At 39.9% G+C, this 72,089-nt stretch overlaps 3 protein-coding genes across 5 annotated transcripts in view; 2 read left to right on the top strand and 1 right to left on the bottom strand.

Annotated features, from left to right (window-relative positions):
• cicb (capicua transcriptional repressor b) overlaps positions 1 to 143 on the top strand; it is a 120,470-nt gene extending 120,327 nt beyond the window's left edge. For both annotated transcript variants that reach the window (XM_061915093.1, XM_061915092.1), the window contains exon 20: positions 1 to 143. This exon is cut by the window's left edge and continues 1,029 nt beyond it. The gene's annotated coding sequence lies outside the window, so the exon portion shown is untranslated.
• Positions 137 to 21,429, bottom strand: znf526 (zinc finger protein 526). Its single transcript, XM_061915096.1, has 8 exons — positions 21,216 to 21,429; positions 14,901 to 15,234; positions 9,605 to 9,759; positions 9,418 to 9,513; positions 7,672 to 8,369; positions 5,859 to 6,000; positions 4,336 to 5,775; positions 137 to 548 (listed from the first exon to the last, which is right to left on the bottom strand). Exons 2-8 carry the CDS (start codon positions 15,193 to 15,195, stop codon positions 381 to 383), a joined length of 2,994 nt encoding a protein of 997 aa, XP_061771080.1. The 5' UTR covers positions 15,196 to 15,234; positions 21,216 to 21,429; the 3' UTR covers positions 137 to 380.
• An 8,430-nt stretch (positions 21,430 to 29,859) lies between these two features.
• On the top strand, positions 29,860 to 62,437 carry gsk3ab (glycogen synthase kinase 3 alpha b). Of its 2 annotated transcripts, XM_061915091.1 has the most exons (11): positions 29,860 to 29,955; positions 30,054 to 30,242; positions 46,300 to 46,487; positions 46,613 to 46,696; positions 48,386 to 48,496; positions 49,270 to 49,400; positions 53,961 to 54,165; positions 54,240 to 54,335; positions 55,724 to 55,910; positions 55,992 to 56,069; positions 60,403 to 62,437. In XM_061915091.1, exons 2-11 carry the CDS (start codon positions 30,065 to 30,067, stop codon positions 60,468 to 60,470), a joined length of 1,326 nt encoding a protein of 441 aa, XP_061771075.1. In that variant the 5' UTR covers positions 29,860 to 29,955; positions 30,054 to 30,064; the 3' UTR covers positions 60,471 to 62,437. The 2 variants fall into 2 exon arrangements, with proteins under 2 accessions (XP_061771075.1, XP_061771074.1); XM_061915090.1 differs by lacking the exon at positions 60,403 to 62,437 and having other exon boundaries at positions 55,992 to 56,164.
• Positions 62,438 to 72,089: the final 9,652 nt, after the last annotated feature.

Raw genomic sequence — 72,089 nt, 5'->3', positions numbered from 1 at the left:
CCTTCTTTAAAACACAATTATATGGCTTTTCAATGTTTTTTGTGTTCTACTTCTTGTTTTCGCTGTTCAGTATCCGAGAGACACAAACAATTTTTGTATCTGTAACTTTCAGTATGCCAATAAAAGAGCAATTAGGTGGTGAATGAGGCCAAATATTTATTCAGTTCATGTATTTCATGGCAGCGGTCCACAGAAATGTAAACTTATTAAAAAAGGTCATGTGATGTACAACTTTTTTATATACAAGCCAAAAGCTTTTAAAGCACTTTTTGTCCATTTCAAAATGCTGTCTCACAACTTTGCAGATACAACATCTGCGACTATTAATCATTGATCAGCATTTTTTCAGTTTTTTTGTTTTGTTTGATGGCCATTTGTCCTCAGAGCAGGTGCATACCTTCAATGGAAACGGTCTCCATGGCGAGGCCGTTCTCCAGCGCCGTGTGAAAGATCTCCAACGCCTGCTCGAAAGGCACCACCCCTCCCTCGCTGCTCTCAATGATGGCAATGGTCTCCCCAAACTCATTGCACATGATGGTTGGACTGGCCTGGGACACAATGATGGACATATTTCATTCACACTTTGAGAGTAGAGGCCCGGGAAATACATTTTTAGATGCATCACAATTCGGACATGCTTGATTATAAAATCGATTACCGATTTTTCGGACTATAAGTCACAGTTTTTTTCATAGTTTGGCTGGGGGTGCGACTTATGTGTGAAATTATTAACACATTACTGTAAAATATCAAATATTATTTAGCTCATTCGCGGAAGAGACGAAGAAAATGTCCACAATCGTTACACACACGTCAACCAATAAGAAGTCGGCGGGGGAGGGTCATGGCAGAAGTGCATTGTGGGTCATGGAATGCTAACTGCTATGTGCTACTGCCGTACCTATTAAAATGGATCATTTCATTGTTGGCGACTTATGTGTGAAATTATTAACACATTACCGTAAAATATCAAATAATATTATTTAGCTCATTCGTGGAAGAGACTAGACGTATAAGATTTCATGGGATTTATCGATTAGGAGTGACTGATTGTTTGGTAAAGGTATAGCATGTTCTATATGTTATAGTTATTTGAATGACTCTTACCATAATATGTTAGGTTAACATAGCAGGCACCTTCTCAGTTGGTTATTTATGCCTCATATAACGTACACTTATTCAGCCTGTTGTTCACTATTCTTTATTTTGAAGTGAAGTGAATTATATTTATATAAATAAATGATAAATGGGTTGTACTTGTATAGCGCTTTTCTACCTTCAAGGTACTCAAAGCGCTTTGACACTACTTCCACATTTACCCATTCACACACACATTCACACACTGATGGAGGGAGCTGCCATGCAAGGCGCCAACCAGCACCCATCAGGAGCAAGGGTGAAGTGTCTTGCTCAGGACACAACGGACTAAATACATATATATATATATATATATATATAAATATAGCGCTTTTCTCTAGTGACTCAAAGCGCTTTTACATAGTGAAACCCAATATCTAAGTTAGATTTAAACCAGTGTGGGTGGCACTGGGAGCAGGTAGGTAAAGTGCCTTGCCGAAGGACACAACAACTGTGACTAGGATGGCAGAAGCGGGAATCGAACCTGCAACCCTCAAGTTGCTGGCTTGGCTGCTCTACCAACCGAGCTCTACCAAATGTCTATTCTTGGTGTCGGGTTTTGTCAAATACATTTCCCCAAAAAATGCGATTTATAGTGGGGCAAAAAAGTATTTAGTCAGCCAGCGATTGTGCAAGTTCTCCCACTTAAAATGATGACAGAGGTCTGTAATTTTCATCATAGGTACACTTCAACTGTGAGAGGCAACAGGAATTCACATTGTAGGAATTCTAAAGAATTTATTTGTAAATTATGGTGGAAAATAAGTATTTGGTCAACCATTCAAAGCTCTCACTGATGGAAGGAGGTTTTGGCTCAAAATCTCACGATACATGACCCCATTCGTTCTTTCCTTAACACGGATCAATCGTCCTGTCCCCTTAGCAGAAAAGCAGCCCCAAAGCATGATGTTTCCACCCCCATGCTTCACAGTAGGTATGGTGTTCTTGGGATGCAACTCAGTATTCTTCTTCCTCCAAACACAAGTTGAGTTTATACCAAAATGGATACATGGATGATACAGCAGAGGATCGGGAGAATGTCATGTGGTCAGATGAAACCAAAATAAAACTTTTTGGAATAAACTCAACTGGTGGTGTTTGGAGGAAGAAGAATACCGAGTTGCATCCCAAGAACACCATACCTACTGTGAAGCATGGGGGTGGAAACATCATGCTTTGGGGCTGTTTTTCTGCTAAGGGGACAGGACGATTGATCCGTGTTAAGGAAAGAATGAATGGGGTCATGTATCGTGAGATTTTGAGCCAAAACCTCCTTCCATCAGTGGGAGCTTTGAATGGTTGACCAAATACTTATTTTCCACCATAATTTACAAATACATTCTTTAGAATTCCTACAATGTGAATTCCTGTTGCCTCTCACAGTTGAAGTGTACCTATGATGAAAATTACAGACCTCTGTCATCATTTTAAGTGGGAGAACTTACACAATCGCTGGCTGACTAAATACTTTTACCCCACTGTATACTCCAGTGTGACTTATATATATGTTTTTCCCCCTCTTTATTATGTATTGTCAGCAGGTGCGACTTATACTCCGAGATATACGATAGTTATTGTCGATAAGAGATTAATTGTTTGTATATAAAGTAATGCAGACAGTTCAACAATTTAGCTGACTGCAGCAAGCCACCTCACTGAGAACCATCCAGCTCCTTTTATTATATTCCAGTTTAACACACATTTCTATTAATTTAATAAATGCGATGGGAATTAATTTCACTTTCTTATTACAAATGCACTTGTTTTTTAAAGATGAAAGTGATAAACACTTATTTAGTGAAACAAAAATAAATGTAAAAGCTGCATCCATATACAGTACAGGCCAAAATTTGGACACATCTTCTCATTTCAATGCCTTTTCTTTATTTTTATGACTATTAGGGGTGTGCGGGAAAATCGATTCAAATATTAATCGTGATTCTCACATTGTGCAATTCTTTTTTTCTTTTTTTTATCGATTTTTTAAATTTTTTTATTTATTATCAATCCAACAAACCACTACACAGCAATACCATAACAATGCAATCCAATTCCAAAACCAAACCTGACCCAGCAACACTCAGAACTGCAATAAACAGAGCAATTGAGAGGAGACATGAATTGAATGAATTTACCATGAATTGATTAACGTGGACCCCGACTTAAACAAGTTGAAAAACTTATTGGGGTGTTACCATTTAGTGGTCAATTGTACGGAATATGTACTGTACTGTGCAATCTACTAATAAAAGTATCAATCACTCAATCAAAAGACACAAACACCACACAGAACAAACCAAAAATAGTGAAACAAAAATGAATATTATCAACAACAGTATCAATATTAGTTATAATTTCAGCATAGCAGTGATTAAAAATCCCTCATTGACATTATCATTAGACATTTATAAAAATAAAGAAAACAACAATAGTGTCACAGTGGCTTACACTTGCATCACATCTCATAAGCTTGACAACACACTGTGTCCAATATTTTCACAAAGATAATATAAGTTTTATTTTTGGTTCGTTTAATAGTTAAAACAAATTTACATTATTTTAAAAATCAGTTGATAAAACATTGTCCTTTACAATTATAAAAGCTTTTTACAAAAATCTACTACTCTAGCATGTCAGCAGACTGGGGTAGATCCTGCTGAAATCCTATGTATTGAATGAATACAGAATCCTGTTGAATCGGGAAAAAAAATCGTTTTTGAATCGAGAATTGTTGAATTGAAAAAAAAAAAATCGATATTGAATCAAATCGTGGGACAGCCAAAGATTCACAGCCCTAATATTTATATTGTAGATTGTCACTGAAGGCATCACAACTGTGACACCTGTGAAGTGAAAACCATTTCAAGTTCACCTCTTGAAGTCCGAGAGAATGCCAAAAGTGTGCAAAGCAGTAATGAGCGCAAAGGGTGGCTATTTTGAAGAAACTAGAATATAAAACATGTTTTCAGTTTTTTCCCCTTTTTTTTGTTAAGTACATAACTCCACACGATGCCTTCAGTGACAATCTACAATGTAAATAGTCATGAAAACGCATTGAATGAGGAGGTGTGTCCAAACTTCTGACCTGTCCTGTACATAAATTAACGATGCATCAATAACAGATTTTAATAGAATTGTGAGGTGCTCTAAAATTCCCATCTCTACTTTGGAGCATTTTTTCCACAGATACAGACTGACCTTTTCACCATCAGATGATTGAATCTGGATGAGGTGAGGCTGCCCCTTGGCAAGTTCCACAGCAGAACCCTCCACCACGGTCACGGTGGAGCTCGAAGACGCCGCCGCAACTTGGGCGGCGACCTCCTTGTCCGGCCTCTGCTGCCTGTTGTGCGTCTTCTTGTGGTTCCTCAGGTTGGAGAAGGTCTTGAAGGCCTTGCTGCAGTAAGGGCACTTGTGGGGCCGCTCGCCCGTGTGCGTTCGGCGATGCTCGGCCAGGTGCATGCTCTGGATGAAGCCCTTCCCACACACCTCGCAGCGGAACGGCCGCTCCCCGGAGTGCGTGCGCAGGTGCTCGCGCAGGTGCGTGTTCTGCCGGAAGCGCTTGCCGCACACCTGGCAGGGGAAGGGGCGCTCGCCCGTGTGGACCCTCTGGTGCAGCGCCACACCGGAGGTGGAAACAAAGAACTTGCCGCAGATGAGACACTGGTGGGATTTAGGCCGCTTCATGGAGGCACCACGCAGCCGCCCCGGACCCAGGTGGCTCAGTTTATGGAGTCGCAGGTTGGCGGCAGAGTTCAGCTTTTTACCGCAGATGTCACAGTCCAGACCTCCTTGTGTGACAACGCCACAATCTTCTAATCCCGTCTCATTTAGTGCTGTGGCGTCTCCGCCCGGGGGCAGCAGGGGGTGCTGCTCCAAACAGTGTTCGTCCCGCCGCCTCCCAGTGACGAAGCCGGCGGCGCAGTGAAGGCACGGGAACGGGGCGGGAGATCCCGGGTGATGCGTGTAGCGATGCACCGCCAGCCTGTTGGCGTTGCTAAAGGTGGCGGGGCAATCGGGGCAGGTCAGTCCAGCCGCCCCCAGGTGCAGCCGGCTGTGCTGACGCAGGTTGGACGACTGCGAGAAGGAGCGGTTACACAAGCTGCAGTGGTAAGGCTTCACGCCCGTGTGGATGAGGTTGTGTCGCCTGAGGTTGGCGAGGGACGAGAAGGTCTTGCCACAGTCGGCGCACTGGAACGGCCGCTCGCCCGTGTGCGTGCGGCTGTGGTTGCGCATGTGGATCTGCTTCTTGAATGACTTGCCGCACACGCCGCACACGAAGCTGCGTTCAACAGCGTGCGCCTTGCGACGGTGGTAGACGAACTGCATCTGTGAGGGGAATGTTTTGGAGCAGGAATGGCAAGTGAATGTTTTTTTGGCCGACAAAAGGGAGGGATCACTTCCCGAAGAGCCGGGTGCGACGTCCTCAGGAGCTTTGGCGGCGGAGACTTCCGCTGCCGCCGCAACCTGGATCATCTTCTCTTCCTGCCTGGCCACCTCACTTCTCCCTGAAGGATCCTGGTCCATATTCTCCATCTCCTCCTCTGTGAGCGGGGGCATCAGGCGAACGTTTTTCTCCCTCACTCTCTGCAGGATGGCGAGGGTGGATTGCGACGCTCGGCGTGGAGCCGCATCCACCTGGAGAGAGAAGAAAGCATCTGAGTCCCATTCAAACATGTCTTACAGGTTCAGGACTGTAAGAAAGTAGGAATGTGGAGTACACTGGTGGTAGCAATGGAGCTCTTCGCACCAGAGGCGTCAAGGCTGAGGTGTGTTTGCCGGTGGTAGAGGTACTTGGTCATGTTGGCGAAGGTTTTGTTGCAGAACTGACATTTGTGAAAGGGATCTGAGGTGTGCAACTTCCTGCAAAATGGAAGCAAAGCTGAAGCACACAGAAGTACAAACCTCGTTTCCATAGGAGTTGGGAAATTGTGTTAGATGTAAATATAAACGGAATACAATGATTTGCAAATCCTTTTCAACCCATATACAGTTGAATGCACTACAAAAACAACAACATATTTGATGTTCAAACTCATAAACTTAATTTTTTTTTGCAAATAACAATTAACTTAGAATTTCATGGCTGCAACACGTGCCAAAGTAGTTGGGAAAGGGCATGTTCACCACTGTGTTACATCACCTTTTCTTTTAACCACACTCAATAAATGTTTGCGAACTGAGGAAACTAATTGTTGAAGCTTTGAAAGTGGAATTCTTTCTCATTCTTGTTTTATGTAGAGCTTCAGTCCTTCAACAGTCCGGGGTCTCCGTTGTCGTATTTTACGCTTCATAATGTGCCACACATTTACAATTGGAGACAGGTCTGGACTGCAGGCGGGCCAGGATAGTACACGCACTCTTTTTTTACAAAGCCACGCTGTTGTAACACGTGCTGAATGTGGCTTGGCATTGTCTTGCTGAAATAAGCAGGGGCATCCATGAAAAAGATGGCGCTTAGATGGCAGCATAGGTTGTTCCAAAACCTGTATGTACCTTTCAGCATTAATGGTGCCTTCACAAATGTGTAAGTTACCCATGCCTTGGGCACTAATACACCCCCATAGCATCACAGATGCTGGCTTTTGAACTTTGCGCCTATAACAGTCTTGATGATTCTTTTCCTCTTTGCTCTGGAGGACACAACGTCCAAATGTTTCCAAAAACAATTTGAAATGTGGACTAGTCAGACCACAGAACACTTTTCCACTTTGTATCAGTCCATCTTAGATGATCTCGGGCCCAGAGAAGCGGGCGGCATTTCTGGATGTTGTTGATAAATGGCTTTTGCTTTGCATCGTAGAGCTTTAACTTGCACTTACAGATGTAGCGACAAACTGTATTTAGTGACAGTGGTTTTCTGAAGTGTTGCTGAGCCAATGTGGTGATATCCTTAAGATTTTGATGTCGGTTTTTGAAATAGTGCCGTCCGAGGGATCGAAGGTCACGGTCATTCAATGTTGGTTTCCGGCCTACGTGGAGTGATTTCTCCAGATTCTCTGAACCTTTTGATGATATTATGGACCGTAGATGTTGAAATCCCAAAATTTCTTGCAATTCCACTTTGAGAAACGCTGTTCTTAAACTGTTTGACTATTTGCTCACACAGTTGTGGACAAAGGGATGTACCTCGCCCCATCCTTTCTTGTGAAAGACTGAGCATTTTTTGGGAGGCTGTTTTTATACCCAATCACGGCACCCACCTGTTCCCAATTAGCCTGCACACCTGTGGGATGTTCTAAATAAATGTTTGATGAGCATTCCTCAACTTTATCGGTATTTATTGCCACCTTTCCCAACTTCTTTGTCACGTGTTGCCAGCATCAAATTCTAAAGTTAATGATTATTTGCAAAAAATATATATTTTATCAGTTTGAACATCAAATATGTTGTCTATGAAGCACATTCAACTAAATATGGGTGGAAAATGATTTGCAAATCATTGTATTCCGTTTATATTTACATCTAACACAATTTCCCTACTCATACGGAAACAGGGTTTGTAGAAAACCTGGTCCTGTTCTGAGTGCTCACCTGTGCACAATGAGGGTCATCTCCGTGGTAAAGCATTGGCCGCAATCCACACACAGATACCTGGCCACGCCCGAGTGAGAACGCAGGTGAGTCTGCAGCGACGTTTCCTTCTTAAAGACCTTTCCGCACTCGTTGCATTCGTGCGTGCCCATCTCGTGCACGCGCTGGTGGGCACTGAGGCGGTTGGCGGAGTTGAAGGTGCGGTCACACAGCGTACATTGCTGAGGCTTGGCCCATGCCGCACCTTTCTTCTCCGCTATTCTAAACTGATTTGGTTGTCGCATTGTCAAGCTGTCCGTCTTGTGTGCTTTCTCAACGCCACCTATTTGTCCCGCCTCTGCGCTTTCTTTCTCCTGCCCCAGGAAGTGTTCCCCCTGGTGTTGGAGTAAGTCCTCCGGGCTTTGGAAGAGGAGAGAGCATTCGGAGCATTCGTAGGGGTGGATGACCACCATCTCAGCCGCCTGCCACTGGGTGTCGCTGCGGGCGCTCGGTGCCAACCTCAGCTCCACTCTCCGGGTGCCCTTCTTTCCCTGACCAAGCAGGCTGGAGCCGTCGGCCAGAGCTTGAGCGGTTAGAATCTGAAGGTGCATGGTGGCCAAGCCCGGGTTGGACGTCACAGGGGGTAGCAGGGAAGCGCGGGAGGCCGATTTGGAGACCTCAGAGTGGTCGGTCTTCTTTTTCTGCTGCTGTGCGAACACCTGAAAGATCCACAAAGTCAAATAGACTAACCTTTCGTCTCTATCTGATAGGGGTGTAACGGTACACAGAAATTTCGGTTGGGTACGTACCTCGGTTTAGAGGTCACGGTTCAATTCATTTTCGGTACAGTAAGAAAACAAAATATAAATTTGGGGGTTAATAATTTACCAAATTTGTAAACAATGGCTTTATCCTTTTAACATTGGGAACACTATAATAGTTCTGCACACGTTAATCCACATTAAACTGCCTCAAGTTGTTGCTCAGATTAAATAAAATGACAAAACGTTCCTTCCACATATAAAAAGTGCAACATTAAACAGTTTCCAGTCAACTCATCATGCTTAATTTATCACAGCATTTGGGAAGCCTGTAGTTGACTTTTATCATGTAAATGTTATATTTTTATCAACATGTGATAGTGGGGAACCTGCCATACAAAACTAGGCTGCTACATTACTAATGATTAATATAACTATAGCTGAAAAAAATAGTACAATAGCAATAGGAGAGACTATTCATCCCTGAACACCATGGAGTTCATGTAGGCTTAATGATGCACTTACATTATGTCACTAGCATACACACACACACACACAAACAGCAAAAGGAGCTAATGTCACGCTAAAAGCTAATTAGCCTTCACCTCAACCCAGAACTGCGAGCGAGCTGAGCTGCAGTTTAAGTTTTTAGAAGGTCAACGGGCTCATAGTGATGTTAGCAGTAGTTCTGACTGGGAGGTGTTTTTTATAATTTGGGGAGAGTACGCTGCTCACTTGCTAAACACCTATCTGCTCTGAATACGCACTGCTGATTGGCTTTGTATGTAACCAATCAGATGGTTGTGTGGGTGGGGCAATGCTGGATGCTGAGACAGAGGCAGAAAGCAGAGCAGCTTGTTATGACTAGCTTACAAACTTGTTCGATACACCTCCGAACCGGACCGAAAACCCCGGACCGAAAACCCCGTACCGAAACGGTTCAATACAAATACACATACTGTTACACACCTACCATCTGAGGATACACACGTTTCATTCCACGCACCTGTGCCAAGATTTCCCCAGCCTGTTGCTCACTCAGCACAAAGTTTGGCACGTTGTTGATGGGAGTCACGGTGCCGTCTGGTTGGAGCACATACTCCTGTAGGCCAAGGCAGGAATGACTCTGATATAGCTTTGCATTAGATCCACTTTCACGGTAGTAGTTGATGAATGACATCTGTGACCCTCACCATGGTCTCCATGTGGCTGTGTGTGGCGCTCGTGCTGTGGCTTCTGCGGTGCTCCAGCCAAGAATCAGGTGAGTCAAACAGGGCCAAGCAGTCCAGACACTGGTACTGGGGAGACTGCGCACCAGAATCTTCAGGCACCAGGGCCTCACTGTACTCTGAGGAATGATAACGCAGAAGTTGGTTAGTGTACAGTCTCTAATTCAAAGAATTGATACTGATGTTTCAAAATACACATTTGTTAAAATTGTGATTATATTCGAATTGAGATTATTTTTTTTTCTTAAATTATCGATTAAAAAAAATATCCCCAAACCCACTTTAAAAAGTTGAGCCTTTTTTTTAAGAAAACATGATTTCTTTATTCTCAAAGTCATACTTTATCTAGTATATTTGATAGCTTTTCCCTCATAATGTAACTTTTGCAGAGGTGTCAAACTTGTTTTCACTGCAGTTATATAACCGCGAATATACTGTACATGACTTAATGTATAATTGCCTCAAGATAGTACACAATCGCCTTGATTGCATTTGCTTAGATCAGGGGTCACCAACGCGGTGCCCGCGGGCACCAGGTAGCCCATAAGGGCCAGATGAGTAGCCCGCTGGCCTGTTCTAAAAATAGCTCAAATAGCAGCACTTACCAGTGAGCTGACTCTATTTTTTTAATTTTATTTATTTACTAGCAAGCTGGTCTTGCTTTGCTCGACATTTTTAATTCTAAGAGGGACAAAACTCAAATAGAATTTGAAAATCCAAGAAAATATTTTAAAGACTTGGTCTTCACTTGTTTAGATAAATTCATAAATTTTTTTACTTTGCTTCTTATAACTTTCAGAAAGACAATTTTAGAGAAAAAAATACAACCTCAAAAATGATTTTAGGATTTTTAAACATATACCTTTTTACCTTTTAAATTCCTTCCTCTTCTTTCCTGACAATTTAATTCAATGTTCAAGTTAAAAAAAATGTATTATTATAAAGAATAATAAATACATTTTATTTTAATTCTTCATTTTAGCTTTTGTTTTTTCGACGAAGAATTCAAAAAAAATATTCTGGCAAATATAGAAAATCTGTAGAATCGAATTTCAAACTTATTACAAACTCTTTTGAATTTCTTTTAAAATTTTTGTTCTGGAAAATCTAGAAGAAATAATGATTTATCTTTGTTAGAAATATAGCTTGGTCCAATTTGTTGTATATTATAACAAAGTGCAGATTGGAGTTTAACCTATTTAAAACATGTCATCAAAATTCTAGAATTAATCTTAATCAAGAAAAATTACTAATGATGTTCCATAAATTTTTTTTTTTTTTAAAAGATTCGAATTAGCTAAATTTTCTATTCATTTTTTTTTCGTTTGAATTTTGAATTTTAAAGAGTCGAAATTAAAGATAAACTATGTTTCAAAATCTTATTTTAATTTTTTTCATGTTTTGTCCTCTTTTTTAAACCGTTCAATTAAGTGTTTTTTCATAATTTATTCTCTACAAAAAACCTTCCGTAAAAGGAAAAAAAAAAATGTACGACGAAATGACATACAGAAATGCCAATTTTTTTATAAATATAGATTTATTAATTAAAGGTAAATTGAGCAAATTGGCTATTTCTGGCAATTTATTTTAGTGTGTGTATCAAACTGGTAGCCCTTCGTATTAATCAGTAGCCAAGAAGTAGCTCTTGGTTTCAAAAAGGTTGGTGACCCCTGGCTTAAATGTTTTACATACACATTAATGTCTAACGTGCTTTGAAATCATAGGTCAGGGTGACAGATATTTTAACAATACTGGTGATGTATGGTACTATAGTTTGTTGCATTATCAGATAGTAAAGTTAAAAAAACAACATGCAAGTTTTCTGTCAAAACTAAGAACGAATGCATTTAGTAAAAATAATGAAGTGCTTAATTGATACATCATGTTCAGGCCACATAAAACAACATTACGTTTGACCATTGTGTTTTACAATGTAAAAACTAAAATTATTACTTTGGTCCACACAAGTTTTTGCCATACTTTCTGAGTATACCAAGACTAAAATTCTAAATATGAGTCTCAAATTTCCCTTGTTTGTCCTTAATTTTGTCAGTTACTTTTTCCACACATATAGTGGAAGGTTGTGGCAGAACGCCCAGAAGTTGGTCAATTTGTTAATTTCAAAATGTTAAGTACAAATGAATGAGACAAGTTTGGGGGGATTTTGCCATAGTTAGGGTCTAGTTATGATTACTAACACATTCATTACACATTAACAAAACCATGAAACCTGGACAAGCAAACGTCACAGAGGTGAATCACAAGACGTTAACGCAAAAACTATAATAGTTAGACCAAAAATGTTTGCAGCAGAAACTAATAGGATAAGTTTGGGAAATTTTCAAGATAGTTGGGGGGATTACTAAAACATAGTTACACATTAATAACAAAAGCAAAAATCATGATGGCCCAAACAAATATTTCCGCAGCACAAATGTAACACACAGAAGTTTGAGGAGCTTTGGGAAAAAGTGGGGCAACTTCACACAGGTGAATCGCCTAACATTGATAACTTAAAAACAGTAAGAGACCAAAAATGTTTGCAGCACCAATAACGGACTGGTTTAGGGAGGTTTTCAAAAGGTGGGGGGGTGGTTATGAATACCGAAACGCTAATAACTTAAAAATTATAATAGTTCAAACATTTCGCAGCACAAAACAAATGAAACAAGCTTGAGGTGAGTTGGACCATGTGAGGGGGTTGAATGACATCACTAGTCAGAAAGTGTATTTTAGAATAACTTAAAGAGGAACTGTATTTTATTGGAATTTTGCCCATCGTTCACAATCATGAAAGACATGACGGATTCATTTTTTTAATTTGTTGTAACCCGTAAATGAAAGTCTGCTTACAGCGGAGCCAATGGGAAGTCCTCTTTTACACCCATAAAATCCAATAAATAACCATTAAAAAAGCGCCAACATCATTTACATTTTGTGACTTGAGAATTAACCAAGTATTAGTGATATTGTTATTATAAGCGCTTAAGCAGACAAACTATTTATAGCCACGCCGTGCTCACGAGCTTGTGTGCATAAGTTACCCTGATCGACTGGTTTGCTGCTTGTCAAACTTTATTCTAGATCATAAATCGTGCCTCTCACCTGAATAGTAGAAGGATGAAGACCTATTCCGACAACACTGTACACTTTGACAGCCAATTTAGACCCGAATATGGCGAACGACACGAAAAGACGCTTGGTTCCACCCCCCCTTTCATCTGTTGACCCTGATAAAGTCTGCAGTGAGTGGTAATCAGTGATGTAGTTGAACATCATTGCTCCGCATAAGCTTAAAATGAGCAAAAGTCGTAAATATTAAATGTTATTCTATAAATGTGCCTGTTACTACATTACATATATACTTACATTTTGCATATACAACTTTAATAGGAGGTATTTGGGTGTTTTTTTTAAGGGTTTTATAGGCAGTATAGAGCAACTGACATAGGCTCCATCGTAAGCAGACTTTTGAACGCATTTTTTTATGTTTAAAATTATTCAAAAAAGAATACCTGTTCAAAAGAAGCCTGCTCAGGGGTCTAGTGCAGTGGTTCTCAACCTTATTTCAGTGATGTACCCCCTGTGAACATTTTTTTTAACTCAAGTACCCCCTAATCAGAGCAAAGCATTTTTGGTTGAAAAAAAAAAAAAGAGATAAAGAATTAAAATACAGCACTATGTCATCAGTTTCTGATTTATTAAATTGTATAACAGGGCAAAATATTGCTCATTTGTAGTGGTCTTTCTTGAACTATTTGGGAAAAAAGATATAAAAATAACTAAAAACTTGTTGAAAAATAAACAAGTGATTCCATTATAAATTAAAAATTCTACACATAGAAGTAATCATCAACTTAAAGTGCCCTCCTTAGGGATTGTAATAGAGATCCATCTGGATTCATGAACTTCATTCTAAACATTTCTTAACAAAAAAATAATATTTTAAACATAAATGATATTTATTGAACATGTCCACAAAAAATCTAGCTGTCAACACTGAATATTGCATTTCTTTTCACAGTTTATGAAGTTACATTCATATTTTGTTGAAGTATTATTCAATAAATATATTTATAAAGGACTTTTTAATTGTTGCTATTTTTACAATTTTTTTTAAAATCTCACGTACCCCTTGGCGCACCTTCAAGTACCCCCAGGGGTACGCTTACCCCAATTTGAGAACCACTGGCCTAGTGGTTAGTGTCTGCCTGGAGATCGATAAGTTGTGAGTTCAAACCCCGGACGAGTCATACCAAGGACTATAAAAATTGGGACCCATTACCTGCCTGCTTGGCACTCAGCATCAAGGGCTGGAATTATGATTCCCGAGCGCGGCCACCTCTCACTGCTCCTCTCACCTCCCATGGGGTGGAACAAGGGGATGGGTCAAATGCGGAGAGTTCATTTCACCACACCTAGTGTGTGTGTGACTATCAGTGGTACTTTAACTATAATACATCCATCCACGTCTCATGATTGTGAAAAGTAGGCAAAAATCCAAAAAGAGTCCCCTTTAAAAAATCGGAACGACACAAACCAGAATTTTTTTATTGGAACAAGTTTAGGAAGATTTGGACAGGATAGCACACTTGCCAGCCTTGAGACCTTCGATTTCGGGAAGTGGGGGGGGCGTAGTTAAGAGGGGAGGAGTATATTTACAGCTACAATTCACCAAGTCAAGAAATACTTGAATTTCAGTGCTCATTTATTTACACATATACACACACATAACACTCATTGTTGAGTTAAGGGTTGAATTGTCCATCCTTGTTCTATTCTCTGTCACTATTTTTCTAACCATATGCATGTACAGTAGATGGCAATATTGTCCTGTTTAAGAGTGTCACAACATTGCTGTTTACGGCGGACGAACTGCTTTACGGTAGACAAAAATGTGACTGCTGTTGTTGTGTGTTGTTACCGCGCTGGCAGGACGTTAATGAAACTGCCTAACAATAAACCCACATAAGAAACCAAGAACTCGCCCTCGATCATTCTACAGTTATAACGTCATTGGGCAGACACGCTATTTATATTGTGGGAAAGAGGACGTGAAAATAGGCTGTCCTCACTCAGGTCAGCATGGAGGGGAGGAGGCGTGGCCTCCAGCTCCGCCTGAATTTCGGGGAAAAATTTGTCCCGGGAGGTTTTCGGGAGAGGCGCTGAATTTCGGGAGTCTCCCAGAAAATCTGGGAGGGTTGGCAAGTATGCAGGATAGGCAACTTCACACAGGATATATTTTGCTATCCGCACTCACCTGGCTGTGCCGTCTCCTTCATATGCATCTCCTGGTGCAGAAGCAGCTCCTCAGAATTGACCAGGATGTTTCCACATTCCAGACACTGGTACTGCTGGCCTTGCTGGTCCGTCTCACACAGGATGGTCTCGCCGGCCTCTAACTCACCTTCTTGGCCGGTGTGAATCTGCTGATGGATCAGCACGTCCTCCAGGGTGTTGAAGAGCAGGTGGCACTCGCTGCACATGTACTGGTGCTCCGTGTAGACCTCTTCAGGCTGGCCAGCCTCCACATAGATGCAGTCAGCCTCCATCATGTCACTCACTGTGTCTCCTTTTGGATTAATGGGCAATCCCTGTGAACACAAAAGCATCTAGATTAGGGCCGCGAACAGGTTGGATTGATTGATTGAAACTTTTATTAGTAGATTGCACATTACAGTACATTTTTCGTACAATTGACCACTATATGGTAACACCCGAATAAAATTTTTCAACGTGTTTAAATGGGGTCCACGTTAATCAATTCATGGTAGGTTTTATCCACCTCGCTGGGATGAGTTTGGCAAGTATAGAAATGAGCCCAAAAAAGTTTTTTAATGAAAGAAACCGCTGTTCTAAATGTGTCCACCAGATGTCGCAATAGCAATTATATGTATGTGTAGAATATGCTACATATATAAAAAAAAAAAAAAATTAAATCATGTTAGTGCACCAGTTGAGGAAAATGAGCAACATACATACCGTAAATAACATCCTAAAATTTGATTTTTATTTTCATAGATTGAAAATTAACACCAATGAGTTGATTGATGAACATTAACAGATAATTTATTTAGAAATTAAATTTAAATTTAATTACCAATAATTGTAACGCACACTAAGTGTGGTGAAATTTGTCCTCTGCATTTGTCCCATCCCTTTGTTCACTCCTGGGAGGTGAGGGGAGCAGTGAGCAGCAGCGGTGGGGTTGGCTGCGCCCGGGAATCATTTTTTGGTGATTTTACCCCCAATTCTGTCCCTTGATACTGAGTGCCAAGCAGGGAGGTAATGGGTCCTATTTTTATAGTCTTTGGTAGGACTCGGTCGGGGTTTGAACTCACGACTTACCGATCAGGGCAGACACTATAACCACTGAGTAGGTGTAAATAGTATAAAGTATGATATAGAAAGTAAGAAAGTATAAATAACGACAAATAAAGGTAGAATACTATATACCGCAACATAGGGCTGGGCGATATATCGCGCGTTTGTCTCTGCGATATAGAAAATAACTATATTGTGATATTCGAGTATACGTTCTCACTCAGTGCTAGCATTTCACGACCAGCTCTCCTCGCTCTTTCTTGTCTGTCTTTCTCACAAACAGCAAGCGCACTATCTTACATACCGTATTTTTCGGATTATAAGTGGCTCCGACCGAAAATGCATAATAAAGAAGGAAAAAAACATATACAAGTCGCACTGGAGTATAAGTCGCATTTTTGTGGGAAATTTATTTGATGAAATCCTGATTGATTGATATTGATTGATACTTTTATTAGTAGATTGCGCAGTACAGTACATATTCCGTACAATTGACCACTAAATGGTAACACCCGAATAAGTTTTTCAACTTTTTTAAGTCGGGGTCCATGTTAATCAATTCATGGTAACACCAAGAATAGACATTTGAAAGGCAATTTAAAATAAATAAAGAATAGTGAACAACAGGCTGAATAAGTGTACGTTATATGAGGCATAAATAACCAAATGAGAACGTGCCTGGTATGTTAACCTAACATATTATGGTAAGAGTCATTCAAATAACTATAACATATAGAACATGCTATACCTTTACCAAACAATCCGTCACTCCTAATCGATAAATCCCATGAAAACGTCCTAAGGTACGCACCGGTTCCTCTTGTCGTTTTCTGCTGCATATTTCACTACGTCCAGCTTGTAATCTGCATGATTTCCTTATCAGTGCCATTTTTGTTCAGGCTTTCTCACTTTTTATAAGTTACCTCTAACGATGAAATGATCTATAGCTATGGCAGTAGCATATAGCAGTTAGCATTCCATGACCCACAATTAACTTCTGCCAGGACCCTCCCCCGCCGATTTCTTATTTGTTGACGTGTGTGTGACGATTGCTGACATTTTCTTTGTCTCTTCTGCGAATTAGATAAATAATATTATTTGATATTTTACGGTTATGTGTTGATAATTTCACACATAAGTCGCTCTAGAGTATATGTCGCACCCCCGGTCAAGCTATGAATAAAACTGCGACTTGTAGTCCGAAAAATACGGTACGTCACATACTGTCACGTCATACGTCACATACGTATACGCCCTTGCGGAGCAGAGGTAACGTTAGCTGTGATGGAGTGGTAATACGAGAAAGAAAAGGTGCAAATCTGGTAACAAATGAAGGAAGAATTAATTCCCTAGAAAAACAGCAGGGGGTCCATCGTCTGGAAGTGGTTTGGCTTCAAGTGGGAATATGTCGAACAGACAACCGTAATTTGTCAAGTGTGGGGCAAAAGAGTTGCTATAAAAAGTAGCATTGCTGCTAATATGTAGCATCATTTGAAAAGTCACCTACTAGAGAATGAAGAGTGCTTACTCCGCATGTCAACATCTCCATTCGGTGCCACACGCCCACACCATCAAAATGCCGAGGCAAACATTTCCAGATCAACACTGTATTAAAAAAAAATTTGATTTTTTTTAGTTGTGATTTCCTGCATGAAAGTTCAAAAGTAGCATATATCAATGCAGTATAAAGAAGAATGTTTTAATGTAGACACACCGAATCATCATACTGCTGTGATTATATGCATTAAGTGTTAAAATATTAAGTTATATATCGTGGGGCTGGGCGATGTATCGATAAAAAACAATATATCGCGAATTTGCCTCTGTGGGATATAGAAAATAACTATATCGTAATATTCAAGTAAATGTTCTCACACAGTTGTTTTTAGCTGCAGGCATTACACTACAGGCATTACACTACAGGCGTTTCTCACTCCTTCTCGTCTCTCCTTCTCACAGACGTAAAACAAGCCCACCTTCTTACATACATCACATAATGTCACGCGTGCAGCGTCATACGCTCTCGCCGAGCAGAGAGGTAGCAGCATGGCTAACATTAGCTGAGCGAATGACATTACAAAAGAGAGAAGGTGCGAAACTGATCACAAATGGAGGAAGAACAATTAATGCCCAAAAAATAGCAGGGGATCCATTAGAGGTGTGGGGAAATCGATTCGAACTTGAATCGCTATTCTCACATTGTTTCTCATTTTTTAAAAATCTTTTTTTTTAATCAATCCAACAAAATAACACACAGCAATACCATAACAATGCAATCCAATTCCAAAACCAAACCTGACCCAGCAACACTCAGAACTGCAATAAACAGAGCAATTGAGAGACACAAACATGACACAGAACAAACCAAAAGTAGTGAAACAAAAATGAATATTATCAACAACAGTATCAATATTAGTTATAATTTCAGCATAGCAGTAATTAAAAATCCCTCACTGACATTATCATTAGACATTTATACGAATTAAAAACAAAGAACAATAGTGTCACAGTGGCTTAAACTTGCATGGCATCTCATAAGCTTGACAACACACTGTGTCCAATGTTTTCACAAAGATAAAATAAGTCATATTTTTGGTTCATTTAATAGTTAAAACAAATTTACATTATTGCAATCAGTTGATAAAACATTGTCCTTTACAATTATAAAAGCTTTTAAAAAAAAATCCACTACTCTGCTAGCATGTCAGCAGACTGGGGTAGATCCTGCTGAAATCCTATGTATTTAATGAATACAGAATCCTTTTGAATCGGAAAAATATCGTTTTTGAATCGAAGATCGCTTTGAATTGAAAAAATCGATTTACAGTATAATCGAATCGCGACCCCAAGAATCGACATTGAATCGAATCGTGGGACACCCAAAAATTCGCAGCCCTAGGATCCATCATCTGGCAGTGGTTTGGCTTCAAGCGGGAAGATATTCAGCTGACAACAGCAATATGCAAAGTGTGCAACAGAAGTGTTGCTACAAAAGGTAGCAGCACAACTAATTTGTTCTTTCATATAAAAAGTCAGCCACGAGAGAATGAAAGGTATTTAATAAATACAGTTTTGGTCAATTGACTTAGTTGTGATTTCCCTCTCTGCATGAAAGTTTAAAAGTAGCATTTAGTAACGCAGTATGAAGAAGAATGTTTTAATGACACATAGAATCATCATACTGATGTAATTATTTGCATCAAGTGTTCATTCAAGGCTAAGGCAAAATATCGAGATATATAGCGTGTATCACGGTGGAAGAGGGGTTACCAAGAATTGATTAACGTGGACCCCGACTTAAACAAGTTGAAAAACCTATTCGAGTGTTACCATTTAGTGGTCAATTGTACGGAATATGTACTGAACTGTGCAATCTACTAATAAAAGTATCAATCAATCAATCAAAAAACAAAGGTCCTGAGTAGTCAGGGTTAAATCCCGGGCTCGGGATCTTTCTGTGTGGAGTTTGCATGTTTTCCCCGTGAATGCGTGGGTTCCCTCCGGGTACTCCGGCTTCCTCCCACCTCCAAAGACATGCACCTGGGGATAGGTTGATTGGCAACACTAAATTGGCCCTAGTGTGTGAATGTGAGAGTGAATATTGTCTGTCTATCTGTGTTGGCCCTGCGATGAGGTGGCGACTTGTCCAGGGTGTACACCACCTTCCGCCCGATTGTAGCTGAGATAGCCACCAGCACCCCCCGCTACCCCAAAAGGGAATAGGCGGTAGAAAATGGATGGATGGATGGATCACGATATGGACTAAAAATATTGCGATATTAAAAAGTGTGTGTGAATTAGTGAATTATATTTATAGAGCGCTTTTCTCTAGTGACTCAAAGCGCTTTACATAGTGAAACCCAATATCTAAGTTACATTTAAACCAGTGTGGGTGGCACTGGGAGCAGGTGGGCAAAGTGCCTTGCCCAAGGACACAACGGCAGTGACTAGGATGGCGTAAGCGGGGATCGAACCTGCAACCCTCAAGTTGCTGACACGGCCGCTCTACCAACCGAGCTATACCGCCCATAAAAAGGCCATATCACCCAGCCCTACCGCAACATGTAAGTGTAAAAAAAACAACTATGATTTGTACATTTGCAAAATGTGTTTGTTCTATTTTTAAACACATAAAACAATATTCTGAAGTTTTCTTTATTTTTAAGTTATCGTGCCGTGATTTTACCAGTCCGACCCACTTAGTAGATTTTACTCCAGGTGCCCCCTCCCATCTAAAAGGAGTTTGACACCCCTGATCTAAATACATTGACTTTGATACACCGTATTTCCTTAAATTGCCGCAGGACATATAATATGCGCCTGCCTTGAATTACTGCCGGGTCAAACTCCCATCCATCCATTTTCTAGCGCTTATTCCCTTTCAGGGTCGCGGGGGGCGCTGGCGCCTATCTCAGCTACAATCGGGCGGAAGGCAGGGTACACCCTGGACAAGTCGCCACCTCATCGCAGGGCCAACACAGATAGACAGACAACATTCACACTCACATTCACACACTAGGGACCATTTAGTGTTGCCAATCAACCAATTTAGTGTTGCCAATCAACCGGGTCAAACTCGCTTCTCAAAATAATTAGCGCATGCTTAGTATTACCGCCTGGTCAAACTCGTGACATCACGAGTGACACTTCCCCTGTCATCATTTTCAAAATGGAGGAGGCTGATTTCAATACCGGTCATTTGAAATCGCTTAAAGGGAAGATTAAGAGTTATTCAGTAGGATTTAAAGTCCAAGCTTACATCACACTCAAACTTTTACTGCATGCCTTTGGTAAGTGCCGTAGTGAAAAGAGGTTTTAAAATAATTAGCGCATGCTTACTTTTACCGCATTCTTTTGGTAAGCGCAGGAGTGAGAAGGGGTTTTGAATTAATTAGCGCCCAGGCGGCACTTCAAGGAAATATGATTTGTCAAATAATTGTTATCATAATCAGGTGGGCTTCGTGAATGATTTGATTAGCAGTTAGCAGACGTCATGTTAGCCTCGCCACAGCTACTTGCTAGCATGCTACTTTATTATCGTGATGCGTGGAAATGTGCTTTTATGGCGTCTGCGGGGGCGCTTGAAGGCGCTCCCCACCCCACGGACAACACAGACCAGTGCCTCCACAGCGCAATTTCCTGACAGCTTCGCCCCGGTTCGCCCGGCGGTCCGTCAGGCGGCGCTAGCTACTTTTCACCGAAGCTGTTCGGCGGCCATGACGGCGGCGGGCCCTTCCTTTCTTAGCCTTACCTATCAATTACTGTGGTTAGACGGTGACTTTTACAGACATCACGGCGCGTCATTCACACGTCCACACGTCCACACGTCCTCCGTCGTGGTCTCCGGAACGGGAGCGGTACATATTTGGACGATATTCGCTAGAAACGCTGATTCAAGGCGTGTTATAACCTAACCCGCCGTTTTGCCTTCATTTTCTAAACAATAAGCCCCGCCCAATGCGGTAGTGCTCAAGCTTTCGAAGCGCTGATAGGCTCGCTCGGCTGCCAATCGTCACATCGCGCTTTGCTTTATGGGTATTGTAGTTTGAGTTTGCCAATCTCAGTCATTTTAGACCAGGGGTGTCCAAACTTTTTCCACAGAGGGCCGCACACGGAAAAATTTAAGCATGCGGCGGCTATTTTGATATTTTTCATTTTTAAACCATAACAAAATATATGGATTTTTTTTTATCCTTAGGGCTCCATAGGGAGCATAAAAAGTATCTTTACCATGAATTAATTAACGTGGACCAAAACAAGTTCCATCCATCCATTTTCTACCGCTTATTCCCTTTTGGGGTCGCGGGGGGTGCTGGCGCCTATCTTAGCTACAATCGGGCGGAAGGTGGCGTACACCCTGGACAAGTCGCCACCTCATCGCAGACCAAAACAAGTTGAAAAGGTGGTCAATTGTACGGAATATGTACTGAACTGTGCAATCTACTAATAAAAGTATCAATCAATCAATCAAAAACTCAGTCACTAAAATATTAAAAATAAGTCAAATTATTATCATTTTTTATTTAATGCTTACAGTAAATCTCTTTATCAACTTTAGGTTGATATAAAGTAAAACAAATAAGGTTTTATGCCTTTTCTGTCAAAGACAACTTTGTTTCTTATAGTAAAACTGAAACACCGTATTTCCTTGAATTGCCGCCAAGGCGCTAATCAATTTAAAACCTCTTCTCACTCCTGCGCTTACCAAAGGCATGCGGTAAAAGTAAGCATGTGTTGATTATTTTAAAACCTCTTCTCACTCCGGCACTTACCAAAGGTATGCAGTAAAAATTTGAGTGTGATGTAAGCTTGGACCTTAAATCCTACTGAATAGCTCTTAATCTTCTTCCCTTTATGCAATTTCAAATTACCGGTATTGAAATCAGCCTCCTCCATTTTGAAAATGATGACAGGGGAAGTGTCACTCGTGACGTCACGAGTTTGACCCGGCGGTAATACTAAGCATGCGCTAATTATTTTGGGAAGAGAGTTTGACCCGGCAGTAATTCAAGGCAGGCGCATACTATATGCCCTGCAGCAATTCAAGGAAATACGGTATGCAGTATTTAGATAGATAGATAGATAGATAGATAGATAGATAGATAGATTGATTGATTGATAGTACTTTATTGATTCCTTCAGGAGAGTTCCTTTAATTTGCAATTAAAGCCCTCAAAGATTAATAATGCAGGACACCATTGATTTAAATTATTTAATATTTTTGAGTAATCACAGTGAACAGTTAAATAAAATCCTACTAAATATATTTGAGATCCGAAAGGTTCCCCACTCATTAAGTGATGCAATTTTATTAGTTGTTTTTTTTACTTTTAACACTTAAATTTCAAGCTCAACTTCCGATATATCTGTCGATTTTAAGTTTGAACTATTATTTTGTTTGTTTTATGCTCTTTTGTCAAAACTTTTATGGTTTTATATGGCAACCACACAACATATGCAATATTTTTTCCACATAAAACATTTTAAAGTGATAATTTTTAAGTAATAATTCAATAAAGACAAAAGGGGAAAAAAACGCATGCATGGCAGCTTTGTGTCAACATTGCCACTTTTTCTCATTAGATTTCACCTCATTCCACTTTTTTAAAATGTTTTACTTTTTATTTTTGCAATACTATCAATTTTGCAATTTTTGCAGAATGTGTGGCAGGCCGGTAAACGATTAGCTGCGGGCCGCAAATGGCCCCCCGGGCAGCACTTTGGACACCCCTCTTTTAGACCATGCAGGTCTGGGCAATTAGTGGGAGAGTGGCCGTGCGCAATCCGAGGGTCCCTGGTTCAATCCCCACCTAGTACCAACCTCGTTACGTCCGTTGTGTCCTGAGCAAGACACTTCACCCTTGCTCCTGATGGGTGCTGGTTAGCGCCTTACATGGCAGCTCCCTCCATCAGTGTGTGAATGTGTGTGTGAATGGGTAAATGTGGAAGTAGTGTCAAAGCGCTTTGAGTACCTTGAAGGTAGAAAAGCGCTATACAAGTACAACCCATTTATCATTTATATCTATATATGTGTATATACACAAATATACATACACACACACATATATACACACATATATATGTATATATATATATATTATATATATATATATATATATATGTATTATACATATACACGTATATCATACATATACACAAATATATCATATATATGTATATATACATATACACATATATATACATACATATACATGCATATATATATACATACTGTACATATATACATATAAAGTATAATGCAATATGCATATAAATATATATATACACATATACATATATACATACATATATATGAATGTGTGTGTGAATGGGTAAATGTGGAAGTAATGTCAAAGCGCTTTGAGTACCTTGAAAGTAGAAAAGCGCTATACAAGTACAACCCATTTATCACTTATTTATGTATTTTGACTCGATGGCCACATTTAGAGAAAGAAAATGTGTCTGGGGGCCGGTATATCTATTTTCAGGAACACTAATACAAAACCTCACAATAATGTCTGATTGAATGCTAAAAACGTTATGACAGACCGCCTTAAAAAACGCAATGGAATTTTAAATTTTTCTATGAAAACGATAAAATACTGAATATTTAAAAACTATGAATGCCGCGCCCGCTTTCGATCGACATATTTTACAATCAAGTGAAACACAAAAAAAATGCAACAAACAGTGAAATATGGAATGTGAAGGGTACTAAATAAACCCACCTACAATCTGATATATGTGATATTTGCTGAATTCCCCCCAGGGATCAATAAAGTACTTTTTATTCTATTCTATTATATATATCACTAAGCTTTAGAACTTTGTTGTGAAAATCTCCTTCCGCGTCTAAGGAAACGCTTCCCGGCCATACTGCTTGGTGCCTCCTCTGAGCTGCTGTGACGTAGATGACCATAGTAACTAATTAGATGACCATAGTAACTAAATAGATCACCATAGTAACTAATTAGATGACCATAGTAACTAATTAGATGACCATAGTAACTAATAAGATGACCATAGTAACTAATTAGATGACCATAGTAACTAATTAGATGACCATAGTAACTAATTAGATGACCATAGTAACTAATTGGATGACCATAGTAACTAATCAGATGACCATAGTAACTAATTAGATGACCATAGTAACTAATCAGATGACCATAGTAACTAATTAGATGACCATAGTAACTAATTAGATGACCATAGTAACTAGGGCTGCGAATCTTTGGGTGGAAATAGTATGTATCAATAAAGTACTGTAACTTTCCTCACTAAATGTATTCTTTCTTTCTATTTTGGGAGAACAAATACTGTACTGCATGTAATCGCAAATTATGTTAACTTAAATATTGTCTAATTATTCAAAAATATATTATCAAACATTCAAACCATTTTTAAATAGAAATATATACTAATAGTAATGATTTCAAAGCAAGTTATCCATCAAATTGTGCAATGTAAAAGTATCAATCAATCAATCAATCAATGTTCATTTATATAGCCCTAAATCACTAATGTCTCAAAGGGCTGCACAAACCACAACACAAACCACTACGACATCCTCGGTAGGCCCACATAAGGGCAAGGAAAACTCACACCCAGTATGACGTCGGTGACAATGATGACTATGAGAACCTTGGAGAGGACCACATATGTGGGCAACCCCCCCTCTAGAATCATCATACTGCTGTGATTATATGTATGAAGTGTTAATTCAAGGCTAAGGCAAAATATCGAGATATATATTGTGTATCGTGACATGGCCTAAAAATATCAAGATATTAAAAAAAAGGCCAAATCTCCTAGCCCTAAATGAAAGTAGCAATAGATTTCATGGTAAAATTGTGAAATTTACTGTGGTTTTTACAGCATTTCTCAAATTTCTCAAAAACTGTACTTTTTTTTTACTGCACTAAACTGTAGCGCCGTTATGGCATTTACGAAAAATCTACTGTTGTTAAAAAAAAAAAAGAAAAAAGAAAAAAAAACTGTCGGCTCAGGTGCCAAACTTTTACTGTAAAATTGCAGGTTTTTGATTTACAGTAAAAAAAAAAAAAAAAAAAAAAAAAATATATATATATATATATATATATATATATATATATGTCTTGATTGGATTATCCAGAGAATAGTGCTCGATACCGTGGTAGAGCGCAATATGTAGGTGTGGGAAAAAATCACAAGACTACTTCATCTCTACAGAACTGTTTCATGAGGGGTTCCCTCAATCATCAGGAGATTGAGGGAAATCTCCTGATGATTGAGGGAACCCCTCATGAAACAGTTCTGTAGAGATGAAGTAGTCTTGTGATTTTTTTTCCCACACCTACATATATATATATATATATATATATATATATATATATATATAGTCTCTTACTTTTTTATTTAACTTTTTTTCTCAACCTCGTTATTAATTTAATTTTAAAATGTAATTCTAATAATAATTAAATTAATTAATAAATATAAATATATAGGTTGATTGGCAACACTAAAATGGTCCCTAGTATGTGAATGTTGTCTGTCTATCTGTGTTGACCCTGGGATGAGGTGGTGACATGTCCAGTGTGTACCTGCCTTCCGCCCGAATGCAGCTGGGATAGGCTCCAGTGACCCCCCGCAACCCCAAACGGGACAAGCGGTAGAAATGGATGGATGGATATGTTAAAGTTAAAGTACCAATGATTGTTACACACACACTAGGTGTGGTGAAATTTGTTCTCTGTATTTGACCCATCCCCTTGATCACCCCCTGGGAAGTGAGGGGAGCAGTGGGCAGCAGCAGTGCCACGCCCGGGAATCATGTATGGTGATTTAACCCCCAATTCCAACCCATTGATGCTGAGTGCCAAGCAGGGAGGCAATGGGTCCATTTTTTTTTATAGTCTTTGGTATGACTCGGCCAGGGTTTGAACTCACAACCTACCAATCTTAGGGCGGACATTCTAACCACTAGGCCAGTGGTTCTCAACCTTTTTCAGTGATGAACCCCCTGTGAAATGTTCTTAAATTCAAGTACCCCCTAATACAGGGGTAGGGAACCTATGGCTCTAGAGCCAGATGTGGCTCTTTTGATGACTGCATCTGGCTCTCAGATAAATCTTAGCTGACATTGCTTAACGGTAAGTAATGAATAATTCCTCTGGTAATCATAGTGTCAAAAAAACATTCAAATATAAAACATTCTCATGCCTTTCAATCCATCCATCCGGTTTCTGCCGCACCTGTTCAAGAAGTCGCATTAATGGTAAGAAGTATTTTATTTATTGTTGGTTAGCTTCAGAATAACAATGTTATTAAAAAGAATAAGAGACTTATTATACTCTAAAAATGTTGGTCTTACTTAAAAATGCACTCATTTAGTTGTATTCAGTCTTTGAAAAAGTATTATATGGCTCCCATGGAAATACTTTTTTAAATATTTGGCTTGTATGGCTCTTAGGCAAAAAGGTTCCCGACCCCTGCCCTTATCAGAGCAGAGCATTTTTGGTTGAAAAAAAGAGATAAAGAAGTAAAATACAGCACTATGTCATCAGTTTCTGATTTATTAAATTGTATAACAGTGCAAAATATTGCTCATTTGTAGTGGTCTTTCTTGAACTATTTGGAAAAAAAGGTATAAAAATAACTAAAAATTTGTTTAAAAAAATAAACAAGTGATTCAATTATAAATAAAGATTTCTACACATAGAAGTAATCATCAACTTAAAGAGCCCTCTTTGGGGATTGTAATAGAGATCCATCTGGATTCATGAACATTTCTTCACAAAAAAAGAAATCTCAATATTTATATAACATGTCCACAAAAAATCTAGCCATCAACAACAATTGTTGCTATTTTTAGAATATTTAAAAAAAATCTCACGTACTCCTTGGCATACCTTCAAGTACCCCCAGGGGTTCTTGAAGTTATGCCAAGGGGGGCGTGAGATTTTTTTTTTTTATTCTAAAAATAGCAAGAATTCAAAAATCATTTATACATATATTTATTGAATAATACTTCAACAAAATATGAATGTAAGTTTATAAACTATGAAAAGAAATGCAACAATGCAATATTCAGCTTGATTTTTTGTGAACATGTTCCATAAATATTGATGTTAAAGATTTTTTTTTTTTTTTTAAGAAATGTTTAGAACAGCGGTGTCAAACGTACGGCCCGCGGGCCGAATTAGGCCCGCGAACAGGTTTTAACCAGCCCGCGGGATGAGTTTGCTAAGTATACAAATTAACCTGAAATTTTTGAACGAAAGAAACAGCTCTTCTCCATGTGTCTACTGGATGTTGCAATAGCAAATCTTTGTATCTCTATAGATCAGGGGTCAGCAACCCGCGGCTCTGGAGCCGCATGCGGCTCTTGGATCACTCTGATGTGGCTCAGCTGCATACCTGGCGACCCCCAAATTTTCCAAATTTCATTGCCTCTCCCAGAAATCTTCCCAAGATAACATTCTCAGATTTTCACCCAGACAACAATATTAAGGCCGTGCCGTGATGGCAATACCTTAGACGTCCTCTCGACCATGTCGTAGCGTCCGCTTTAATACTATGCTATCTAAGTGCCGGCTGCTGACTCAACGCACAAGCGACTGCAAGGCATAGTTGTTCAACAGCCATACAGGTTACACTGAGGGTTGTGATACAAACAACTTTAGCACTCTTACTAATATGCGCCAAACAAGAATGACAAACCCATTTCGGGAGAACATCCGCACTGTAACACATTATAAACGCAACATCACAAATACCCAGAATCCCATGCATCCTTAAATATTCCGAGCTCCATTATACACCCCCACTGCCAGCCCCCCTACGTGCGTTGGTTGAGGTGGGCGGGGTTGGGGGGGCCGGGTTTGGTGGTAGCGGGGGTGTATAATGGAGCCCGGAAGAGTTAGGGATGCAAGGGATTCTGGGTATTTGTTATGTTGCGTTTATTTTTAAGTTATCGTGCAGGGATTTTACCAGTCCGGCCCACTTGGGAGTAGATTTTTCTCCATGTGGCCCCCGATCTAAAATGAGTTTGACACCCCTGGTTTATAATTAAGTTCATGAATCCAAATGGATCTCTATTACAATCCCCAAGGCTTCACGGTGGCAGAGGGGTTAGTGCGTCTGCCTCACAATACAAAAGTTCTGCAATCCTGGGTTCAATCCCAGGCTCGGGATCTTTCTGTGTGGAGTTTGCATGTTCTCCCCGTGAATGTGTGGGTTCCCTCCGGGTACTCCGGCTTCCTCCCACCTCCAAAGACATGCACCTGGGGATAGGTTGATTGGCAACACTAAATTGGCCCTAGTGTGTGAATGTGAGTGTGAATGTTGTCTGTCTATCTGTGTTGGCCCTGCGATGAGGTGGCGACTTGTCCAGGGAGTACCCCGCCTTACGCCCGATTGTAGCTGAGATAGGCGCCAGCGACCCCAAGGGGGAATAAATGGTAGGAAATGGATGGATACAATCACCAAAGAGGACACTTTAAGTTGATGATTACTATTGCTTTTTTTTTATCCTGCCCTACCAAGAGCTAATGCAACAAAATGTTGTTCTTCTTTGTACTGTAAAGTTCAAATTTGAATGACAATAAAAAGGAAGTCTAAGTCTAAGTGTTTTACGTATAGAAATCTGTATTTGTAATTGAATCACATGATTATTTTTCAACAAGTTTTTAGTTATTTTTATATCTTTTTTTCCAAATAGTTCAAGAAAGACCACTACAAATGAGCAATATTTTTCACTGTTGTACAATTTAATAAATCACAAACTGATGACATAGTGCTGTATTTTACTCATTTATCTCTTTTTTTTCAAAATGCTTTGCTCTGATTAGGGGGTATTTGAATTAAAAAAATGTCCACAGGGGGTACATCACTGAAAAAAGGTTGAGAACCACTGCCCTAGGGCAAAAACTTTAATATATGTTTGATGAAACGTGATTATGTGCATAAGTGTTTGTGTGTATATGTATTTGTATATGTACAGAATGCGTATATGAATGTTTGAATGAATGAATGAATGAATGAATGGTTTATTTTGAGCCATGCAAACAAAACAAGAGAATGACATAAATACAAAAGAAATATATAGATACATTATTTTTACACCTACATTGAAAACATTACATGTGACTAATATTTTGTAGATGTCAAGATTGGCTCAAAAGGGAGTGAGAAGAAGTACACTTATTAGGTCCCACCCCTATACATATACAATATATATTTACAATATATAATACAATAATATATATAATATAATTTAATTCAGTGGTTGCTATATATTGTCTATCAGTTTGTACAGTAAATGTATATGTACAGTATGTGTATATGTATGTTTGTACAGTGAATGTATATGTATATGTCTTTGACGCTAAAACTCTATTTCCCATCATCCTTTGCGATCCTAACGTCATCGTGCGTCAACTCCCCAGTCCCCCACCATCATCGTTCTACAGAGGAAGAAAGGGGGAGACGGGCAGCCTGTATAGAACGCTGTAAGTGGACTTCTTTATTTATTTATTTCTAACCACATTCTCACTGTGTCTCCCTTTGCCTGGCTGTCAATAACGCTCGCCGTTAATCCTGGCTTTAGTTCACAAAAATATGAGCGGCAGCGGGCGGCCCAGGACCAGCTCATTCGCTGAGCCTCCCGGAGCTCCCGGATCCGCTGCAGCCGGCGCCGGATCAGCAGTCGCCGGCGGAAGCTCGACGGGAAAGACTGGGGCTTCTTCGCAAGCCAGTGGCAGCACCTCGACGGGCTTCGGGAATTTAAAACTGCCCCGTGAGTTCTTTGCTTTTTCCAGTTGGCCGGCCTGACGTTTCGTTACAAAAGAACACATTTTGTGGGTTTAATTGGTGTGACGTGTCGACATTTGTGACAAATAATGTCGATTATGCTCGCAGGGGCTAATCTTATCTGTTAGCTGGTAGCTAACTTCGGCTAACGTTAGCCCTGTTTTTCCCCCCAACATGGAGCTTGTGCTATAAAGGGATTTTTTTCATTAACTCCCATATTCGCTCCTGGTTGCAAGAGTGAAGATATTCCACTAGGTGAATAAAAACATTTGTGTGTTAATAAAATTCGAATTATGCAATGCTAAGCGCTAACGTTAGCATTAGCATTAGCATTAGAGCTAATACTTCCAATATCATTTTATCTTTTTTTCCAAATACGCATTGCACAGTTGGTTCTACAATATCATATGGTAAAACGTTTATAATGTGTTGTGTAGTAGCTTTAACACAATTATTTTCTTGTGGCAAGTATAACATTATAGACTCCTATGGTCTGTTTGTGTAGAGTTGCCCCAACTATCCGTCCATCCATTTTCTACCGCTTATTCCCTTTTGGGTCGCGGGGGGCGCTGGTGCCTATGTCCGCTACAATCGGGCGTAAGGCGGGGTACACCCTGGACAAGTCGCCACTTCATTGCAGGGCCAACACAGATAGACGGACAACATTCACACTCAGATTCACACACTAGGGCCAATTTAGTGTTGCCAACCAACCTATCCCCAGCTGCATGTCTTTGGAAATGGGAGGAAGCCGGAGGGAACTCACACAGTCACGGGGAGGACAAGCAAACTCCACACAGAAAGATCCCGAGCCCGGGTTTGAACCCTGACTACTCAGGACCTTCGTATTGTGAGGCAGACGTACTAACCCCTCTGGCACCGTGTAGCCCCGTTACCACAGAATCTCCTTATTAAATGCCGATAAGACTCATTTTAATTTTATATGCATTCAATTAAGACAACACCAGGTAAATAGCTTACCAAACCATTTATTTTGCCTTAAAATTCAACATCCACCTTCTTCGAGGTCGGGTCGCGGGGGCAACAGCCTAAGCAGGGAAGCCCAAACTTCCCTCTCGCCAGCCACTTCGTCCAGCTCCTACCGGGGGATCCCGAGGCGTTCCCAGGCCAGACTGGAGAGATAGTCTTCCCAACGTGTCCTAGGTCTTCCTACTGGTCGGACGTGCCTGAAACACCTCCGTAGGGAGGAGTTCGGGTGGCATCCTGACTAGATGCCCAAACCACCTCTTCTGGCTCCTCTCCATGTGGAGGAGCAGCGGCTTTACTTTGAGTTCCTCCCAGGTGACAGAGCTTCTCACCCTATCTCTAAGGGAGAGCCCCGCCACCCAGCGGAGGAAACTCATTTCGGCCGCTTGTACCCGTGATCTTATCCTTTCGGTCATGACCCAAAGCTCATGACTGTAGGTGAGGATGGGAACGTAGATCGACCGGTAAATTGAGAGCTTTGCCTTCCGGCTCAGCTCCTTCTTCACCACAACAGATCGATACAGAGTCCGCATTACTGAAGACGCCTCACCGATGTGCCTGTAGATCTCTTGATAAAAATGCCGATTACGCTCGCAGGGCCAATCTTATCTGTAGCAGGCTGTTAGCTAACTTTGGCTAACGTTAGCCCTGTTTTCCCCCCCAACATGGAGCCTGTACTATAAAGGGATTTTTTTCATTAACTCCAATATTCGCTCCTGGTTGCAAGAGTGACGACATTCCACGAGGTGAAAAAAAACATATGTGTGTTAATAAAATTCGAATTATGCCCAGTTAACGTCACCCCATGCTAAGCGCTAACGTTAGCATTAGCACTAGAGCTAATATTTTGTGGACGCAAACCCCTCCTTTATCTTATCCAATATCATTCGGTCTTTTATTTCAAATACGCATTGCATTGTTGGTTCTACAATATCATATGGTAAAACATTTATAATGTGTTGTGTAGTATATGGCGGAAGGATTTGTGTGGTAATATGGTTTTGGACACAATGTATTATGACCAGCCTGTTCGGTAAGGTCTATTCAGGTGTACTGGAGAGGAACTTACGCCGGATAGTCGAACCTCAGATTCAGGAGGAACACTGTGGTTTTCGTCCTGGTCGTGGAACTGTGGACCGGCTCTATACTCTCGGCAGGGTCCTTGAGGGTGCATGGGAGTTTGCCCAACCAGTCTACATGTGCTTTGTGGACTTGGAGAAGGCATTCGACCGTGTACCCTGGGAAGTCTTGTAGAGAGTGCTCAGAGAGTATGCGGTAACGGACTGTCTTATTGTGGCGGTACGCTCCCTGTACAATCAGTGTCAGAGCTTGGTCCGCATTGCCGGTAGTAAGTCGGACCCGTTTCCAGTGAGGGTTGGACTCAGCCAAAATTGCCCTTTGTCACCGATTCTGTTCATAACTTTTACGGACAGAATTTCTAGACACAGTCAGGGCGTTGAGGGGATCTTGTTTGGTGGCTGCAGGATTAGATCTCTGCTATTTGCAGATGATGTGGTCCTGATGGTTTCATCTGGCCAATATCCTCAGCTCTCACTGGATCAGTTCGCAGCTGAGTTCAAAGCGACTAGGATCAGAATCTGCACCTTCAAGTCCGAGTCCATGGTTCTCGCCCAGAGAAAGGTGGAGTGCCATCTCCGGGTTGGGGAGGAGATCTTGCCCCAAGTGGAGGTGTCCAAGTACCTCGGAGTCTTGTTCACGAGTGAGGGAAGAGTGGATCGTGAGATCGACAGGTGGATTGGTGCGGCGTCTTCAGTAATGCGGACGCTGTATCAATCCGTTGTGGTGAAGAAGGAGCTGAGCCGGAAGGCAAAGCTCTCAATTTACCGGTCGATCTACGTTCCCATCCTCAGCTATGGTCATAAGTTTTCGGTCATGACCGAAAGGACAAGATCACGGGTGCAAGCGGCCGAAAGGAGTTTCCTCCGCCGGGCACGTCTGACCGGTAGGAAGACCCAGGAAACGTTGGGAATACTATCTTTCCCAGCTGGCCTGGGAACGCCTCGGGATCCTCCGGGAGGAGCTGGACGAAGTGGCTGGGGAGAGGGAAGTATGGGCTGCTGCCCCTGCGACCCGACCTCGGATAAGCGGAAGAAGAAGGATGAATATTATGGGTAATGGGAGTCAGATATGGTGGAATCGAGCCACACAGTTTTTTGACCTTACTCTTACTTTTTCTAACTTTTTCTTACTGTTACAAACTCGCTTTATTTTTGCCATTCATTTGTTCCCACATCGTTATTATTTTGCGTTTTTGAATGATTAAGTTGACAAGTAAACGATACAAAACGAAGAGGCGCGTCTGGAGTCTTGTTTGTTGTTGCCGCAGCAAGCGGAGCAGGAGAAAGTAGAGGAGCGTCAAGCTAAGGCTTCATTAGGAATCTACATTTATTTTTACACAATTTTCCCAGTAGGCACCAAAGGAAATCTGATTTATTTGCTCATGGGTCAAAGCCTCGCCATCCCCAAACCTGATATTTTAATAGATTAAATTGTGCAGTACTCGGTATGTACAAGATGTGTCTTTTCACGTCAGAGGGATAATTATATATATATATATATATATATATATATATATTTATATATATATATATGTATATGTAACATATTGCCTCTACCTCGCCAGGACAAAGACTCATGTACCACTGTCCTACGTCAAACTAATGCGTCTATGATTATCATTAATCGTTGTCCTTTTTGACAATACTGGTACTTTCTTGACCTTTTTTACTTAGCCTACAAAAGCTTCCTCATTTTAACAGAACAACAAGTAGATGAAATCGACACTCCAGTTTTCTTTCTGCTGATGCAGCACCAGAGCTGTAACAGACATAGTTATATTCGCTAATGCCTGGACAATTGTGTTAACTTCACCATTGTGTGGAAATCAATTGTCACCGTGCAGCAAGTATTTTATCCGTCACATCACACTTATTCACGCATGTTATTATCTAGCTGTGGCGTGCCAAGCCGCTGTGTGAAAGTACACATATTACGGCAATATTTTGCTTCGTTGGGTTGTGTATAAAAGGCAGACAAATGGTCGATTGCAAGGGTTTTTGATGTTTTTGGGGGAATTTTTTTCATTGTTTACAAACTCTTAGAGTAAGTATTACCTTGAGGAGAAAACTAAAATTATTTTAATGAGAGCATTAAAGTAGTTTTTTGGTTTTGTTTAGTTATTTATTGTGCACTAAAAATGTATCTAGCATTCATTGCCACAAAATCAATGCATCATCTGATTTCCAACAACCTTGCAAATTCAAAATTTAATAAGTTAAGCTTTATACTGTGTTCACTTTAGTTACTCGCTTTAAACCATTTTCAGTGTTATTATGTACTGTCAAAGTATCGAATTGGTACTCAAAGGGATCAAGTCTGAGACCCAAAAAACGGATCAGCAATAGGGCTGGGTGATTAGGCTTAAAACTGCATCAAGATGTAAGTGCTTCATGTTGGTCAAAATCAATAATTACTGATATTTTTTATGACCTATCAAAAATAAGTACCGGGAGAAAAACATATTAAATGTAAAAAATTTTATTTAAAATATAACCTTCTTATTTATATTCTCCTCAGCTATCAACGTAGAAAGGAAATGTTTACCCAGCCATGGAAAACACTCAAATAATCAATGTAAACAAAGTTCTAAAATTACAATAAATACTGAACAGTAAGCTCTTGAAATTAAGACTCAGAGATAATATGTAAGAAATGCTTAATAAACATAGTGCATAGTTTGAAAATGTAAACAGAGTGAAACCTGTTTACATGGCACTGCAGTTTTAGTGCCAGGAAGTTACGGCTGTGGTTCAGCTAAGGGGGTCCACATTGGTCTGGCCATGGTCCGCTTTGAAAAAAATCTCAAAAACTGCCATACCGTCAAAATGACCGTTTCTGTTTTATTGACAATTTATTCACTTTCTTCAGCACTCATTCTGGGTTTCTCTTCTCTCTCCATGCAAATAAACATTGAGACAACAAGATGGCGCAACAAAAATTGATAGTTGAAACTGTCACCTGATCGGCTGTTAACATGTCCCTCCCACTGATCAGTGATCACTTCCTCCATTGCTCGGTTACCAGAGAACGGGTGCCTTTGTTCATGCAATAAAGTTTGCTTCGCAACTTCCAGTTTCTTACGACATGGAAGAAGAAGAAAAAGCAATTGTTTTATCGGACACATTTTTTTATTGCTCATTGATTACGTATATATCACGATATATATTGATATCGTTTTATCGCCTAGCCCTAATCGGGAAATATCTTGACGTTTTGCAAGTTCTTTCAGAAGTTCAACCTCTTAGTTTTGGGCAACTTGGGAGGCAGTTACATACACATATATATCCCATTTTAACAGCAACTTGCCTTTATAAGGACAAAATACTTGTTATGCACGCTACTGCACTGACTTGTCCACCTGCATTGCCAAAACACTTGTGCAACTAATCCTGCATGTCAATGATACCTTGAAACATAATCACCTGTGAATATGCTGATAGACATGCTGAAGTTGAATATGCACATGCAACAGAAATCACTATTTTCCTACAGTTGCTCTTCTGGTTGGGTTGGGTCAACGCTGCTCAATCATTTTGTGCTACACCCCTCCTTGGAAGAAGGAAATATTTTGCGTCCCCCCAGTCTCTGTGGCAGGGGTGTCAAACTCAAATACAGAGTGGGCCAAAATTTAAAACTCAACAAAGCCGTGGGCCAAGGTAGAACAAATCAACTTTTTAATAGGGACCCAAACAAGTTTTGCATTGAACACTGAACAAGCAATGCTTATACACAGTAACTTTATAGTGACATGCAAAATCGAGTTTCAAATAATAATAATTAACAAATATCAATAGCATATCAAATAAAACTTAAATACAAATTCAATGCCTCTTTTCTATTTGCAGTCTTCTGAGGTAAATATCAAAATATATTGTAGCGTCCCGAAAGAGTTAGTGCTGCAAGGGGGTCTGGGTATTTGTTCTGTTGTGTTTATGCTATGTTACAGTGCAGATGTTCTCCCGAAATTTGTTCGTCATTCTTGTTTGGTGTGAGTTCACAGTGTGGCGCATATTTGTAACTGTGTTAAAGTTGTTTATACTGTTGACCAAGTATGCCTTGAATTCACTTGTGTGTGTAATAGCCGCATATATTATGCGAGTGGGCCTGCACGCTGTTTGTATGGAGAAAATGCGGACGTGACGACAGGTTGTAGAGAATGCTAAAGGCAGTGCCGGGTGGAAATCGGCAGAATGCTTGCCCCGGGAGATTTTTGGGAGGGGCACTGAACTTCGGGAGGATTGGCAAGTGTGAGATATTGCGGTGTTACAGCGGCACCGCTGCTGTGTAATAGCGTGGGGCCAGCTGTAATGTTAATTTGATATTGCCTCAAGGGCCAAATTAAATTACACGGCAGGCCAAATTTTGCCCGCGGGCCAGAGTTTGACACCCATGCTCTACGGCGACTATAAATAGCATAATTTGTCAATAAAATTGTTATAACTATACCTCTGCATAGGGCTGGGAGATATTGCCTTTTTTTAATACCGCGATATTTTTAGGCCATATCGCGATATACGATATATTTCTCGGTATTTTGCCTTAGCCTTGAATGAACACCGGATACATATAATCACAGCAGTATGGTGACTCTGTGTCTACATTAAAACATTCTTGTTCATACTGCACTAATATATGCTACTTTTAAACTTTCATGCAGAGAAGGAAATCACAACTAAGTCAATTTACCAAAACTGTTTTTATTAAAGTTATTAGGTGACTTTTCAAATGATGATACATATTAGCAGTAATGCTACTTTACGTAGCAACGCTTGTGCCCCACACATGACAAATTAAAGTTGTCTATTCGACATATTCCCGCTTGAAGCCGAACCACCGCCAGATGATAGACCCTGTGCTGTTTTTCTTGGGAATGAATTCTTCCTTCATTTGTTACGAGATTCGCACCTTCTTTCTCTCGCAACAACCCGCTAGCATCACAGCTAATGTTAGCCACGCCGCTACCTCTCTGCTGGGCGAAAGCGTTTACGTATGTGTGACGTATGACGTGACAGTATGTGACGCATGTAAAAATGTGCGCCTGCTTGTCTGTGAGAAGGAGACACAGGTAAGAGTGATAAGAGCCTGTAGTGTAATGCCCGCAGCTAAAAACAACTGCGTGAGAACGTCTACTGGAATATTACGATATAGTCATTTTCTATATCGCACAGAGAAAAACCTGCGATATATTGCCCAGCCCTACCTCTGCATAATATTAACATTAAAGGAAACAACACTATATCTGCACTAAACAACAACTACCTCTCCATAATATTAACATTAAAGGAAACACACCAGCCTTTCCTCGTCTGCCGCCGTGGCTCCAGTGAAGCCAAGTGCTACATATGCTCTGTCATATTCTGGTACGGGAAAAAAAGGATGTTCACGTGAGGCGCGCCCCACTATTTGAGAAGGACTGGATTAGGTTTACTCTATTCTCCAATTTACAATGTCTAACATTTAACCTCTGGATCGAATGCAGAGGATAAATTTCACCACACTTAGTGTGTGTGGCAATCATTGGTACTTTAACTTTTAACTTTCTGAAACCTGCAATTATTTGTGATTGTATGTATTTATGTTATCTGCACCAGTGTTTGATTAATATGCTTGCTGCAGATGTTATTCTATTTTTATCATGAGGGTCAAAAAGCAAGAAGCGATGTTCAGCTCGTCGTCCAACATAATCTCCGCTGTCTGTCTTTGGAGCAAAATGACAGTGTCTTACTCCCATTTGGAGTCAAGGAGACATGGCAGTGATCCATAGGGGGGGTCCTGTTTAGACAAGCAAAGAAGTGAACAAGCCCAGGAAATGGTATCACTTCTGGGTGTGCTACTGTCCACACAATTTCATCACAGGCTCTGACAAGCGCTTTGGGGGCGGGCCTCTCTCTCTGTCCCTCTATCTCTACGTCTCTGTGTTGTTCTTTCCTTCCCAGTGTCATTGCTTCTGGTGTTGATTCATCAAATCACTCCCTACGACCCGGTGCACACACCCTACAAAAAAATAAATAAAAGACAGCGCCACTGTTACCGTACTCCGACTACCAACGCTGTCATTTACTATTTGATTTGGAAAGGCTCGTTTTTCCTCCGTGTAACATCAGTCCTGACAGTGACAGTATTTGACTAGATTTTTAGATGCATGCCTTGTACTCCTGACTGACTTTTATTTTTACCCCCACAAGAAATGTTTGAGAAGGTCAAACTGTCTCTATAATAAAAGCCAGGAAGTGTTTTAACTGTCATACAAGTAGCTTATTGAGTATATAGCGTTGGGAACCTTTTTGACTGAGAGCCACGAAAGCCAAATATTTTAAAATGTATTTTCTTGAGAGCCATATAATATTTTTCAACACTGAATACAACTAAATGCGTGTATTTTTAAGTAACACCAACATTTTTAGAGTATAATAAGTCTCTTATTCTTTTTAATAACTTTGTTATTCTGAAGCTAACCAATAATAAATAAAATACTTCTTACTTTTAATGTTACCCTTCTGTACCCTGAAGGACAGCTGGGATTGGTGCAGTAGGAAAAGGATAGATAGATTAAAATGCATGAAATGTTTCTATATTTTGAACATTATTTTTAACACTGTGATTTCCAGTGGAATTATTCATTGCTTATCGTGTTAAGCAATGTCAGCTAAGATTTATCTGAGAGCCTGATGTAGTCATCAGAAGAGCAACATTTGGCTCGCGAGCCATAGGTTCCCTACCTCTACTATATAGGTTATTTACACCGTATACAAATATATACATAGGTTCATTAATTAAAGGTTGTTTTTACTTTAAAGCAGTTATTCTCAAATAGTGGGGCGGTCACCCCAGGGAACATGCTTCATCAGCATTATGCCTAAAACCCCACTTTGAAAAGCTGTGCACTACAAAACATTCTCATTGTTGCCATTAATCTTGACTTCCGCATTTTGATTAAAAAGTTATGTTCATTTTTGTTTTGTAGGTTTAAGTGTCTATGTAGTTGATCAATTTAAATGTACTAGTTTTGAGATTATTATATTATGAGATATTTGTAATATTTTCTGTCAGAAACTACAAAACAATGTTAGTTATTCAAGTTATTCTTTGTTGTAAGTTGATAGATATTTCTGGTTTTTCTTTCATGTTAATATGGATACAATGTTATGCAGAGGTATACTTATAACAGTTTTACAGACAAATTATACTATTTTTAATAATTGCTGTGGAGAGGGGGGGACACAAAAAGTCTTCTTTTTTGTGGGGGGGGGGGGTGTAACAGAAAATAATTGAGAAGATCTACTTCTCAATTATTTTCTATAACCTTTAGCTGTCGCACAAGTGTCAAATTAAGTGTATTCACTGAACAGGTTCTGTTTATAGTAAGTAACATTTAACATTCTTACCTGTCATGCAAATGTAGAAAGACGTGTATTATCTGTATTTTAATCTCCTTAGCAGTCATGCAAGTTTTTAAAAAAAGGTGTGTTATCTGTATTTTAACCTGCTTAGTGGTCCTACAAGTGTAAGAATAAGGTTATCTGTATTTTAACATGCTTAGGTGTAAAACCGGTGTACTCGCTGTTGAAGCTGAGCTTTAAGTAAAGTTTTAACGTTCTTACCCTCCGTACAGGTGTAGAAACAAATGTCTCAACATTCTCATGTTGTAGGGCTGGGTAAAATACTTGATTATTGAAAATATCCTTAAAATTTACCAATTTTGTCATGATGAATGCCTCCACAATTCTTCTTTCTCCTTCTCACGGTGCACAGTCATATTAGCAGAACTACATATTCACGCTCCAAACTGATTAGTGACACAAAGAAAAAAAACAATGATCAAAACCACACACGCGCTCCGAAAGCTGTCAGGTCAACCAAACAGTTGCATCCCTAGCTACAAGCCAATTCTCTGAGGGCCATGAAGAAACAGTAATTGAAGCCCTCCCAACGATAGTTGGCTAAATTTAAGCCTCTATTTGCTGGCTTCAAGTGGCTCGTGTACATGCTTAAAGTGAACTGTACTACATTATGATCACGCAAACATAAACATCTGACTGAAAATGTATGTGTTCTATTTTTAGCTGAATGTCGTGCACGATGACCTCTGACAAGGTGCAAGCTCACTATGAATAAAGGACGGTTGTCGTTAATCGTGTGTTACTCTTTGATTGCAAATCTCCCCACACAAAGCACTTTCGTCAAGTGCACCAAGAAAACAAGAATTTCACCTTCACAATAAAATTGCTATGTGTTACATCCTGTATGAATGCGCTTACAAAATAAGGGTCACTAAAGATTAGCGCACAAATGTTCTGTTTGCGCTTGAAGAAACATTACCTGAATGCAATTTGCAGTGGGCTGCAATTAGGTGAAGTTCACGTCACCAATGTTTTAATGGGCCGTTAACCAACATGCGTCCTTTTTTACCCTCACTCCGTTCTCTAGCAGGGGAAAATTGGCAGCGTTCACTAGTTACTGATGAGACACAAGTGGGAAAAGGGTGAGCAGATATGGCCTAAGAAAACGGTTTATTATAGTAATATCAGGTCCAGAGCAATGGCAAGTTGTTTTCTCGACAAGACCATTTTTGGCCGTGGCTCGTCTTCACCGGAGCTAATGCCTGCTGCGTAAGTCGTTCAGATAGGTGGTTGGAGTTTCTATTCCGTGTTTAGATTACAGTTAAGATTAGGGCTGGGCGATATGGCCTTTTTTTAATATTGCGATATTTTTTTGGCCATATCGCGATATACAATATATATCTCGGTATTTTGCCTTAGCCTTGAATTAACACTTAATACATATAATCACAGCAGTATGATGATTCTGTGTCTACATTAAAACATTTTTATTCATACTGCATTAATATATGCTCATTTAAAACTTTCATGCAGAGAGAGAAATCACAACTAAGTCAATTTGCCAAAACTGTATTTATTAAAGTTATTAGCAGGTGACTTTTCAAACGATGCTACATGTGAGCAGTTTTCCTACTTTTGCTAGCAAGGCTTGTGCCCCACACTTGACAAATTAAAGTTGTCTATTCGACATATTCCCACTTGAAGCCGAACCACCGCCAGACGATGGACCCCGTGCTGTTTATCTTGGAAATTATTCTTCCTTCATTTCTTACCAGATTCGCACCTTCTTTCTCTCGTATTATCGCTCGCAACATCGCGCCGGCATCACAGCTAACGTTAGCCACGCTGCTACCTCTCTGCTGAGCAAGGGTGTATACGTATGTGACGTATGACGTGACAGTATGTGACGTGTGTAAGAATGTGCGCTCGCTGTCTGTGATAAGAAGACACAAGAAGGAGTGGGGAGAACTTGTAGTGTAATGCCCGCAGCTAAAAGCAGCTGCATGAGAACATACACTCGAATATTACGATATAGTCATTTTCTATTTCGCACAGAGACAAACCCGCGATATATCGCATATGTCGATATATCGCCCAGCCCTAGTTAAGATACCGATGAAGGTTCTCATTCATCTCGCAATGTTTCGCAAGTGGTCAAGTTGCGAACGATTGAACGCCTTGAGATTATAATTATGGTGCAGTGATAACATAAAATGTAGATTGTTACTGTGGCTGTAATAGTAAAATGCCATAAAAGCTCAACAAAAATGTAAGACGGTAAGGAGACATCAAAAGGGAACTTTTCTTATTGGAAACAGTGCTTCGTAAAAAAAAACATCAAGACACCTTTCTTAAACCAATCACACTTTTTCGGCTTCAAAATCAAAAGCGTCACAATTTACAAGTGGTTTAACTACATCAACAAAATTAACATGTTTCACATAATGATCATGCTTTGTCAAAGATGTTTTATAAAGTAATCTGTAATGTTTAAGTAAATGCTAGCACATCAGTTGAGGAATCTAAGGGGTGGGTTTTCGCTGGCTGAAATATTGTGTAAATAATTTTCTAACATGTTCTGGTTTATACCCGGTGGCACAGGGGTTGGTGCATGTACCTCACAATAAGAAGGTCATGGGTTTAATCCCCGTGTTGAGGGTCTTTCTGTGTGGACTTAGCACTTTCTAGTGTGTGAATGTTGTTTGTTTATCTGTGTTGACTCTGAGAGGAATTGCCGACTTATCCAGGGTCTACCCTGCTTTCGCCAGAGTGCAGCTAGAAAACGGATGGATGGTTGGCGCGTGACTCGGGTGGTAGAGCAGCCATGCCAACAACTTGAAGATTCCAGGTTTGATCCCAGCTTCTGCCATCCTAGTCACGTCTGTTGTGTTCTTGGGCAAGGCACTTCACCCGGGCTCTTGCCATCAGTGTGTCAATGTGTGTATGAATGGGTGAATGTGGTACTCAAAGTGCTTTGACGACCTTACAAGTATTGTCCATTTAACATTTACATTAAGCAGAAACAATTTAAAAAACAGAAAAACAATATTATGTAAGAAAAATATATGTTAATACTATAATTAGAAATAGTTTTGTTTTAAATATTTGTCTACATTTTTGGGGGCTCTTTGAAGAAAATAAGTGCTTCATAGCAAATAATCTGATGACATCGTATTGACCCCGCCCCCAAGCCACATCCCTAACCACACCCTACCACCATTGGTATCTTGGCAATCTGGGGCAAACCTTGGACAGATAAGTTGAAACTATACGCTACTTTGTATCAGAAATGGCAAGAGTGGGGCATCCACGTGCATGTACAAGCCAGTCGGTCCCACAACAAGAGGATAGAGAAAAAGAAGGAACTTACTGTCTACGTTAGACTGCAATGGCCTATATGGAGATATGCGCTGACATCACCAATGGGAAAAATGTAACAAATGGTGAACATTCCAAACAGTTCATTATGCAGATCCCAAATACACAAAAGCAAGTACCAATAGGTAAGAAAAAGTTTTTTTTTTACACGATAGGTCCCCTTTAAAGCATTACAATTAGCCAAGAGACAGCTCTTTTCTCTCAAAACACTCTTAAATCAGGGCACTCTTAAGTTGAGAAGTTGAGGTACCACAGGGGTGGTATAGCTCGGTTGGTAGAGTGGCCGTGCCAGCAACTTGAGGGTTTCAGGTTCGATCCCCGCTTCCGCCATCCTAGTCACTGCCACTGTGTCCTTGGCAAGAAACTTTACCCACCTGCTCCTAATGCCACCCACACTGGTTTAAATGTAACTTAGATATTGGGTTTCACTATGTAAAAGTGCTTTGAGTCACTAGAGAAAAGCGCTATATAAATTTAATTCACTTCACTTCATTGTATTAAAATAATTACAATACCTGTACAGGCTGTGTTGGCACAGTAAAATGAATCCCGGGCGTGGCACCGCTGCTGCCCACTGCTCCCCTCACCTCCCAGGGGGTGATCAAGGGTGATGGGTCAAATGCAGAGAATAATTTCACCACACCAAGAGTGTGTGTGGCAATCAACTTTAACTTTAAAACAATCACTAAAACAGCAAAGCCTTAATGTGAAAACAAAATTGTCCCAAATATGACTCTCTCTCCCCACATTTTAAAACTCTAAAATGCCACACAAGTGTAAAAAGAAGTCAACCCCTGTTAATACCCCTATCCAACGCCCCTGACACTTATCTCTTAGGGTTGATGGACGAATGGGCTGCACCTGAAGAGCTGCAGCCCTCCACCTTAGCCCCCACTCCCTCCCCTCTGTTGGCAAGTCTCAAGATGGATTTTGTAATATGTATATGAGCTTTGCTATGGAGGTTTTTTCCTACTCCAGACTGGGCCTCTCTAGGAGCCCAGTTTAGATTGTATTTTTGTACTCATCCTCCCCCAGCGTTTACCTTTTCCTCATCTTTTGTGGCGACCCATCAACGTTTCTGTTCTGCAACCCTGTACACTGTTTGTTTGTCTAATCTTGAACAGGTTTGCGCTGGAAACAAAGTTTTGTTGTACTTGTGCAATGACAATAAAGACCTACCATATTTTACGCACGATAAGGCGCACCGGATTAAAAGGCGCACCTTCAATAAATGGCCTATTTTAAAACTTTGTTCATATATAAGGCGCACCGCATTATAAGGTGCATAGAATAGATGCTACAGTAGAGGCTGGGGTTGTGTTATGCATCCTTTAAATGGAGCTGCGCTAAAGGGAATGTCAACAAAACAGTCAGGTCAGTCAAACTTTATTAATAGATTACAAACCAGCGTTCTGACAACACCGTTCACTCCCAAAATGAATAAACAGCTGTTTTATTATTTTCCCCGATTCAATAAACACGTAAAAAACAGTCTGATACTGTTACGGTAAATCAAAGGTTAGTGCAATCACAATATAGTAACACTCGAAATAGTGCAAAGCAATAATATATCAATAACACAATGTTGCTCAAACGATAATGTCACACAACACAACACACAAAATAAACATGTAAAGCTCACTTTATTAAGTTATTCCTCATCCACGAATCCCTCAAATTCTTCTTCTTCAGTGTTCGAATCAAACAGTTGGGCGAATACGGCATCCGACTCGTCGAAGTCGTCATCAAACGAGTCAGTGTCGCTGCTGTTAATGTTAAATTCTCTCGCTGCTGCTCTATTCCCGTCTTCTACTGTGTGACTGATCGCCTTGAGTTTAAACTCTGCGTCGTAAGCGTGTCTCTTACAGGGTATCCGCGGATCCTTAAAAAGTCTTAAAAAGTCTTAAATTCATGTATCTAAAATTAAGGCCTTAAAAAGTATTACATTTATTAGAAATTCCTAAAATTGTCTTAAATTCAGTACTCAATGGTCTTAAATTGTCGGGCCAGTTTTTTTTTTTTTTTTTGGGGGGGCACGTCTTTGAGTAAAAGTGAGTGATTTCAGCTCACTCATTTTTTCTTTGTATCTCTTCCAAGTGATACAAAGAAAAAATGAGTGAGCTGAAAAAAATAGAGGCAGAACTCGTGAATGAGAACAGCCAGCTGAAGCTCAACTGAGGCTCATTTGAGTGTGTGTTCAGTGTTTTGTTGTTGATGTTATAATTAATACTGTTTTGCACTATTATTGCACTATTATTGACCAAATGTAATTTATTTTTACCCTCACCTCGGTTATTATGTTTTTACTGGCATTGGTGTTGGTTTGTTTGTTTTGGATGTCAAAGTTTTTGGATCGCTCAAGATTTTTGATAAGCTGTTTGGCAGAGTGGTGCTTATCAGTTTGTTTATTAATAAACATGCAAAAAGTAAACTTGACTGATTGTCTTTGAGGTTGTAGTACAGTGGGATCCCCAACCATCGCTTATATTTATAGATTTTTTTATTATTTTTTTCGGTCTTAAATTTCATTCAAGGTGGCATTAAAAAGGTCTTAAAAAGTCCTAAATTTGACTTGCTGAAACCTGCAGATACCCTGTCTTAATAGGAGCCATTTTGGGGTCTTTACATTAACACAGAAGCGGCACGCCTCCCGCAGTCATATATCCCAGCATGCACCGCGCGCTTCTTCTTCTACGGGGGAAAATAAGGTTGGCGGCTGCTTACCGTAGGAGAAGAAGCACACTTCTTTTTCTACAGGGGAAAATGAAGTTTGCGGCTTCTTACTCTAGTTGCGAGACCTCCATCCATCCATTTATTACCGCTTATTGTGGCTCAATATTGGTCCATATATAAGGCGCACTGGTTTATTAGGCGCTCTGTCAGCTTTTGAGAAAATTTGAGGTTTTTAGGTGCGCCTTATAGTGCGGAAAATAGGGTACCTAATAGTTAAACCTCAAAATTTATGCAGAGGCCTCCAAATCATACTAAATTTGTTTACTTCTTGTGTTTTCCTTTAACACTTCTTCGTAATAGTGCCTTTTCTATTGTTGCAAAAAAGTCAATTACAAAGCAAAACCCTCATCCACAGGTGTTTCTTTCAAAATAAATATATGTTTTAAAGACTTTATTAGAGTGGGGTCCATGTAATTGTAAACAAACAAACGTGAACTAATGTATTATATTTCAATGTCCCTCTCTAAATACAAAGTTGTCAATTTTAAACACAACACTCACTATGCACTTGGCTTTTATTGACAGGCGACAGTGGCAAAGTGACCACAGTGGTGGCAACGCCCGGGCAAGGCCCCGACCGCCCTCAGGAAGTCTCCTACACGGACATTAAAGTAATAGGAAATGGCTCCTTTGGAGTGGTCTACCAAGCTCGCCTCATCGACAGCCAGGAGATGGTGGCCATCAAGAAAGTTCTCCAAGACAAACGGTTTAAAGTGAGTGTGTATCATTAAATGACTTGTTGTATACGCCAACCAAGACTGGTTGGTTTAAAAATATATTTATGGTTCCAGAACTCATATTTTGACTTTTTACAACTTTGCATTTTTCTTCCCTATAGAATAGAGAGCTGCAAATAATGCGCAAGTTAGACCACTGCAATATTGTGAGGCTACGTTACTTCTTCTACTCCAGTGGTGAGAAGGTATGTATGCGCCATCCTGTTAATTATTATTGTTTACGTGTAGCCTAACATGGGTGTATATACAATTTTAGTAGCAATAGTCAAACTATTTAGAGCCAAAAGCACACTGCAAACATCAATCAATTGTCTCTATTTAGGGCTCGGTGAAAACACATTGGCTTTAAAAGCTGTGGCTGTAGGCAACCTCCTGATATATTTTGTTTGTATTAATTCCCCAAAATGGCAGTAGCTGCATTCAAAGTCCCATGAGTGGCCAATATTCAGCAGCATTATCTAGCTCTGCATGCGCTGTAAAATGTTTCAGCATGCTGTAAAACTTACAGGTGTACAGGTGTTATAATTTCCATACTGCACTAATACATCTGTGGTATTAGTGCAGTTATATTACAACTTTGACTCTGGTACTGTTTAATGAATAAATGACCATGTGGTTAAAGACGGCTACAATTTTCTCTCCACCTTCTCAAATTATAAATTATGGTTGAGAAATATGACTTTTCAATTATCATCTGCTTCCAATTTTCGTCCTGTACTCTTTGCAGTTAAGGTAATGTAAATAAACAGCATGAGTTTGAACAGTTACGGTCATTCTCTATCTATCCATTGGACAATTATGATTGCTTAAACTTTATTTCTGCATAGTTAAAGTTGTAGATGTTCATATTTAAAGAGGACTGGACCTTTTAACGGAATTGTTCCTCTTGCTTACAATCATTATGAAAAACATGACAATGGGTAGATTTTTTTAATGCATTCTGACTTGCAGCAGAGCCAATGGGAGCTCCTCTTTTTCGCCCATAAAATAAATAACCATTTAAAAACCGCTAACAATGCTCCATTTAAATAATATCCTCGTATAAGTGATATTATTATTATTATTACTGTAAGAACTAACGCAGACAAACTATTTATAGCGCCGCCGTGATCACAATATTGTGTGCAATTTCGAAATGGTCGACAGGTGAGATGTTTCCTCACTTCCTTACTCCCTGGAAGTTAATTGCAGATCATAAATCATGCCTCACCTGGATAGAAGAAGGCTGAAAACGTATTCCGACTAATTAGTACACTTTGACAGCCAATTTAGACTTGGAAATAGGGAAAACGAAACAAAAGGAGGCTTGGTTCCTCCCCTTTTCTTCGTTAGGATTATGAGACATTCTTCACCTAAATGGGAATATATGAACATCCAAGGAAAGTCTGCATCCATCCTAATGACAGCAGACCTTGCACAGTAAGTGATGTTTTCTTAGGTTTGTTGGCTCTCATAAAGTCTGCAGTGAGCAATAACTCAGTGATGCTGTTAAAAAAAAAGCAAACTTAATGCATTTGAAGCTAATGCGCCGCGTATGCTCAAAATGATCAAAATACGTTAAATGATATTATAAGTGTGCCCGTTACTACATTACATATATCCTTGTATCGTGCATATAAAACCTAAATGGAAGTGTTTGAATGTTTTTTAAGAGCTTTATAAGAGCGGCTCCCACAGGCAGGCAGACTTTTGATTTCATTTATTTAATATTTAAAGTGCATTAAAAAAATCCATCGTCATGTCTTTCATAATGATTGTTAACGATAGGCAAAAGTAAAAAAAAAAGTGTAGTTCCCCTCTAAAGGAATCTTGTCTGTAAGTTAAGTAAGAAGGCCTAATTGCCTCCTGAGTCCTCTTTTTGTGTTTATGTGCAGAAAGATGAAGTCTATCTGAATCTGGTGCTGGACTTTGTTCCTGAAACGGTGTACAGGGTGGCTCGGCACTTCAACAAGGCCAAGACCACCATCCCCATCATTTATGTAAAGGTAAGTCCATGCTAATCTCGCCACATTGAACACGTTGTGAAGCAGTAGCAGCTGCTACTTATCAATAAGTGTTTCACTTAAGAGTCCACTAAACGTAATAAAACGGGCTACAACTTTTTCCAGTGTCTTTAGCTTGAGGTAATGAACAGTGGCTATTTTTACGGATTATACGAGCAGAAACAAGAAAAAAAGCCACTTAACGCCCTGTCTTAAAGCTTGTTGGTTTCTAAAGAGCGTTTATTGTGTGTGTGTGTGTGTGTAGCAGCAGAGAGAACATTCCAAGTGTCTCATGGCCCACTTCACTCTTTCAGCCTAAAGTTCCCCTGAGGCTTCCAGACACAAACACACATCGTACTCACTCTTATATGCAGCCTCCTCTTCTTATTGTTCGTCCTTTAGGGTCACATTTCCATCGTAGCTTGTTTGGGGTCTTGAAGCCCACTTATTTGTGTTTTAGTAATATTACCTATAATGCTGTTATATTCTGTGTATGGCCCCTATTGCTGCATCGTGCTGCCAGTAATGGTGGTGAATAAAATGCCTACACATTCATTTTTGAAAAAGTGAGCGATCTTTGTCAGTCATGAAGCCTTTGCACAACTATTGGAAAGTATGAGTCACAGTTGATTGACAATTAACCTGCAACACCCACATTAGTTAGCCACAGCTTTGGTTGACTCAAGTTTTAGTTATAAAGTCCCACAAGTCAAAAAGTATCCACATAAGTTTGTAATAATTGACTGTACTAATCTTCTTCTTGTGTGCCTCATCAGGTGTACATGTACCAGCTCTTCAGGAGCCTGGCATATATCCATTCCCAGGGCGTATGTCATAGAGACATCAAGCCCCAAAACCTCTTGGTGGACCCAGAGACAGCCATCCTCAAACTCTGTGACTTTGGCAGGTCAGATCCACAAATGTTTGCTTGAATGTCTCCATCATTCTTTCCGTTGCTGTACTGTAATAATCAATGTTACCTCACAAATGTTATTTCCAACACTGTTTTCTAAGTGGTATACAATAAAAGGGTGGCAGTAACTTGGACTTGTCAGATAGTGAGCTAATACTTGCTGACAAACTGATTGCTCTGTAAATGCTGAAGAAACCAACAAATTATGTTAATGCTCAGAGTCAACTTACCCTAATTTACGGGCTATAAAGTGCACCGGTATTCAAGCAGCACCCATCAAATTCTAGAAGAAATTAATATTTTTACATACATTAGCCGCCATGGACCTCAAGCTGCAGGTATATACCTATACAAAAGGTTTTGTAAATATCTATTTATATATCTTTAATTGTTTCTAAACGGTACATGTCACATGTTGGTAATGATCAAACAAAACAGAAGTCATTGTCATGGACCCACAAGCTGCGGAAGCTAGCTTTCCAATCAGCTAATCATACTTAATAACTCCACGGTGACGTTTTGGTGAATTTACGGAACTGAAATAGTAAAAAAAAAAGAACGCCATTGTAAGTTAATGATAACAGACACTTGTAAACGTGTGAGCATATTTGCTAATGCTAACAACGCTAACTTGATTACATTACGATAGCACGTACAAACATGCATGAAAACACTCCCACAGACACCACACACAGTTTAGTAAGTATGAATTATTTTGGGTATATTGTAAATCTTACAAACATTGCTTGGAGTGATGAATGAAGAATCCTTTCGAGCAGAAACGCTGTGGATGAATACACTTCCTTTATCAATATGGCAGCACAAACAATAACACACTTTTTCAGTGTCTGTTGGCGAAATATGAAACTGTTTGTTGAACAAACAAATTACCGATATTGAAATCAGCCTCCTCCATTTTGAAAATGATGACAGGAGAAGTGTCATGAGTTTGACCAGGCGGTAATACTAAGCATGCGCTAATTATTTTGTGAAGCGAGTTTGACCCGGCAGTATTTCAAGACAGGCGCATACTATATGCCCTGCGGCGATGCAAGGAAATACGGTATATCCGCATTGAAGTATCATTCTCAGGCCTATTTCTATCATTTGTTTTAGAATGGGGGCGGCATAGCTCAGTTGGTAGAGTGGCCGTGCCAGCAACTCGAGGGTTCCAGGTTCGATTCCCGCTTCCGCTATCCAAGTCACTGCCGTTGTGTCCTTGGGCAAGACACTTTACTCACCTGCTCCCAGTGCCACCCACGCTGGTTTAAATGTAACTTAGATATTGGTTTCACTACGTAAAGAGCTTTGAGTCACTCGAGAAAAGCGCTATATAAACATAATTCATTGCAAAAAATATATAATTCACAACACAAAACAGTATGGCCGTTAGCGAAAAAAAACCCCATAAATTAACCACACAATTTTATAAGCTGCAGGGTTCAAAGTGTTGGTAAAAAGTAGTTGCTTATAGTCTGGAAAATACCTTAGCTCATAGTGCTGGGCGATATGAACCCAATCTGATACGCTGGTAATATGGGGCGGTTTAGCTCGGTTGGTAGAGTGGCCGTGCCAGCAACTTGAGGGTTGCAGGTTCGATTCCCGCTTTCGCCATCCTAGTCACTGCCGTTGTGTCCTTGGGCAAGACACTTTACCCACCTGCTTCCAGTGCCACCCACACTGGTTTAAATGTAACTTAGATATTGGGTTTCACTATGTAAAGCGCTTTGAGTCACTAGAGAAAAAGCGCTATATAAATATAATTCACTTCACTTCACTTCAATATGGCAATATACGATCTATACCGCTGTCTTAAACAAAAAGTGCAGAGTGTTTAGGTAAAACCTACCATCATTGTTTTATTTAAATATTTATTAAATATATAATACAAATAGCCTACATTTAAAAAACAGACTAAATGACACTCTTTGGCTTTCTGGTAACTTTTTTTGGCCACACGCTCAAGCTAGCTGCTAAAACACAGTCAATGTACAAAATGCACACAATTAAAGCTTACAATAAATGTCCAGGGAAAGTCCAAGGAATATTTGTTATGATAGTTGACATGTAGGAAAGCGTTAGTTTAATGCTAATTTCACATCAACACGAACAAAGTGATTGTGACATTTTGAAATTAGGATTAAGAGTAAACGGCACCCTCACAAAAGCAGCCTTGAAATATTTTAAATATCAGTATGTCTCAAATACATATCTCTTTCTAAAAGATACCGATATAAATTCTAATAGCGTATACCACCTAGCCCTACTTGTAGGCCATTTAAAACTGTAAAACAATGTTCGTTGTGAATATAGCAATATGAAACTGGGGACTAAATTTATTATAAACATAATTTACTGTAGGGTATTAATGGCATATTGTTTGTCCATGTTGTTAATCATTTCAACCTGAAATTTTGTAGGAAAGAAATACATTGTTTTTAATACATGTTTAGACAGCCACTGATCAATGGCAAGTGCATTCTTGTGCGGAACACTGGTATATATCTTGAAAAAACATGATGAATAATGTAAAATATTGTAGCCGAGTCGTTTATTTACCGAGCGAAAGGAGAAGAGGGCATTCACTGTAAGCAGGCTTTTTGATAATATGTATTGTACAACACAGCAGCAACAGAGCCAATGCTGTAATAGCTATAATTAGAAAAGTTCTCAGTGAGCATTATTAATCGCTGAGTGCATTGTAAACAGGGCAGCACGGCGGTACAGGGGTTAGTGCATGTGCCTCACAATATGAAGGTCCTGGGTTCGATACTGGGCTCGGAATCTTTCTGTGTGGAGTTTGCATGTTCTCCCCATGACTGCGGCTTCTTCCCAACTCCAAAGACATGCACAAGTGGATAGGTTAATTGGCAACACTAAATTTGTTGAGTGTGTAGATGTTGTCTGAGTTGGCCCTGTGATGAGGTGGCGACTTGTCCAGGATGTACCCCGCCTTCCGCCCGAATGCAGATGGGATAGGCTTCAGCACCCCGCTACCCCCCGCGCGTCCCCGAAATGGACCAGCGGTAGAAAATGGATGGCTGGATGGACATTCTAAACAAGAGTCTGACAAGTGGAATGCAAATACATTCCACACCTACCGCTGTGTAGCGCAAGCAAAGTTTAAAATGGTATGCTGATGTAATTAAAACTTCTAATGCTCCTACTGTCATCTTGTGGAGATAATTTAAAAACTACATCGAATGTATGCTACAGCCAGGGTAATTTGTCAATTAGCTAGTTTAAGACCCCCACTATTACCAAATTTTTCGGACTACAAGTTGCAGTTTTTTTCATAGTTTGGCCGGGGGTTGCTGTGACTTATACTCCGTAGCGACTTATGTGCGAAATTATTTACACATTACCGTAAAATATCAATATTATTTATCTCATTTGCGGAAGAGACGAAGAAAATGTCAGCAATCGTCACACACACGTCAACAAATAAGAATTTGGCGGGGGAGGGTCATGGCAGAAGTGCATTGTGAGTCTTGGAATGCTAACTGCTATATGCTAGTGCCGTAGCTATTAGAATGGATCATTTCATTGTTGGCGGTAATTTATAAAAACTGAGAAGGGCTGAACAAAAATGGCACCGAAAAAGAAATCATGTACTGCAGTTTACAAGCTGGACGTAGTGAAATATGCAGCAGAAAACGACAAGAGGAAGCGGCTCATACCTTTGGATTTGGCAGAGTTGTTTAGAAGTGACATCGAGAAAGAAGATTTCATGGGATTTAGCAATTAGGAGTGACAGATTGTTTGGTAAAAGTATAGCATGTTCTATATGTTATAGTTATTTGAACGACTCTTACCATAATATGTTAGGTTAACATACCAGGCACCTTCTCAGTTGCTTATTTATGCGTTATGTTGTTTACTATTCTTTATTTTCTTTAAATTGCCTTTCAAATGTCTATTCTAGGTGATGGATTTTATCAAATAAATTTCCCCCAAAAATGTGACTTATTCTCCAGTGCAACTTATATGTTTTTTCCCTTCTTTATTATGCTTCTTCAGCCGGTGCGACGTATACTCCGGAGCGATTTATAATCCGAAAAATACGGTATTTGGTTTTGTAGCTCTTTAAACATTCCTTTGAATTAGAGGTGAAAACACTTCCACTTGAGGTTGTATATCGATAGTCCTTGCAGTGAAGTTACTGTACAACTAAGCACACAAAGGAAAGTACATTAACATGCACATGAAGTGCACATACATGTAAGAATTGTGTTAAATCAACAATACAGCCCGGTACAAACAACAAACCATACAGGATAAAGGTTGGTCTTCATGCCGCTATCTTAATGCAAACATTCAATGGATGAGCCCATTGACAGGCTAATAAAAATTAGCTTTGCAATGTTTTTAAACTTGTACAAATGAGATTTTAACCAAACAAAATTGACACAAAACAACAAATGTTTGTGCGACAAAAATATATTTGATTTCAATATTTAGACACCTGTGAGTTAAATGAAGTTACAATCCATCAAGGAAATGCAGTCGCACTACCCAAATCCTTAATGTGGGTTGTCCACTGTTGCCCCACAGTGCGAAGCAGCTGGTTCGGGGGGAGCCGAATGTGTCCTATATCTGCTCGCGATACTACCGCGCACCGGAGCTCATCTTCGGCGCCACGGACTACACGTCCAACATTGACATCTGGTCGGCTGGCTGCGTGCTAGCAGAGCTGCTGCTGGGTCAGCCTATCTTCCCCGGGGACAGTGGAGTGGACCAGCTCGTAGAGATCATCAAGGTACGTTCAAATTGTCATCGGTCCTTCGTCAGAGCTTTCGTTCATGTGATTGTTTTCCACCTGGCCTATATCAGGTTCTTGGAACACCGACAAGGGAGCAGATCCGAGAGATGAACCCCAACTACACAGAGTTCAAGTTTCCCCAGATTAAAGCTCACCCTTGGACAAAGGTAATTAGTGCTGAGTGACTGGTAGAAGTGAGATCAGTATCTCAAGTCAGGCTATTTGATCTTACTAAAGAAAATACAATGGCACTCAGTGGAGCAGCACACCTCCACTTTAAAGGGGAACATTATCACAATTTCAAAATGGTTAAAAACAATAAAAATCAGTTCCCAGTGGCTTGTTGTATTTTTTGAATTTTTTTTCAAAATTTTACCGGTCTCGGAATATCCCTAAATAAAGCTATAAAGTGCCTTATTTTCGCTCTCTGCGAAGACACTGGCCATTTCCCTGTGACGTCACACAGTGCTGCCAATGTAAACAAACAATGGGAATGCCACAGCAAGATATAATGACATTAGCTCGGATTCAAACTCGGATTTCAGCGACTTAAGTGATTCAACAGATTACGCATGTATTAAAACAGATGGTTGGAGTATGAAAGTATTGAAGAAGAAATTGAAGCTATTGAGCGAATAGCTATTGACGCTATTCATAGTCATAGCATGGCCGAATAGCTGCATTAGCATCGCCGGTAAAATGTGCGGACCAAACGATCAGGACTTTCGCATCTTTTGACACTGGAGCAACTTAAATCCGTCGATTGGTAAGTGTTTTTTTCGCATTAAATGTGGGTGGAAGGAAACGTAATATAGTTACAAATGCATCTACAGGTTATCCATACATCTCTGTGCCATGTCTGCTTTAGCACCGCCGGTAAATAGCATGTTAGCATCGATTAGCGTTGCATGTTAGCATCGATTAGCTGGCAGTCAACATAAACAAAACTCACCTTTGGGATTTCGTTGACTATCGTTGCAAATGCATCTGCAGGTTATCCATACATCTCTGTGCCATGTCTGCCTTAGCATCACCGGTAAAATGTGGAGACACTCCCGCATATTCAATGGGGGTCTGGCGGCAGACTCTTTCGAATCTTCGGACCAGTGGTGCAACTTGAATCCCTCCCTGTTAGTGTTGTTACACCCTCCGACAACACACCGTCGAGGCATGATGTCTCCAAGGTTCCAAAAAATAGTCAAAAAAACGGAAAATAACAGAGCTGAAACCCGGTGTTTGTAATGTGTTGAAAATGTGTGTTACCTCGGCGACGTCACATTCTGACGTCATCGCCTCCAGCGCGATAAACAGAAAGGCGTTTAATTCGCCAAAAATCACCCATTTAGAGTTCGGAAATCGGTTAAAAAAATATATTTTTTCTGCACCATCAAGGTATATATTGACACTTACATAGGTCTGGTGATAATGTTCCCCTTTAAAGGCTGAACAAGCATCATTGGGACCAGCACCAAAGTGGACACTTTCTTCACGCTCACTTTTCAATGCCGAGGCTGAGAAATGTTCAAAAGTTTTCTGTATTCCTGTCTTCAACCAGGTGTTTAAGCCCCGCACGCCGCCGGAGGCCATCGCTCTCTGCTCTCGATTGCTGGAATACACGCCAGTCACCCGTCTGTCTCCGCTGGAGGCCTGCGCACATGCCTTCTTCGACGAGCTGCGCCAGCCCAACACCCGCCTGCCGAGCGGGCGGGAACTACCGCTCCTCTTCAACTTCAGTCCCGTCGGTCAGTCTCCTCAGCCCCCCTCGCCTTTACGTAATAGAGCATTTCTCTAATAATGAAACTTGATGGCGTTCACATCCTCAGAGATGTCTATCCAGCCTCAGTTGAACTCAACACTCATTCCTCCTCACGCTCGTGCACAGACGACGCCTGCCTCACACGGTACGTACACTTCTTGGTCTACTCTACACAAATCTACGCTTTCTTTTCAACAACTGGCAGGCTTGAAGTTAGAGGTGTGAACCATTGGCCACCTTACGATTCGATTTTTGGGGTGACTATTGGATTCACACACGATTCTCAAACTAACACGATTCTGATAATATATTGATGATCATAAAACCTTTTCAAAACAGGGTACAGGTTACGAAATCTCCTCCTGGCTGCTGACATACTACTTACATACACAGTGTTGGCCTAAAAAGGTATTTTTAAAATGGTATTTTTTTAATTGTGTTTTACAAAAATCCCAATTTGGTAATCTACTAAAAGAAAATATAACCACTCCAATCCCAGTTTTACAATACTACAATTCCAAAGCAGTTAAAACAAATATTATAAATACAATACTACAAAAAAAAAATACAAAAAATTATAAAAAGCAACCGTTTTAATAACAATCATATCAATACTATTTAAAAATGGTTGATTTATATAGGCTAGTAAGGTAAAGGTTTATACCTGACTATATATATATATATATATATATATAAATCAACCGTTTATAAATACATATCAGTTGGCTAAATGAACCTCTTCAACACATATCAATAATAGTTGTCAAATGTATTAATGCAAAAATTAATTCTTAAAGAAGAATTAAAAATACATACCTGTAATTTTCTCCAAATAGAGACTAGAAAATTATTAATCAATGTAGAATCGGAGTAAAGAAAAATTGCTATTTGGATGCATATACATTTTTTTGGAGCTCCCGTACTTGAAATTGTAACAAAGCAATTTTTAAGCACAATGTTCCCATCCTAGTGTAAAAATAAGTTTAATATTAGGCCATAGAATAAATAAAACACTGACTGTGTTTTGAGAAGGCTAATCACACTAGTTGCATCACACTCATCAGACTTTTTGATGTATTTCTAATAAATGTGCAAAAATGTGTCAAATAAATATTTAAAGGTATTGACAAAACAGCACTTTATCAATTTGCCGATGCACATTCAATTTAAAGTAATTCAATGACAGTCTAATATTACACATAGTTTTATTTTTAATAACTAAATCAGTTTGTATTTTATGTGTTCAATTAAATTGTATGTGAAACATTTTTTCCATTACTGCTCAGATTAGTTTGAAAGATTTGTTGATTCATATTGACAGGCTTGAAATAGGCTTACAATTATATCAATAATAATTATCAAGTAATGTTTCCATATACCCATTACATACATGAGGTGAGGTTAAAGTCAATTCCAACAGCTGTGCCATTTTTCTACATCCTGGACCTATTCATGATGATTATACTGGCATGTCCTTGTCGTAAATAAATGTTTTTAAAGTTTTAAAAACATAAAAAACTTTTTGGGACATAACTATGGCTTTTAAAATTAACACCTTAATGCTGATTAAGCCATCTGATTTTATAATAATACTGCATTTATCCCATCTGCAGTGCAGAATGACTGAAAATGGATAGTTTTAGCGTCACTCCGGCGGTAATGGGAGATGGATGCGGTAGTGACAGGCTGCAGAAGCAAATGAGTTAATTTGGGTGATGCAATACTACACGTTGCTCCTCTCCATGGGAAATATGAGTACATAAAACATGACAGACCAGTCAACCGACATAAAATATATAATAAAGGAAGGAGTTTCCTTTGTGCACTTAAAGCTTAAAATAGCTCATTAATAACAGAAAAGGAATAAGAGGTCCATATGAATGTTTGTGGAAAAAAGCAATTTCAATGCTGTTAAGTGAAATGTGTTCTTTCTTGGGTCTCTTTGCGCCTGCAAAATTAAACTGGTTATGGAATTATTTATTATGAACACGCATACAGTTCCAATATGGTACATCACATTACTGCTTGTCCGAAAAGGAGTAGGAAGTAGTGCAGTTTATTTAATCCTCCTCAATTTCAAACACATTTGTTTGTGCTCAATCTGTAACAGTGGATAAATAAATTAGTAACATGATTAAAATTGATAAAAAATGAATATTGTGATTACCGTATTTTCCGCAGTATAAGGCACCTTCAATGAATGGCCGATTTTAAAACTTTGTTCATATATAAAATGCACCGCATTATAAGGCGCATAGATTAGACGTTATAGTAGAGGCTGAGGTTACATTATGCATCCTTTGATCTGAAGTGTCCAAAATGCGGCCTGGGGGCCATTTGTGGCTCGCACCTAATTGTTTAGTGGCCCGCCACACATTCTGGAAATGCTATTGCAAAAATAAAAATAAAAACACTAAAAAAAGTAGGAGGATGTGAAATCTAACGGGGAAAAGTTTGTTTTTCTTTTGTCTTTCTTTATTTTGCTCTTATTGCCAATGCTAAAAAAAAACAATAATTATAATGAATTATTGACCTACTCAAGGCTCCAATTACTTCAAATATTTCACTTTGTAATGTTTTATGTGGAAAATATTATGTGCATATATTGTGTGATTGCCATATAAAAAACAGTGTTTTCTTTGACAAAAGAGCATAAAACCAACAAAATAGTCGTTCAAACGCAAAATCAACAGATATATCTGAAGTTGATCTCGTAACTTAAGTGTTGAAAGTAAAACAAATAATAGTAAAAATGTATCACTTTATGAGTGGGGGACCTTTAGGATCCCAAAGATATTTAGTGGGATTTTATTTATTTTTTCACTGTGATTACACAGAAATAATAATACATTTAAATCAATGGTGTCCTGCATTATTGATCTTTTTAGGGCTCCAATTAATTCAGATCAAACATTGTTTTCTGAAAGTTTCGGGCATATACTGCATATTTCAGTTTTACTATAAAAAAATAAAGTTGTCTTTGACTGAAAAGGCGTAAAAAAATTAGTTTTTTTTACTTTAGATCAACCTGAAGTTGATATAGAGATTTAATGTAAGCGTTACATAAATAATTAAAATAATAATTTGACTTATTTTTAACATGTTAATCACGGAGACCCTCTATGGTCCTAAAGGTAAAAAAAAAAAAAAAAATCCATATATTATGGTTTGAAAATGAAAAATATCAAAACGGCCCCCGCATGGTTTAATTTTTCCGTGTGTGGCCCTCAGTGGAAAAAGTTTGGACAGCCCTGCTTTAGACGGAGCTGCGCTTAAGGGAATGTCAACAAAACAGTCAGGTCCATCAAACTTTATTAATAGATTATAGATTACAAATCAGCGTTCTGACAACTCCGTTCAATCCCAAAATGTATAAACAGTAAATTTATTATTTTCCCCGATTCAATAAACACGTAAAAAACAGTCTGATACTGTTACGGTAAATCAAACGTTAGTGCAATCACAATACAGTAACACTCGAAATAGTGGAAAGCAATAATATATCAATAACTCTACATTGCTCAAACGATAATGTCACAACACAACACACAAAATAAACATGTAAAGCTCACTTTATTAAATTATTCCTCATCCACAAATCCCTCGAATTCTTCTTCTTCAGTGTCTGAATTAAACAGTTGGGCGAATACGGCATCCAACATTCAATTAAATATCACCCTACAAAAAATAACAGTGTGATCGTCATCCTGCCCCGTCTCGTCGAAGTCGTCATTAAACGAGTCAGTGTCGCTGCTGTTAATGTTAAATTCTCTCGCTGCTGCTCTATTCCTGTGTGACTAATCGCCTTGAGTTTAAACTCTGCGTAGTAAGCGTGTCTCTTAATAGGAGCCATTTTGGGGTCTTTACATAAACACACAGAAACGGCACGTCATATATCCCCACATGCACCATGCGCTTCTTCTACGGGGGAAAATGAAGTCGGCGGCTGCTTACTGTAGTTACAAGACCTGTTGTGGCTCAATATTAGTATATATAAGGCGCACTGGATTATAAGGCGCACTGTCAGCTTTTGAGAAAATTTGAGGTTTTTAGGTGCGCTTATAGTGTGGAAAATACGGTAGTTTAAATAAATCCACAGTGACTCTGTGATTAATCTGATAAGAAATGTAAATGTTTTGAAAGCTCAAACGATAAACTATGTCAAGTTATTGTGTTAACATGATTAATTAGTCATATATTTAGCGAATTATGTTTTTTCAAATTCGTTAATCAAATTTTAAATCTGTTTTATTTTGCTTTATATCAGCTGAAGCAGCAAAAATCAACATTGAATACTTGATTTTGTATTTCTCTGAAAAAGGTTTTTACTGATTTTTTTATGTTAACTTTAGCAATTTTTCAATTATTAGATTGCGCTATATTTTAGATTGCACACGCTGTTTAGCCCGTGGTATTTAGATGTTCGTAAAGCTGGCCCTCAGTGTGCCGTGACATGTACTCCCTCTGTCTCCCTGCAGATGGCAGCGTGTCAGACAGTACCGCCCAGCCCAGCTCAGCACCTGGAACCATCAGCAACAGTACTTGAGCAGCCATCACCACAAGCGTACACCCCCCTCTACTACACCACCACACCAACCTGCCATCCTTTTCTTTTTGTCTTCCCTTCCTCTATTCCTCTTCCTCTCACTACTTCTTCCTCCTGGCTCCAAATTAGAAAGACTTTAGACACACACACACACACACTCTCATGCATTGCTACCCGCCCTCTCAATGATGACGTCTGCAAGCCTTTAGAGGAGCGTGTGCTTAGGCTTTATGTATAAACTGACTTTATAAGTCCTTTTAGGATAGTTTAAAAAAAAAATGACCCTGTCGGTTACATGGAATGTTCTAGGAGATTTTACTTTTTATCCAACTATTTTTTTATTTTTCGTTTCATTTAGCTAAATTGAATAGTCCACATTGGTGTTGACAATCATCCAAAGTCGTCCCAAAAAGTGATATAGTGGATGTTTCCCTCGTCGTCCACTAGGGGATGTCTTGTCACTTTGTACCCAAACGCTCCATGCAAAGTCATCACCCAGTTTTTTTTTTGTTTTTTTTTAAGCAATCAGTTTGTTAGCAGACTTCACATGAGCTGATTGTTTCTGCTGTCCTTTTTAGATCCGATTTTAAAGCTTTTATTACAAAGAACGAGCACACCGCAGCCCTTTGCCTTTACTCTTTTGTTCCTTCTTATCGTCTGCTCCTGAAACTCGCCTTTGTAGGGCTTCTTCGGTATAAGCTCATGTATTCATCGTGTAAGCTCAAGTGTTTTACGGTCATCGGTTGTACATCCTGGAGGAGGAAGTTGGCCTTGAAGGGTGTTTTTTTTTTTTTCTTTTCAATGGGGTCCAGTTGAATTCTACAAGTGACATCCGGTGCACCTTTTGTACACTATGAGCGACGTAATTGGTCGTTTGGTGTGTGTGAGAGAGTGTGAGAGCGCCCTCTTTCACCAAACAGCCTCACTTCCTGTAGTGCGATGGTTGTCGGACCTTGCTCTCCCTCCATCCCTTCTCCCCTCATCTTTGTTTTCACTGCTAATCTGTAAATATCAAGTACCTTTTTATTTTTGTCGCTATTATTGTAATTATATTGTCTTTTACCCCCCCTCTCCCCAGTAGATGGCGCATCAGCCGCCAGACTGTTTTATCTTCTGTCGCAGCAGTCTGTAAATACGATTTATTTTGGGGGGTTTTGTCCTTTTTTTTTTGTTCGGGAGGGTCAGAAACAGAACAAACAAAAAAAAAAAAGTTCAAAAAAAAAAAATCTCACTTGAATTCTCTCTTCCTCCATTTCTCTCTCGGTGACTTTCCCTTCCCCCCCTCCTCCATAGTTGTTGTCTTAACTGTTTTATTTATTGTATTGTTTTTAAAGGGGGGCGGGGGGTGAAGGGATTGTCTTTTTTTTTTCCACGGGTGCGATAAAGTATTTTTTTTCTTTTTATTGTATTATTATTTACAGAAAAAAATGTATGTAATGGAGCAGTTATCACATCCGAGACACTGTACCTTGACTTATGTGTACGTTAAGCACGGGTGCACACGCGAGCCGACGCTTTTATGAGTCGTTTCATCCAACTTCAATGTGAACAGAATGTTACAAGCACCCGGTTCTTTAGTGCGTGTGTGTGTGTGGAAGGAAAAGGGGGAAAAAAACGAATCTTCCATGGACCTGCCGTGTCCGTCCATCCATACGTCTGCTGTTTCCACTTGTGAGAGTGTAACTGTGTGTGTTGTTGTCGAGCACAGCTGCAGGGAACGTGTGTATGTGTGTATGTATGGTAGCAAACCCATGGGTATTCTTCTCGTCCTCCCGTCTTTCTCCTATAGTTGAAGTTCTGACAAAATGTGCTTTTAATGTTTTTTTTCCTTCAATCCAATGGCATCTTGTTGGCGAACAGAACGGTCGGATAAAGGAAATGAGAGATAGCGAGGGATGGGGGGAGAGAGACAGTTTTTTGTTTGTTGATATAAATAATGAAACTCATTAATAAAGTGATGAAACGCTTCCCGTCTCACATCCGTGGTTTTAATTACGCGACGATAATTGAGGACGCGTTTGTACGCCACGGCGGCGACGTTATCGGCGCGTGTTCAATCAGTTTCAAGCTGTGACCTTTTTAGACGGGAGAGAGAAGCATCATGAATGTGAAAATTGATCGGACTTGTATTCTAATATCATAACCTCTATTTTAGTAGTACCCCTCACATTGAAGCATTTACAAAACCTGTGAAGTTGGCACGTTGTGTAAATGATAAATAAAAACAAATTACAATGATTTGCAAAACCTTTTCAACTTATATTCAAGTAAATAGACTGCAAAGACAAGATATTTAATCTTCGAACTGGAAAACTTTATTTTTTGCAAATATTAGCTCATCTGGAATTTGATGCCTGCAACATGTTTCAAAAAAGCTGGCATAAGTGGAAAAAAAGACTTAGAAAGTTGGGGAATGCTCATCAAACACTTATTTGGAACATCCCAAAGGTGAACAGGCTAATTGGGAAGGGGTGGGTGTCATGATTGGGTATAAAAGCAGCTTCCATGAAATGCTCAGTCATTCACAAATAAGGATGGGGCAAGGGTCACCACTTGGTGAACAAATGTGTGAGCATATTGTCGAACAGTTTAGGAACAACATTTCTCAACAAACTATTGCAAGGAATTTAGTGATTTCACCATCTACAGTCCGTAATATTGCTACATCTGTAAGTGCAACTTAAAGCTCTACTATGCAAAGCAAAAGCCATTTATCAACAACACCCAGAAACGCCCCCGGCTTCGCTGGGCCTGAGCTCATTTCAGACGGACTGATGCAAAGTGGAAAAGTGTTCTGTGTCTGAAGAGTCCACATATCAAATTGTCTTTGGAAACTGTGGATGTTGTGTCCTACAGAACAAAGAGGAAAAGAACCATCCGGATTGTTCTCGGTGCAAAGTTCAAAAGCCAGCATCTGTGATGGTATGGGGGTGTATTAGTGCCTAAGGCATGGGTAACTTACACATCTGTGAAGGTACCATTAATGCTGAACGGTACATACAGGTTTTGGAGCGACATATGTTGTCATCCAAACAACGTTATCATGGACGCCCCTGCTTATTTCAGCAAGACAATGCTAAGCCACTTGTTACAACAGCGTGGCTTCATTTTACTTTTTACTAAGTGTTTAAAGGAAAGACCATGTAACACAGTGGTAAAAATGCCCCTCTGCCAACTTTTTGCAATGTGTTGCTGCCACTAAATTCAAAGTTAATGATTATTTGCAAAAAAAAAATTAGGTCTCTCAGTTTGAACATTAAATATTTTGTCTTTGCAGTCTGTTTAATTGAATATAGGTTGAAAATGATTTGCAAATCATGGTATTCTGTATTAATTTAAGAATTACACAACGTGCCAACTTCACTGGTTTTGCATTTTCCCAAAAAATGTTGGGGTTAAAGTTCAAACAAATGCGGTAGATATCTGCTTGAACTATAATTTCAAAACAAGTTAACCATCAAATTGTTCACTGTAGATTTAAAGGGTTGAATTGGTGGTGTTTTTTTTCAGCACATTCATTTGAAATATAAAAAAACACCTTTTTTCATTACAGTAAAATTCTGTCAACTGAGCATTTTTTTTTCCATGGTAAAATTTATGCTTATTGTTTTTATCGTGTATTACTGTAAACGGAAAAAGGGTCACACATTTTTAGACGGTAAAAACTGGCAGCTCTCTTGACATAATAAAAATAAAATAAAAATAACAGTGGTGCCATTTTTCCATTTACAGTAAGCCCTTGTAAAGCCACAGTACATTTTACAGTCACATTCTGGCCACTAAGCTGACAGTTTTTCAATTTACTTTAAAATGTTGTAAAAAAGAAAGCTAAACTGTTTTTACTGCAGTAAAATTCCGGTGAGAGAGCAGCCAGTTTTTACTTTAAAATATAATTTTTTTTTTTTTTTTGCAGTGTGCATGAGAAAATATATAATATTCTAATGTGGCCCTCTAAGGACAGCCCTCACTACAATTTGGCCCCTGACCAAAACAAGTTTGACACCCCTGCTATACAGGAAGTAGTGTTCATCCGTTGTTTAAATCAGAGGTCTTGCTTAGTAGTCGCTTTATTGTTTTTATATTTTTTCACAAATGTAAAAGTCTTTAAATACAGGCGAGCATTGAGCACTGTCATGCAGTCAAATGTTAACAAACAACATCATGAATACATGATTTTATTATATTCAGGTTTGCGATCAAGACAACTAGCGATTAGCACTAGTTGTTGGCGAGCAATTGAAGTCACTTTGTGATTAGCGTCTGAGTTTCCTCCTAGCGATTAGTGCGCCAGTTTCCATCTAGCAATTTGTCCACGAGTTGCAATCTAACAACTAGCACGCAAGTTAGTTGAATATTGTTTGTTTTGCGCAACAACAAGGTACCTTTGGGGTCAAAGCGGCATAGCTCTGTTTGTGGAGCAATTTGAGGGTTCCAGGTTCGATTCCCGCTCCCGTAATCCAAGTCACTGTTGTCGTGTCTGTGGGCAAGACACTTGACCCACCCCCAGTTCCACCCACACTGGTTTAAATGTGACACAGATGTCGGGTTTCACTATGTCAGGGGTGTCCAAAATGCAGCCCAGGGACCATTTGCGGCCCGCAGCTAATTGTTTACCGGCCGTTTAGCGGCCCGCCACACATTCTGCAAAAATTGCAAAATTGATAGTATTGCAAAAATAAATAAAAAAAACATAAAAAAGTGGGATGAGGTGAAATCTAATGAGAAAAAGTGGCAATGTTGACAAAAAGCTGCCATGCAGGCAGTATTGTTTTCCCTTTTCTCTTTATTTATTTTTTTCCATTGCTCCAAAAAAAAAAAAAGGACAAAAAAATCTATGTTATAATGAATTATTACTTAGAAATGATCACTTTAAAATGTTTTATGTGGAAAAAATATTGCATATGTTGTGTGGTTGCCATATAAAACCATAAAAGTTTTGACAAAAGAGCATAAAACAAACAAAATAATAATTCAAACTTAAAATCGACATATCGAAGTTGATTTTGAAATTTAAATGTTAAAAGTAAAAATAAACTAATAAAAATGCATCACTTTATGAGTGGGGAACCTTTCGGATCTCAAATATATTTAGTAGGATTTTATTTAACTTTTCACTGTGATTACTCAAAAATATTAAATAATAAAAATCAATGGTGTCCTGCATTATTGATCATTGAGGGCTTTAATTGCTAAATAAAGGAACTCTCCTGAAGGAATCAATAAAGTACTATCTATCTAAAAACTGCATATTTCAGTTTTACTATCAAAAACAAAGTTGTCTTTGACAGAAAAGGCATAACACCTTATTTGTTTTACTTTATATCAACTTCAAGTTGATATAGAGATTTACTGTAAGCATGAAATAAAAAAAAATAATAATATAATTTGACTTATTTTTATCATTTTAGTGACTGAGACCCTCTATGCTCCCCAGGAACCCTAAGGATTTAAAAAAAATCCATATTTGTTATGGTTTGAAAATGAAAAATATCAAAACGGCCCCCGCATGCTTAAACTTTTCCGTGTGCTTTGAGTCACTAGAGCAGGGGTCGGGAACCTTTTTGGCTGAGAGAGCCATGACAGCCAAATATTTCAAAATGTGTTTCCATGAGAGCCACATAATATTTTTTAACACTGAATACAACTAAATGCGTTAATTTTTAAGTAAGACCAACATTTTTAGAGTGTAATAAGTCTCTTATTCTTTTTAATAACATTGTTATTCTAAAGTTAAAGGGGAACATTATCACAATTTCAAAAGGGTTTAAAACAATAAAAATCAGTTCCCAGTGGCTTGTTGTATTTTTTGAATTTTTTTTTTTCAAAATTTTACCGGTCTCGGAATATCCCTAAATAAAGCTTCAAAGTGCTTTATTTTCGCTCTCTGCGAAGACACTGGCCATTTCCCTGTGACGTCACACAGTGCTGCCAATGTAAACAATGGGAATACCACAGCAAGATATAGCGACATTAGCTCGGATTCAGACTCGGATTTCAGCGACTTAAGCGATTCAACAGATTACGCATGTATTGAAACAGATGGTTGGAGTATGAAAATATTGAAGAAGAAACTGAAGCTATTGAGCGAATAGCTATTGACGCTATTCATAGCCATAGCATGGCCGAATAGCTGCGTTAGCATCGCCGGTAAAATGTGCGGACCAAACGATCAGGACTTTGGCATCTTTTGACACTGGAGCAACTTAAATCCGTCGATTGGTAAGTGTTTTTTTCACATTAAATGTGGGTGGAAGGAAACGTAATATAGTTGCAAATGCATCTACAGGTTATCCATACATCTCTGTGCCATGTCTGCTTTAGCACCGCCGGTAAATAGCATGTTAGCATCGATTAGCGTAGCATGTTAGCATCGATTAGCTGGCAGTCAACATCAACAAAACTCACCTTTGTGATTTCGTTGACTATCGTTGCAAATGCATCTGCAGGTTATCCATACATCTCTGTGCCATGTCTGCTTTAGCATCGCCGGTCAAATGTGGAGACAATCCGGTACATTCAATGGGGGTCTGGCGGCAGACACTTTGGCATCTTCTGGCCAGTGGTGCAACTTGAATCCCTCCCTGTTAGTGTTGTTACACCCTCCGACAACACACCGACGAGGCATGATGTCTCCAAGGTTCCAAAAAATAGTCCAAAAAACGGAAAATAACAGAGCTGAGACCCGGTGTTTGTAATGTGTTGAAAATGAAAATGGTGGGTGTGTTACCTCGGCGACGTCACATTCTGACGTCATCGCCTCCAGCGCGATAAACAGAAAGGCGTTTAATTTGCCAAGATTCACCCATTTAGAGTTCGGAAATCGGTTAAAAAAATATATGGTCTTTTTTCTGCACCATCAAGGTATATATTGACGCTTACATAGGTCTGGTGATAATGTTCCCCTTTAAACAACAATAAATATAATACTTCTTACCATTAATGCGTCATCTTGAACAGGTGCGGTAGAAAAAAGGATGGTTGAATTAAAATGCATGAGAATGTTTTATCATTTGAACGTCATTTTTAACACTGTGATTACCAGCGGAATTATCCATTACTTATCATGTTAAGCAATGTCAGCTAAGATTTATCTGAGAGCCAGATGCAGTCATCAAAAGAGCCACATCTGGCTCTAGAGCCATAGGTTCCCTACCCCTGTATTAGAGAAAAGCTCTATATTAATCAGTGGTTCTTAACCTGGGTTCGATGAGTCTGCCTCAGAAGTCAAGACACCCGACTCATCATGTAAATAAAAACTTCTCCCTGTCTACATATTATGGATACCGCAAGAGCAGAAGTCACACTGATTTGCAGGTGTGTATGAGTTTGTTGTGAGTTCACGCACTGTGTTGGTTTTGTTCATTTTGTGCACCCGTAAAAAACCATAACTTTGTCTTGAATTTGAAAAAAAAAACATTTTATATATCATTAAAGAAAGGTTTGGTGAATTCGCAAATGAAACTGCTGTGGTTCGGTACCTCCAACAAGGTTAAGAACCACTGATATAAATATAACTCACTGGATCGTTTCGCAGCAGAGTGTGAAGCGACCGGGATGAGAATCAGCACCTCCAAGTCCGAGTCCATGGTTCTCGCCCAGAAAAGGGTGGAGTGCCATCTCCGGGTTGGGGAGGAGATCTTGCCCCAAGTGGAGGAGTTCAAGTACCTAGGAGTCTTGTTCACGAGTGGGGGAAGAGTGGATCGTGAGATCGACAGACGCATCGGTGCGGCGTCTTCAGTAATGCGGACGCTGTATCGATCCATTGTGGTGAAGAAGGAGCTGAGCCGGAAGGCAAAGCTCTCAATTTACCGGTCGATCTACGTTCCCATCCTCACCTATGGTCATGAGCTTTGGGTCATGACCAAAAGGATAAGATCACGGGTACAAGCGGCCCAAATGAGTTTCCTCCGCCGTGTGGCGGGTCTCTCCCTTAGAGATAGGGTGAGAAGCTCTGCCATCCGGGAGGAACTCAAAGTAAAGCCGCTGCTCCTCCACATGGAGAGGAGCCAGATGAGGTGGTTCGGGCATCTGGTCAGGATGCCACCCGAACGCCTCCCTAGGGAGGTGTTTAGGGCACGTCCGACTGGTAGGAGGCCACGGGGAAGACCCAGCACACGTTGGGAAGACTCTGTCTCCCGGCTGGCCTGGGAACGCTTCGGGATATCCCAGAAAGAGCTGGGATATCCGCTTCTTTTCTTTTTTCTCCTATGTCCCCCCCTCCCTTGTGGAGGGGGTCCGGTCCGATGACCATGGATGAAGTACTGGCTGTCCAGAGTTGAGACCCAGGATGGACCGCTCATCGGGACCCAGGATGGACCGCTCGCCTGTGTATCGGTTGGGGACATCTCTACGCTGCTGATCCGCCTCCGCTTGGGATGGTTTCCTGTGGACGGGACTCTCACTGCTGTCTCGGATCCGCTTTGAACTGAACTCTCACGGCTGTGTTGGAGCCACTATGGATTGAACTTTCACAGTATCATGTTAGACCCGCTCGACATCCATTGCTTTCGGTCCCCTAGAGGAGGGGGGGGGGGGTTGCCCACATCTGAGGTCCTCTCCAAGGTTTTTCATAGTCAGCATTGTCACTGGCGTCCCACTGGATGTGAATTCTCTCTGCCCACTGGGTGTGAGTTTTCCTTGCCCTTTTGTGGGTTCTTCTGAGGATGTTGTAGTCGTAATGATTTGTGCAGTCCTCTGAGACATTTGTGATTTGGGGCTATATAAATAAACCTTGATTGATTGATTGATTGACAAAGTGGCTGGGGAGAGGGAAGTCTGGGCTTCCCTGCTTAGGCTGTTGCCCCCGCGACCCGACTTCGGATTAGTGGAAGAAGATGGATAGAAATATAACTCAGTTTACGGCGTGACGCAGTGGGAAAGTGGCCGTGTGCAACCCGAGGGTCCCTGGCTCAATTCCCACCTAGTACCAACCTTGTCACGTCCGTTGTGTCCTGAGCAAGACACTTCACCCTTGCTCCTGATGGGTGCTGGTTAGCGCCTTGCATGGCAGCTCCCTCCATCAGTGTGTGAATGTGTGTGTGAATGGGTAAATGTGGAAGTAGTGTCAAAGCGCTTTGAGTACCTTGAAGGTAGAAAAGTGCTATACAAGTACAACCCATTTATTTGTTTATTTCACCCATCCATCCATTTTCTACCGCTTATTCCCTTTCGGGGTCGCGGGGGGCGCTGGCGCCTATCTCAGCTACAATCGGGCGGAAGGCGGGGTACACCCTGGACAAGTCGCCATCTCATCGCAGGGCCAACACAGATAGACAGACAACATTCACACTCACATTCACACACTAGGTCCAATTGTTTATTTCAGTTTAATGTTAAATACAATCATACAAAACATAAATCCTGCTATCTACACTGCCTTTGAAATTGTACACTGACTACTCTAAAGCAGTGGTCTTAAAACAGGAGGTCCGTAACAGCAATGGGCTCATGCAAGTTGTCCCTGATTAGACGTTTTTGATGTATAATCTGGCCCTGCGATGAGGTGGCGACTTGTCCAGGGTGTACCCCGCCTTCCGCCCGATAGTAGCTGAGATAGGCGCCAGCCCCCCCCCCCCCCCCCCGCGACCCCAAAAGGGAATAAGCGGTAGAAAATGGATGGATGGATGATGTATAATCTTGTATTTTTCACAAATGAAAATGCCCCTAAATACATATGAACAATAATCCAACACAGTTCCAGGCAAAATTTCAAAAAAAAACGTCAGCTCAGACTTTCCACAATCTGGCGGAATAGCTTGACGGTTCCAGGTTCGATCCCCGCTTCTGCCATCCTAGTCCCTGCCGTTGTGTCCTTGGGCAAGACACTTTACCCGCCTGCTCCCAGGGTTAAATGGAACTTAGATATTGGGTTTCACCATGTAAATGTGCTTTGAGTCACTAGAGAAAAGCGCTATATAAATATAATTCACTTCACTTTCCTCTTTAGACCACCAAAAGCTCATTTATTGTTTTCTTGCCAATGTGATGGTGACGGACAGCATGTAGCAGCTGAGCAGTCAGATGTGAGTTGGCCTCCACACGTCAGTATAAATCTTGTACAAGCAAGACACCCATCCATCCATTTTCCTACCGCTTGTCCCTTTCAGGTTTGCAGGGAGGAGGTGCTGGAGCCAAGCCCCAGGATCAATCCCAGGAGCGTCTCATTGTGAGGTGCAATGTCCATTTCTCTGTTGATACAATTGTTGATGACTGAAGTACTGATATCAACCAAAGCTCCTCATCCCACCCCCCAGATTGTAAATAATGTAAATAATTTAATGTATGAACTATGATGATTAACTTGTGTGATGACTGTATTAGATAGATAGATAGATAGATAGATAGTACTTTATTGATTCCTTCAGGAGAGTTCCTTCAGGAAAATTAAAATTCCAGCAGCAGTGTACAGAGTTGAGATCAATTTAAATCAAAATAAAAGTAAATAATGGGGGTTTAGATGGAAACAAAATAGAGAAATATTACAATAAGAATAAAAGCTAAAAAGCAACAATGGGAATAAAAATATAACAGTAAAATAAGAATATAACAAGACAAATTAGACCTATTATGCTGATAGTTTATATTTGTTCCATGAATTGATTAACGTGGACCCCGACTTAAACAAGTTGAAAAACTTATTGGGGTGTTACCATTTAGTGGTCAATTGTACGGAATATGTACTGAACTGTGCAATCTACTAATAAAAGTATCAATCAATCAATCAAAACGCACTAACCCCTGTGTAAAAATGAGCTAACATTTTTGAACGAAGGAAACCACTGTTCTAAATGTGTCCACTAGATTTCAAAATAGCAATTATTTGCCAATTTAGTGTTGACAATCAACCTATCCCCAGGTGTATGTTTTTTGTATCCATCCATTTTCTACCGCTTATTCCCTTTTGGGGTTGCTGGCGCCTATCTCAGCTGCAAATGCCATAAATTCCCCATACAAGGGCACAATTCCGGCCAAACATCAAGCACATGGAGAAAACACAAATAGATTACAGAAGAGAAATTCGTATTAACCCGGGAAATTCACAGTGTCAAAATGTAAGTTTAAGAAAGGGGGGACTGCTGAGGTAGCCTGACTTTTTTCTGTGTAAGCATCTATCTGTTTTCTACCGCTTGTCCCTTTTGGGGTTGCTGGAGCCTATCTCATCTACATTCGGGCGGAAGGCGGTGTACACCCTTGGACAAGTCGCCACATTATCGCAGGCAGTGTAAGCAATATTGATCTACTTTTCACCAATATCCACCATTAATTATTCCAATTTGCAGTAGACACTACACAAGCCCTGGAACACTGGAACATCAAACCTCAAATCCGAGCACCTTTCTCCCAGATAGGACCCTCGTCCGTGATTGAATAGTGCAAGCGCACCTGCGGGTAAATTCCCCCCTTTGATTGATGAGATCTTTAACCTTTTAATCATATCAAATGTGTGAAGAAGCATGGTAAATCTCACACACTAATAGCAGTCTCTGGGCCATCATTTTTCATTCAGACAAGAAGAACCTTGTGTGGAAGAATAGTAGATTTTAATGAAGTCTCAATGTGAGCGTGCGGGAACATCCTCCTGCCTTTTTGGACACAATATTTATGGGCCTTGGCAGAGAT

This window comes from Nerophis ophidion, linkage group LG11 (assembly GCF_033978795.1).
Source record: "Nerophis ophidion isolate RoL-2023_Sa linkage group LG11, RoL_Noph_v1.0, whole genome shotgun sequence".
In the NCBI taxonomy this organism is placed as follows: Eukaryota; Metazoa; Chordata; class Actinopteri; order Syngnathiformes; family Syngnathidae; genus Nerophis; species Nerophis ophidion.
Note: the sequence above shows the minus strand (reverse complement) of the source record. Positions and strands in the feature narration are given on the sequence as shown.

Bases quoted from the DNA above. Each gene is read 5' to 3' on its own strand.
- znf526 (XM_061915096.1), bottom strand. From the start codon at position 15,195: ATGATGGAGGCTGACTGCATCTATGTGGAGGCTGGCCAGCCTGAAGAG. The intron at 9,514-9,604 runs GTGAGGGTCACA...CTTGGCCTACAG, and splicing joins ACAGCCACATGGAGACCATG to GAGTATGTGCTCCAACCAGA. The intron at 8,370-9,417 runs GTGCGTGGAATG...TGGATCTTTCAG, and splicing joins CTGGGGAAATCTTGGCACAG to GTGTTCGCACAGCAGCAGAA.
- gsk3ab (XM_061915090.1), top strand. From the start codon at position 30,065: ATGAGCGGCAGCGGGCGGCCCAGGACCAGCTCATTCGCTGAGCCTCCC. The intron at 48,497-49,269 runs GTAAGTCCATGC...GTGCCTCATCAG, and splicing joins TCCCCATCATTTATGTAAAG to GTGTACATGTACCAGCTCTT. The intron at 55,911-55,991 runs GTCAGTCTCCTC...TCACATCCTCAG, and splicing joins CTTCAACTTCAGTCCCGTCG to AGATGTCTATCCAGCCTCAG.